The sequence below is a fragment of the Hyperoodon ampullatus genome (assembly GCF_949752795.1).
Source record: "Hyperoodon ampullatus genome assembly, chromosome: 2".
Lineage (NCBI taxonomy): Eukaryota > Metazoa > Chordata > Mammalia > Artiodactyla > Ziphiidae > Hyperoodon > Hyperoodon ampullatus.
Genome location: NC_136915.1, coordinates 22795021 through 22866869, shown reverse-complemented (window position 1 = coordinate 22866869; position 71849 = coordinate 22795021). Strand labels below are relative to the sequence as shown.

Below are 71849 nucleotides of genomic sequence, written 5' to 3'. Positions count from 1 at the left end.
ATTCTTAACCACTGCGCCACCAGGGAAGTCCTGTCAGCAAGTCTTGTCCTGAGTCAGACCATCTCCCAGCAGCCCTCCTCTCCCTGGATGGTGGCAGTAACCTCATCACTGGTTTTGCTCCTTCTCCTTTACCAGGATGAGCAGCCATCCCAGTTTGCCCAGGACTGAGGGACTGCCAAGGACGCCCAAATTTAAGTGCTAAAACCAGGAAAGTCTCAGGCAAACTGAGATCACTTGCTCACCCCACCTTTACCCCATCACAGGCGCTTCTCCGTACAACAGCCCAAGGGTCCTTTTAAACCCACACAAGTCAGATCACACCACAGCTCTAAGGATGTCCCATTTCACTCTGAGTTCTTAAAATTGTCTACAGGTTTATACATGAGCTGCCACCAGCACCCCCCACCCCTGTAACCCCTGACATCCCTCCCCACACCCTCCCCATCCTCTCTGCTCCAGCCAGCTGGCCTCAGGCTCTTCCTCACACACATTACCTGTGCGTCCCCCTCAGGGCCTGTGCAATTTCCGTCCTATCCTTCTGGAATGTTCTTCTCCTGGACGTCCACGTGGCTCTCTCCCTTGCTGCCTTAAATCTCTGATCAAATGTCATTTTATTCGACAGCTCTTCTCTGGCTATCCCTTAAGTATCTCCCCCCGCCATCCTCTCCACCCCTTTATTCTGCTTTATTATTCTCCATAACACTTGTTATTTCCTGGAATATGTATTTCTTTGTTCCTGTGTCTTTCAGAGGTTTCTCCGGAGGTGAAGGAATGCTTCACCAGCTCTGGGACTTTTGTTTATTTCTGTCGCGTCCCTAGTTCCTAGAATAGTGCATGACATGATTTTTGTTTAAAATAATTCTTTTATTGCCCAGGACATTCTTTTTCTTGTGTCTTGATTTATTGTTGTTGTTTGTTTGCTTGTTTATTTTGTTTTCTTTTTTAATAACTATAAATTCAAGCTTAGGAAAGCTTGTCTTTGTCTTGAAAAGCAGCAAAAAAATTTTTTTTAATTAATTTATTTATTGGCTGCATCAGGTCTTAGTTGAGGCATGCGGGATGTTTGGTTGTGGCGCGCAGGCTTCTCTCTAGTTGTGGCGTGCAGGTTTTTCTTTCTCTAGTTGTGGCACGCAGGCTCCAGGGCACATGGGCTCTGTAGTTTGCGGTACGCGGGCTTCTGTAGTTGAGGCGCGGGAGCTCAATAGTTGTGGCGCGCGGGTTTAGTTGCCCCGCAGCATGTGGGATCTTAGTTCCCCGACCAGGGATCAAACCTGCATTCCCTGCATTGGAAGGCGGATTCTTTACCACTGGACCACCAGGGAAGTCCCAAACAATGAAGTTTTTATATCATTTGCTAACCTGATCTCGTTTTTTGTTTTTAACATCTTTATTGGCATATAATTGCTTTACAATGTTGTGTTAGTTGCTGCTGTATAACAAAGTGAATCAGCTATATGTATACATATATCCCCATATCCCCTCCCTCTTGCGTCTGCCTCCCACCCTCCCTATCCCACGCCTCTAGGTGGTCACAAAGCACAGAGCTGATCTCCCTGTGCTATGCGGCTGCTTCCCACTAGCTATCTATTTTACATTTGGCAGTGTATATATGTCCACGCCACTCTGTCACTTTGTCCCAGCTTACCTTTCCCCCTCCCCGTGTCCACAATCCATTCTCTACATCTGCGTCTTTATTCCTGTCCTGCCCCTAGGTTCTTCAGAACCATTTTTTTTTTTAGATTCCATATATATGTGTTAGCATACGGTATTTGTTTTTCTCCTTCTGACTTAGTTTACTCTGTATGATAGTCTCTAGGTCCATCCACCTCACCACAAATAACTCAATTTTGTTTCTTTTTATGGCTGAGTAATATTCCATTGTATATATGTGCCATATCTTCTTTATCCATTCATCTGTCGATGGACACTTAGGTTGCTTCCATGTCCTGGCTATTGTAAATAGAGCTGCAGTGAACATTGTAGTACATGACTTTTTTTGTTTGTTTGTTTGTTTTTGCAGTACGCGGGCCTCTCACTGTTGCGGCCTCTCCTGTTGTGGAGCACAGTCTCCAGACGTGCAGGCTCAGCGGCCATGGCTCACGGGCCTAGCCGCTCCGCGGCATGTGGGATCTTCCCGGACCAGGGCACGAACCCGTGTCCCCTGCATCGGCAGGTGGACTCTCAACCACTGCGCCATCAGGGAAGCCCATACATGACTTTTTGAATTATGGTTTTCTCAGGGTATATGCCCAGTAGTGGGATTGCTGGGTCGTTTGGTAGTTCTATTTTTAGTTTTTTAAGGAACCTCCATACTGTTCTCCATAGTGGCTGTATCAATTTACATTACCACCAACAGTGCAAGAGTGTTCCCTTTTCTCCACACCCTCTCCTGCATTTGTTGTTTGTAGATTTTTTTTTTTTTTTTTTTTGGCTTTACGCGGGCCCCTCACTGTTGTGGCCTCTCCCGTTGCGGAGCACAGGCTCCGGACGCACAGGCTCAGCGGCCATGGCTCACGGGCCCAGACGCTCCGCGGCATGTGGGATCTTCCCGGATTGGGGCACGAACCCGTGTCCCCTGCATCGGCAGGCGGACTCTCAACCACTGCGCCACCAGGGGAGCCCTGTTGTTTGTAGATTTTTTGATGATGCCCATTCTGACCAGTGTGAGGTGATACGTCATTGTGGTTTTGACTTGCATTTCTTTAATGATTAGTGATGTTGAGCATCCTTTCATGTGTTTGTTGGCAACCGGTATATCTTCTTTGGAGAAATATCTATTTAGGTCTTCTGCCCATTTTTGGACTGGATTGTTTGTTCTTTGAATATTGAGCTGCATGAGCTACTTGTATATTTTGGAGATTAATCCTTAGTCAGTTCCTTCGTTTGCAAATATTTTCTCCCATTCTGAGGGTTGTCTTTTCAGCTTGTTTATGGTTTCCTTTGCTGTGCAAAAGCTTTGAAGTTTCATTAGGTCCCATTTGTTTATTTTTGTTTTTATTTACATTTCTCTAGGAGGTGGGTCAAAAAGGATCTTGCTGTGATTTATGTCATAGAGTGTTCTGCCTATGTTCTCCTCTAAGAGTTTGATAGTGTCTGGCCTTACATTTAGGTCTTTAATCCATTTTGAGTTTATTTTTGTGTATGGTGTTAGGGAGTGTTCTAATTTCACTTTTACATGAAGCAGTCCAGTTTTCCCAGCACCACTTATTGAAGAGGCTGTCTTTTCTCCATTGTATATTCTTGCCTCCTTTGTCAAAGATAAGGTGACCATATGTGTACGGGCTTATCTCTGGGCTTTCTATCCTGTTCCATTGATCTATATTTCTGTTTTTATGCCAGTACCATGTTGTCTTGATCACTGTAGCTTTGTAGTATGGTCCAAAGTCAGGGAGTCTGATTCCTCCAGCTCCGTTTTTCTTTCTCAAGATTGCTTTGGCTATTTGGGATCTTTTGTGTTTCCATACAAATTGTGAATTTTTTTGTTCTAGTTCTGTGAAAAATGCCATTGGTAGTTTGATAGGGATTGCATTGAATCTGTAGATTGCTTTGGGTAGTAGAGTCATTTTCACAATGTTGATTCTTCCAATCCAGGAGCATGGTATATCTCTCCATCTGTTTGTATCATCTTTAATTTCTTTCATCAGTATCTTACAGTTTTCTGCATACAGGTCTTTTGTCTCCTTGAGTAAGTTTATTCCTAGGTATTTTATTCTTTTTGTTGCAATGGCAAATGGGAGTGTTTCCTTAGTTTCTCTTTCAGATTTTTCATCATTCGTGTATAGGAATGCAAGAGATTTCTGTGCATTAATTTTGTATCCTGCTACTTTACCAAATTCATTGATTAGCTCTAATAGTTTTTCTTGTAGCATCTTTAGGATTCTCTATGTATAGTATCATGTCATCTGCAAACAGTGCAACAAGTTACTGCAAACAGTAAACAAGTTTACTTCTTCTTTTCCGATTTTTATTCCTTTTATTTCTTTTTCTTCTCTGATTGCTGAGGCTAAGACTTCCAAACTATGTTGAATAATAGTGGTGAGAGTGGGCAACCTTGTCTTGTTCCTGATTTTAGAGGAAATGGTTTCAGTTTTTCACCATTGAGAAGGATGTTGGATGTGGGTTTGTCATATATGGCCTTTATTATGTTGAGGTAAGTTCCCTCTATCCTACTTTCTGGAGGGTTTTTATCATAAATAGGTGTTGAATTTTGTCAAAAGCTTTTTCTGCATCTATTGAGATGATCATATGGTTTTTCTCCTTCAGTTTGTTAATATGGTTTATCACATTGATTGATCTGCGTATATTGAAGAATGCTTGCATCCCTGGGATAAATCCCACTTGATCATGGTGTATGATCCTTTTAATGTGCTATTGGATTCTGTTTGCTAGTATTTTGTTGAGGATTTTTGCATCTATGTTCATCAGTGATACTGGCCTGTAGTTTTCATTTTTGTGTGGCATCTTTATCTGGTTTTGGTATCAGGGTGATGGTGGCCTCGTAGAATGAGTCTGGGAGTGTTCCTCTCCCTACTATATTTTGGAAGAGTTTGAGAAGGATAAGCTTCTCTAAATGTTTGATAGAACTCGCCTGTGAAGCCATCTGGTCCTGGGCTTTTTTTGTTGGAAGATTCTTAATCACAGTTTCAATTTCAGTGCTTGTGATTGGTCTGTTTATATTTTCTATTTCTTCCTGGTTCAGTCTCGGAAGGTTGTGCATTTCTAAGACTTTGTCCATTTCTTCCAGGTTGTCCATTTTATTGGCATAGAGTTGCTTGTGGTAATCTCTCATGATCCTTTGTATTTCTGCAGTGTCAGTTGTTACTTCTCCTTTTTCATTTCTAATTCTATTGATTTTAGTCTACTCCCTTTTTTTCTTGATAAGTCTGGCTAACTGATTTCTTTCTAAGAGAGAGATAGGAGTTATCTTGCAAGGGTAAAGCTTATATCTTGAATGATGTAGGTCAAAGTCTGGTGGTACTAAGACCTACATTGTTGCCAAAATTATAATCTGCTGGTGCCATTTGCGGAAAAGAAGCCCTTGCAAATTTCTAAACAAGAGTAAACTCTGTTAGGAAATTCTAAAGTGTTTTACAGGTCAAAAAGGGAATGAGGGGACTTCCCTGATGGTGCAGTGGTTAAGACTCTGCACTCCCAATGCAGGGGGCCTGGGGTTCGACCCCTGGTCAGAGAACTAGATCCTACATGCATGCTGCAACTAAGAGTTTGCATGCCACAACTAAGGAGCCAGCATGCTGCAACTAAGGAAGCCTGCGAGATGCAACTAAGAAGCCCACCTGCCACAACTAAGACCCAGCATAAATAAATAAATAAATAAATAAATATTTTTTTTAAAAAGGGAATGAAGTTAGTAAAATGCCTCAGCAGAGTTTGAATAAAATACTAGATTTGAGAGCTACTCAACCAATATTTTTTGAATGAATTCTTGAATCTTCCTGCCACCTTCTACCTCTACCAGCTGGCTGGCTCTTACATATCCACACCTCTGAAAAATGTCAATGTCCCTCCTGTGGCCAGCTGTCACCCCACTTAAAATCTCAGGCTCAAACAGCACATCCACCACCCACTAACTCTCTCACCCAGCATCCCCAGCCTAGCTCCCTGCCTTGCTAGTTTTATCAGCATTTTCAGCTTTCTGTGAGCAGTTCCCAGCAGCCCTAGACCCTGAGTTCATAGTACCAAACAGAGAGATCACAGGCTTTCTCAGTGCCTACCTTGTCCAGCCCTGGTGACTCCCCAGTGGGCCAGGAAAATCAGCAGCTCGGGCAGCCTCATCCTGGGGGCTCGCCTCATGGGAGCCATCGGGTTCTCCCGGAGCAAGTGTTCGAGCCACAGGCTTCCCAACTAGGTGTTGGTGGCCACACACCAGAGCAGAATTCCTGTCCTCTCACTCCCAGACACTGGAGGCGTTTGGCTCCTCTGGCTTTTCTTCCTTTGCCCGGCAGGGTGTGAGCAGGGTTTGCCCAAGGAGCTGTACCTGCCAGGACTTTGGACTCTCAAGTAGGAAGCAGCACCAGTCCTGCCAGGTCCTCAAAGAATGTTGGTACAGCCTGCAACTGGAATCTCCAAGAGACTCACTCGACCCCAGTCAATGACAGGCAAATAACTACTTTTGAAGCTTTCATGTTGCCCCACCCCAGCAGAACAAACATACCATATAAAATGTCAGGGCTTTGCCATCAAAGGAACATAACTGCTTGTTGGAGATCGAGATGCTTGACCACAAACGAACCAAGACTAAGAGTCATCTGCTCATTTATGCTGGAAACCATGTCCCATGGAGATAGAGGGGACCCAAGGCCACCGTGCCCTCAGGAGGGAGAAGTAAGCCACTGGACTGCCATTCAGTGTGTTAGGTGGCTTGACAAGCCCAGAGGAGGGCTCTAACCCACTGAGGAAAGTGAGAGGGCTTTCTGGGAGGAGGTGACACAGGCTTCATCTCTTCTTTCATTATGGAAATTGACAAACATAATAAAAGTAGAAGGAATAGTGTAAGGAACCCCCAGTACCCATCCTCCAGCAACAGCAGTTATGAACTCATGGCCAATCTTACTTCTACTGTACCCCCACCCCAACCCTGATGGATTATTTTAAAGTCAAGTCCAGAGATCATATCATTTTGCACATAAACACTTTAGTATATATCTCTAAAAGATAAGGATTCTCTTTTTCTAACCCAATGATAATACCATAGCAGATCTAAAAAAAAAATAATGTTGCCAACCTGGGATCCCTGGACTCTTCAGTCAACAGAAATTCATAAGAAACCAGATGAGAAATTCAGGCAAGGCTTTACTGGGGCTCATGCTGCAGCACGAGGGAGGAAAACAAGAAACAGCCCTTCCTTGCACTCCAAGGAGGAGGGCTGGCTCTTCAAATGGGATGAGGGTAGGTGCGGATCAGTGGGCCTGGCTGGAGGGGTGACTTAGATGGTCTGCCCATCCCTTGGTGGTGCTGTGTGTGGGGATCATGCGTAGTACCCTGCTTTTGCTCCCAGCACCTCAGAAGTGGCGGTTGGTTTGTGGCCTTTTTGTATCTTATTGTTCATAATTGTCCCAGCTGCTCATGTTTGCAGTTATTTTTAGCCACTTATAGGTTCTTTGTCTTCTGTTGCTCAAGGAGACATTTGCCCAGGTGCAAGTGAAGGCACTCCCAAAGAGGGTCCCAGGTCCCAGCCTATCTCAATAGTAATTCCTTACTACCACCAGGTAGATACCTGGTCAATGTTTAAACTTCCCTGATTGTCTCATAGTACCTTTTTTTACAACTGGTTTGTTCAAATCAGGATCCAAACCAGGTCCACACATTGCATGTGGCTGATGTGTCCCTTAAGTCTCTCTTTAATGTTAGGTCTCTCTCCCTCCCCCCTTTTGCTTGTTCTTTGTCAGTGGAACCAGGTCATTTGTCCTATGAAATTTCCCACATTCTGGAGTATTTGGCTGATTGTTTCTTTGTGCTATCATTTAAGTTTTTCTTCTGTCCCCCATATTTCCTATAAACTGGTAGTTAGATCTAGAAGTTTGATGACATTTAGATTTGATTTTTTTGGCAAGATGACGTCTCATGTGGTCTTGTGTCCTTCCTGCTACATTGCATCTCAAGGTACATAATTGTATGCTTGTCCCACCAGCTTAATCTTAACATAAAGGTATACCTCAGAGATATCGCGGGTTCAGTTTCAGACCATCACGATAAAGCGAATATCGATTAAATCAAGTCATGGACTTCCCTGGTGGTGCAGTGGTTAAGGATCCACCTGCCAATGCAGGGGGCACGGGTTCGAGCCCTGGTCTGGGAAGATCTCACATGCCGTGGAGCAACTAAGCCGGTGGGCCACAACGACTGAGCCTGTGCTCTAGAGCCCGTGAGCCACAACTACTGAAGCCCACGTGCCTAGAGCCCATGCTCTGCAGCAAGAGAAGACAACGCAATGAGAAGCCCGTGCACTGCAACGAAGAGAAGCCCCCACTCACTGCAACTAGAGAAAGCCCACGCGCAGCAACAAAGACCCAATGCAGCCAAAAATAAATAAATTTATTTATTTATTTATTTTTAAAAAATAAATAAATAAACCAAGTCACATGAATTTTTTGGTTTCCCAGTGCATGTAAAAGTTATGTTTACACTATTTGTAGTCTATTAAGTGTGCAATAGCATTATGTTTTAAAAATGTACATGCCTTAATTTAAAAATACTTTATTGCTAAAAAATGCTAACCATCATTTGAGCCTTCAGTGAGTCGTAATCTCTTTGCTGGAGGAGGGTCTTGCCTCCATGTTGATGGCGGCTGACTGATCAGGGTGGCAGATGCTGAAGGCTGGGGTGGCTGTGGACATTTCCTTTTATTTATTTATTTATTTGTTTGTTTATTTATTTATTGTTGGCTGTGTTGGATCTTCGTTGCTGCATGCAGACTTTCTCTAGTTGCGGTGAGTGGGGACTACTCTTCGTTGCCCCGTGCGGACTTATTGCGGTGGCCTCTCTTGTTGTGGAGCACGGGCTCTGGCGCGCGGGCTTCAGTAGTTGTGACACGTGGGCTCAGTAGTTGTGGCACACGAGCTTAATTGCTCCGCGGCATGTGGGATCTTCCTGGACCAGGGCTCGAACCCGTGTCCCCTGCATTGGCAGGCGGACTCTTAACCACTGCGCCACCAGGGAAGTCCCTGTGGCAATTTCTTAAAATAAGACCACAATAAACTTTGTCACATCAATTGACTCTTCCTTTCACTTGACTACTTAGAGGCCACTGTAGGGTTATTAATTGGCCCAATTTCAATATTGTGGTGTCTCAGAGAATAGGGAGGATAAAGGAGAGGGAAAGAGATGGGGAAACAGCTGGTCAGTGGAGCAGTCAGAACACACACAACATTTATGGATTAAGTTCTCTGACTTACAGGGGCACGTTTCATGCCACCCCAAAACAATTACAATAGTAACATCATCAAAGATCACTTATTATCACAGATCACTGTAACAAATATAATGATAGTGAACATGTTTGAAATATTGTGAAAATTATCGAAATATGACACAGAGACACGAACTGACAAATGCTGTTGGACAAATAGCGCCAATAGACTTGCTTGACGCAGGGCTGCCAAACACCAATTTGTAAAAAACTCATCATCTGCAAAGTGCAATAAAGTGAAGCACAAGAAAATGAAGTCTGCTTGCATTTCTCCAAAGAAGACGTACAGATGGCCAAGAGGCACATGAAAAGATGCTCAACATCACTAAGTATTAGAGAAATGCAAATCAAAACTACAATGAGATATCACCTTACACCAGTCAGAACGGCCATCATCAAAAAGTTTACAAACAGTAAATGCTGGAGAGGGTGTGGAGAGGAGAGAACCCTCCTGCACTGTTGGTGAGAATGTAAATTGGTACAGCCACTATGGAGAACAATATGGAGGTTCCTTAAAGAACTAAGAATAGAGCTACCATATGATTCAGCAATCCACTCCTGGGTATATATCTGGAGAAAACAGTGGTTCAAAAGGATACATGTACCCTGATGTTCACTGCAGCACTGTTTACAATAGCCAAGACATGGAAGCAACCTAAAGGTTCATCAACAGAGGAATGGATAAAGATGTGGTACATATATATAATGGAATATTACTCAGCCATTAAAAAGAATGAAATAATGCCATTTGCAGCAACATGGATGGACCTGGAGATTATCATAAAAAGACAAATTATCATGTGATATCACTTATATGCAGAATCTAAAAAAATGATACAGATGAACTTATTTACAAACCAGAAACACTCACAGAGTTAGAGAACAAATTTATGGTTACTAAGGGGAAAGGGCATGGGGGGAGATATAGATTGGGAGTTTGGGATTGACATGTACACACTACTATATTTAATATAGATAACAGACAAGAACCTATGGTATAGCACAGGAAACTCAGCTCAACATTCTGTAATAACCTAAATGGGAAAAGAATTTGAAAAAGAATGGATACTTGTATGGGTATAACTGAATCACTTTGCTGTAAAACTGTGACTAACACATCATTGTTAATCAACTATTCTCCAATATAAAATAAAAATTTTTCAAAACAGGAGGCCTGCCTGTACAAGTAAGAGATAGCCAGAAGAAGGAGAAAATGGGGAAGAGGGTATTCCAGGAAGAAGAAACAACTCCTGCCAAGAGATGCTGGAACATCCCAGGGAGCTGCATTGGGTGATATTGGGGCTTGGGGTCCTGAACCAGGGCAGCAAGCAGGAGTCAAGCCGTGCTCAGTGGTTTGAGCTGAGAGATGTGGGGAGCCATGGAAGAGTCTTAACTAGGGGAGAGACACAACCAAATTAGCATCTTAGAAAGACGCACTGGCTCTGTAGAAGATGGTTGTTCTAGGCGACCAGCAAGGAGGCCGAGGCAGAGTAGTCCTAGAGAAAAGCGATGAGAATCTACACGAGGGAGTAACTCATAGTAGAGTGGAATTAATAGACTGTAGCAGGGGAATTGTTGTGTTAATTTAGGTTCTCCCTGTATCTTTTTTGAAAACTTGATCTAAGCAGGTAGTAAAGATCCCCTCCCTTGGGGGAGGCTGTGGCCAGGTAGAAGGCCACAGCTTCTTGAAGACAGCCACCTCCAGATTTTGTCCTCTAGAAAGGAGAAGGGAAGAACCTATAAGAGAAGGGAGACCGGCCCAACCATTGAAGCAGAGGGAAGTTGCTGGGTTCCAAAAGTGTCAAGGTGTCCAGGAGGAAGCTGGTCTTCAGACATGAAGTCTGAGACATTTACTTGGGTTCAATAAATATCCAAACTCTATTAGCTTCTAGGCCCTAGGGACACAGAGGTGAGCAAAACAAAGCCTCTGCTCTCATGGAGCTTACATTCAGCAAAAAAGAAGGACATTACACAAACTAATCAACAAGGCTCCCAGCCTGGCAAAGCCCTGGGGTCAGAGTCACAGCAGAACCTCTGGCCCCTCAGAACCGTACAAGTCTAGTCGCTGACTATATCAGCAGGATCCATAGACAACTAAAGACTAAAGCTCCAAGAAGACACACAGATGGCTAACAGGCACATGAAAAGATGCTCAACATCACTAATTATTAGAGAAATGCAAATCTAAAGCTCAATGAAGTATCATCTCACACTGGCCAGAATGGCTATCAACAAAAAAAATCTACAAATAGGGACTTCCCTGGTGGCGCAGTGGTTAAGAATGCACCTGCCAATGCAGGGGCACGGGTTCGAGCCCTGGTCTGGGAAGATTCCACATGCCGTGGAGCAACTAAGCTTGTGCACCACAACTACTGAGCCTGCGCCCTAGAGCCCGCGAGCCACAACTACTGAGCCCTCGTGACACAACTACTGAAGCCTGTGAGCCTAGAGCCCATGCTCCGCAACAAGAGAAGCCACCGCAATGAGAAGCCTGCGCACCACAAGGAAGAGTAGCCCCTGCTCGCTGTAACTAGAGAAAAGCCTGCATGCAGCAATGAAGACCCTACGCAATGAAGACAAAAATAAATAAATAAAAATAAAAATAAATACTGGAAAGGATGTGGGGAAAAGGGAACCCTCCTACACTGTTGATAGGAATGTAAATTGGTGCAGCCACTATGGAAAACAGTGTGGAGGTTTCTTAAAAAACTAAACTTAGAACTACAGTATGATCCAGCAATTCCACTCCTAGGTATATATCTGGAAAAAACAAAAACTGTAATTTGAAAAGATACATGCACCCCAACGTTCATAACAGCACTATTTACAATAGCCGAGACATGGAAGCAACCCAAGTGCCCACGAACAGACAATCGGCTTGAGAAGATGTGGTGTATATATGGACTATTACAATGGAATATTAGCCATAAAGAAGAATGAAATATTGCCATTTGCAGCAACATGGATAGACCTAGAGAACATTATGCTTAGTGAAATAAGTCAGACAGAAAAATACAAATACTATATGATATCACTTATATGTGGAATCTAAAAACCAATACAAATGAATCTATATGCAAAACAGAAACAGATTCATAGACAGAGAAAACACACTTATGGTTACCAAAGGGGGGAGGGGGGACGAATTAGGAGTATGGGATTAACAGATACAAACTACTATACATAAAATAGATAAGCAACAGGGATTTACTGTTTAGCATAGAGAATTATACCTGATATCTTATAATAACTTATAATGGAGTATAATCTGCAAAAAAAAAATCAAATCACTATGTGGTACTTCTGAAACTAACACAATATTGTAAATCAACTATACTTCAATTAAAAAAAAAGACTAAAGCACTATCTGTGTTCAGACCCTGGGTCACCCCAAGGAGGAGGAGGGCATCAAAATAACCACCAAGATGAATTTTCTGCCAGTGCAGAGAGAAGAGGGCTCAGGGACCAACTGCTTTTGATTTAACAAAAATAAGTCAGTGTGCTTTTCTTAGCCTATGGCCTGATTCATACCTGCTCAACAGTATCTAGGGCACGTCGAGGTTAGCTTAGAAGGTAACCCGTGGGACCCGTAGGGAAGGAGGGCGGGCCAGGAGTCTAGGGCAGGCAGCTCCCTGAGGGCTGAGCAGGGAGCTGGCAACGACTAGGCTTGAAATTGGAACAAGGGGGAGACCTCTGAGAGAGCCTAGGTGCTCCTTGTAAACCCCTCTGAGGGGTGCTAGAGTCTTGCTCAGCTTTTGGCTGGATGCAGGGACTTCTTTATTTTTTTTATTTTTATTTTTTTGCGGTATGCAGGCCTCTCACTGTTGTGGCCTCTCCCGTTGCGGAGCACAGGCTCGGGACACGCAGGCTCAGCGGCCATGGCTCATGGGCCTAGCCGCTCCGTGGCATGTGGGATCTTCCCGGACCGGGGCACGAACCCGCGTCCCCTGCATCGGCAGGTGGACTCTCAACCACTGTGCCACCAGGGAAGCCCCAAGGGACTTCTTTTAAATACCACAGCTTTTTGGCCACTGTCACCACCACTAACCCATAAGGTAACTTTTCACGAATAGAAAAAGGTACCCGAGGAACTCCCTGGTGGTCCAGTGGTTAGGACTCCGTGCTTCCACTGCAGTGGCCCAGGTTTGATCCCTGGTCGGGGAACTGGGATCCCAACAGCTGCATGGTGTGGCCAGAAAAGAAAGAAAGAAAGAAAGAAAAAGGTACCCCAGCAGGGCTCAGAGTGGAGCCAGGGGGTATTTCAGGCCCCACTCAGCCCTCTGCCAGAAGCCGGTTACCTAAATGATAATGGCTTCTCCCTGGGTTCAGCCTGGCCTGCTGGACCTGAGTTTGCTGGAAAAGGTAAGTGAAGCAGAGAAATGGTTGGGACCATTCCTTCTTAAGTACAAAACAGCTGCTCTTCTTCAAATTGCCCCAAAGCACTTATTTGGTTCTTGGCAACTGTCATCTCCAGAAAATCCACATCACTCTTAGGAGAAAAACATGTGGTATGAAAGCTGATAAAGGCAAGCATTCTTCACATTTTTGCTGTAGCCTTTTAGTTCTATAACCTCAGTGATGCATATAAAACAAATACCCTGATGGGAATGAGGGGGTCAGTCCTTCAGTGCCCAGGACCTTTGTCCATTCCTGGCCTCCGAGCTCCTGGGAAGCTGTGGCTGGCCTGGGGTCCAAGTCCACAGAGGGCTTAGTCCAAGAAGGTCAAGAACAGTGCCAGGTGCTGGCGATACAATGATGAACAAAACTATAGTTTTGTGAGAGAAATAGGCTTCAGTAAGATTCATACAGATAAACCTAAAACTATAACTGTGATGGTGCCCAGTTTGGATGCCATTCCAAGGACCTTGATCTTTATCCTATAGGTCATGGGGAACCACTGAAGATTTTGGAGCAATGAAGTGAAGAGATCATAAAATAATTAATTGAATTTTCCCTTTGCAGGGGCAGTGACTGATTGATCCAAAAGAATGAATATCTAACGAGGAAACCTGAGGGGCTTCAAATTATACTATATAATTTGTGTCTTCTCTAAGCTGGGTTTTTTTGTAATGGTTGATCCTTAAAGATCCCAGAGAGAAATTCTGAAGTTGGCCGCAACTGACAAACTCACATGGCCAAATACGAACTGAAGAAGCCTGCTTCTGCTCTTGAGTTCCTGATCTATTTCTCATTGTGACCCAGGCTCAAAACTAGAGTCAGGGGGCTTCCCTGGTGGCGCAGTGGTTGAGAGTCCGCCTGACGATGCAGGGGACACCGGTTCGTGTCCCGGTCCGGGAAGATCCCACATGCTGTGGAGCGGCTGGGCCCGTGAGCCATGGCCGCTGAGCCTGCGCGTCCGGAGCCTGTGCTCCGCAGAGAGAGAGGCCACAGCAGTGAGAGGCCCGCGTACCGCAAAAAAAAAAAAAAAGAAAAAAAAAAAAAACCAGAGTCAGTTCTTGGGAAGCATAGCTCTTGGCACTTAATAGGCACTAAATATATATTTGTTGAATAAATAAATAGTGGACTAAATAAGACTGGTTGGATGAATAAAAAATTAATAAATTAAAGACATTTTAAACCTTCCCCTTTCCTATGACTTCTGTTTTATCTGTCCCTCTCTTTCTCACTCCCTCTGCCTTGATTCAGACCCACATCATTACTACCTTGGTTGCTTCTCCAGCCTCCTAACAGATCACCCTGTCTCCAGTCTTGGGCAGTCCCTCAATCTGCCAGCAAGATCATGGAATTTCTCTGCTTCAAAACCTTCAGTGGCTCCCCATGACTGTGGGGAAAAGTCCAAAGTTCATAAAAGGCATCCAGACCAGGCACTGTCACCCTTTTGTAAGTATCTCTGTTCTATCAGTCCTCCTGGGCACGTGTCCTCTTCCAGGGCACCCTTTTATTTTTTTTTTTTAACCTTGTTGAGAATCTCTATTAGAATTGCATAGAATCTACAGGCCAATTCTTCTCAACTTGATATTTTTATGATATTGAATTTTTCTGCCCATGAACTTGGTCTATTTCTTTATGTATTTAGGTCTTCTTAAATGTCTTTTTTAAAATTGAAGTATATTTGATTTACAATGTTGTATTCATTTCAGGTGTACAGCACAGTGATTCAGTCATACATATACATATACATACATATATTCTTATTCAGATTCCTTCCTCTTATAGCTTATTACAAAATACTGAGTATATTTCCCTGTGCTATACACTAGGTCCTTGTTGATTATCTATTTTATATATAGAACTGTATATGTGTTCATTGCAAACTCCTAATTTATCCCTTCCCTTCCTTTTCCCCTTCGGTAACCGTAAGTTTGTTTCCTATGTATGTGAGTCTGTTTGTGTTCTATAAATAAGTTCATTTGTATCTTTTTTTTTTTTAGATTCCATATATAAGGGGTATCTTATGATACTTGTCTTTCTCTTTCTGACTTACTTCACTTAGTATGATAATCTCTAGGTCCATCCATGTTGCTGCAAATGGCATTATTTCATTCTGTTCTATGTCTGAGTAATATTCCATTGTATATACTACCACATCTTCTTTATCCATTCATCTGTTGATGGACATTTAGGTTGCTTCCATATCTTGGCTATTGTAAATAGTGCTGCAGTGAACCCCGGGCACTCTTTAAAACTGCAAATATGTTTGAGAAAAACAAGAATAAGCCCCTTTCACCTCTGTTTGTTTAATGTGACAACAGCCTCAAAGTACTAAGCATTTGAAGGTAAAGAAGAGCTGACAAGGGTGAGGGGATGGGCAAAAAGGAGGCACAGGAAAAAACATCATGATTAAGAGTTGAGCTCAGGGGGCTTCCCTGGTGGCGCAGTGGTTAAGAATCCGCCTGCCAATGCAGGGGACTCGGGTTCGAACCCTGGTCCGGGAGATCCCACATGCCATGGAGCAACTAAGCCCAAGCACCACAACTACTGAGCCTGTGCTCTAGAGCCCATGAGCCACAACTACTGAGCCCGCATGCTGCAACTACTGAAGCCTGCGTGCCTAGAGCCTGTGCTGCGCAACAAGAGAAGCCACCACAATGAGAAACCCGTGCACCACAACGAAGAGTAGCCTTCAACGCAACCAAAGAAAGCCCGCACGCAGCAAAGAAGACCTAATGCAGCCATTAATTAATTAATTAATTAATTAATTTTTTAAAAAAAGAGTTGGGCTCAGGAGTCACATAGAGCTGCATTCAATCCGGTTGGTCTTTTTGCTAGCTCTGTGACCTCAGGCTGATTACTGAGTCTCACATGGAATATCCAGGCACACCAGTGCATCACTAAAAGTTCACAGGAGCAAGGAGATATTCATCCATAGGTCAGCCAGGCAGGCTGGGCTTGGTGCAGCTGGAGACGCTAACCAAACACCTCTGAAGGGTGATTAACCATCTTGGTTTGAATGGGACTGGAGGGGTTTCCAGGACAAGAGACCTTTAGTTTTTTTGAGTGTGTGTCTTTTTTTTTTTAATTTATTTTTGGCTGTGTTGGGTCTTTGTTGCTGCACCAGGGCTTTCTCTAGTTGCAGCGAGCGGGGGTTACTCTGTTGCAGTGCGCAGGCCTCTCATTGTGGTGGCTTCTCTTGTTGCAGAGCATGGGCTCTAGGTGCACGGGCTTCAGTAGTTGTGGCATGTGGGCTCAGTAGTTGCGGCTCATGGGCTCTAGAGCACAAGCTCAGTAGTAGTGGCACACAGGCTTAGTTGCTCCATGGCACGTGGGATCTTCTCAGGCCAGGGCTCAAACCTGTGTCCCCTGCACCGGCTAGAGGATTCTTTTTTTTTTTTTAATTTTATCCTTTTTTTCTTTTTCTTTTTTTAATAGATTTTATTTATTTGTTTGTTTGTTTGTTTTTTGGCTGCATTGGGTCTTCCGTTGCTGTGCGCGGGCTTTCTCTAGCTGCGTCGAGCAGGGGTTACTCTTTGTTGCAGTGCGTGGGCTTCTCATTGCGGTGGTTTCTCTTGTTGCGAAGCACAGGCTGTAGGCGTGCAGGCTTCAGTAATTATGGCACACGGGCTTCAGTAGTTGTGGCTCGCCGGCTCTAGAGCGCAGGCTCAGTAGTTGTGGCGCACAGGCTTAGTTGCTCCGTGGCATGTGGGATCTTCCTGGACCAGGGCTTGAACCTGTGTCCCCTGCATTGCAGGTGGATTCTTAACCACTGCACCACCAGGGAAGCCCCAGCAGGCAGATTCTTAACCACTGTGCCACCAGCGAAGTCCCGACCTTTAGTTTTAAAAATGGGAAAGTCCTGGGCAAACTGGGATGAGTGCCCCTTTAACCCCTGCACCTCTGGCCCCTCATATGTTTAGTCCAGTGTGCCACACAAGCACTATTTTCTACATGCACATATAACATAAAAAAAGGTTGAGAAGCTCAGTTTCCTCATCTGTAAAATGGCGATGATGATAGCACTTACCTCGTTTGGTTGCTGTGAAGATGAAGTGAATAAAGCAGGACATTAGATCCTGCCCTCCCTATCCAGAGACACACCCAGATCCTATGTCTTTGCCAATCTAATGCCCTTTCTTCCAAGGCATGAAAAGAACTATCCTCAATTTATCTGTCAGCTTAACAAATGTAAGGTATAGCAACATGCTATGTTAAATTGGAAAAATACATGTAAACTCCTAACCTTAAAAGATAAATGTTTCCCTTCCTGAGTGACTACTAAGAGGACTCTAACAGCAGCGGCCCCCTGTACCGTTCTCCATTCAAAGGAGGAGCACTGAGGCCGTGTCTAGGGAAATAAAAAGTTTAGGCTGGATGGGGTGGGATGCGCTCCTGCTGCCAGAAAGCCAGAAGGCTTTAAGGAACATGAGGTTCCTTAGTGCTGATAGGTCCAAGGAACCAACCCATCACTGGCCAAGATGTGACAACTGCAGCATTAATAATAATATGATAACGATTTTCTTATTGTTACTGTCACAGTTTTTGGAAGAATTTGCATCTGTGAAAGCCTGTGAGTTCAGGATAACAGTCCACATAGAAAAAAGAACATGAAAAGGTAGTTGAAACACTCAAGACTGTGACTAGTACAGGATATGTTTAACTTGTTTATTTTCATAAGTAAACACACATGGACACTTTGCTTCTTTTATTAATTAGATGCCTATTTATAAAGTATATAACAAAATAGTATATCAATAAGAATACATGAATTTTCAAACTTGCAAAAGTCCCCATCAATGTATTAAACAGGACATCAGGGGACTTCCCTGGTGGTGCAGTGGTTAAGAATCCGCCTGCCAGTGCAGGGGACACGGGTTCGAGCCCTGGTCCGGGAATGATCCCACATGCCACAGAGCAAATAAGCCCGCAAGCCACAACTACTGAGCCCGCATGCCACAGCTACTGAAGCCTGAGCGCCTAGAGACTGTGCTCCGCAACTAGAGAAGCCAACACAGTGAGAAGCCCACACACCACAACGAAGAGTAGCCACTGCTTTCCACAACTAGAGAAAGCCTGCGCCCAGCAACGAAGACCCAATGCAGTCAAAAATAAATAAATAAATAAATAAATTAATTAACTAATTAAAAGAAAAAAACAGGACAGCAGCTTATATAATGCTGCCCAAGTGAGACTGAAAGCCCATGATTTTGAGAAAAGACATTAGGTTGCAAACAATGAAAACCTAAGAGAAAGGTATGACTTTAAAAGTCTAACAGATATTACAAAAAGGAAGCTCAGCCTAGTAATCTGTGGCCTGGTGACAGTCCCCTTGGACCACACAAGCAAGTCATGAGACCTGACTAAGAATAAATTGATTGAAGACCCAGATCCAATAACCTCAACTGGATTAAGATGACATTTCTTTTTCTTTTCAGTCTGACTGAATGTTTGAAAGCCAAGAATAATACTACAGAAACCATAGGATGATAAAATAAATAAAGCAATGATCCAAGGAAGCAGGAGACAGGAGGCACCAGATTTTGTTGGGCCTGAGGCTAAAACAATTTGTGTAGCCCTATTTAAGAAAAAGAATGCAAAGTAAGATATTAAAGAGGTATCTAAACAAAAGAAGGGCTTTGGAAGAGGCTGTGCAAGGAAAGAGCCCTGAAACTTCAACTTCATTAACTTCACAATTATCATTTTTGTATTTTGTCTGCTCTTTAAGATATTTGAAGTATTCATAAGAATCAGCCAGCCATACTAGCACTTTAATTGCAGTTTAAAAATTTAAGGATATTTAAATTTGTAAACAATGTTTAAATACCCAAAAGATTGATTTCAAGGATTATTACCTATAAGAGTTAAAAAATTGAGCATTAAACAAATAGTGTTCTGTAACACTTATAAAAGCCTCTTTGATATTAAAAGAATTCTATCAGTATTATCCAATTCATAATGATTATTACTGGTGGAAATAATCAGTACAATATAAAACTGAAAATAGCTACTCCATCCAGTAAAATTGTCTTAGGAAAAAAAAAAAGGAGAATCACATCCTGTGAACATTGAAAACTACCAGAAATCCCCTGAATCAAACTGTACTTGATAGAAATGAGCACCCATGAAACTATAGTGGCAGATGTGAAAAACCAGTAAAATTTGGTATGGATCAAATTTGAATGATGAATTTAACCCTCATTGTAAAGTTTGCCCAGGAAAGAATTGATTCACAATGATTTCTGCAAAATTGAAAATGGAAAAATTAGAAATGGCTAAATCTCACCATACAAAAAATTGAACAGGAAATTAAGTCTAAATGAAAATTCATCAATGTTGAGAACATTCTGATTAAAATATGTGTATTTATAATGTGGAGGCAAAATGAACTTGGAGGTTTAAATGGCAGGTCAAAAACTTTGGGAGATAATGAATATGAAGAATTTAGCAGAGATAATGTGCATTTCTGGCCTGTGGCATATACTCAATAAACACCAGGGTGGATTAAAAAATTTTTTTAATTGTGTTAAAATACAAACAACATAAAATTTACCTTTTTACCATTTTCAAGTACAGTTCTGTGGCATTAGCTACATTCCTGTTGTGCAACCATCACCACTATCTATCGCCCGAACTTTAAAAAAAAAATCTATTTAATTATTTATTTATTTATTTATTTATTTATTTTTGGCTGCGTTGGGTCTTCGTTGCTGCGTGTGGGATTCTGGCGAGCGGGGGCTACTCTTCCTTGTGGTGCGCGTGCTTTTCATTGCGGTGGCTTCTTCTGTTGCGGAGCACGGGCTCTAGGTGCACGGGCTTCAGTAGTTGTGGCTCACAGGCTCTAGAGCACAGGTTCAGTAGTTGTGGTGCACAGGCTTAGTTGCTCTGCAGCAGGTGGGATCTTCCCAGACCAGGGCTCGAACCCGTGTCCCCTGCGTTGGCAGGCAGATTCTTAACCAATCTGCTACCAGGGAAGTAGGGAAACTTTTAATCTTCCCAAGTGGAAACATACCCATTAAATGATAACTCACCATTCTTCCTTTTCTCCAGCCCCTGGTAACCACTATTCTACTTCCTGTCCCTATGAATTTGACTATTCTATGTACCTCATATAAGTGGAATCATACAATATTTGTCCTTTGTGACTGGCTTATTTCACTTAGCATAATGTCTTCAAGGTTCATCCATATTTTAGCATGTATCAGAATTTTTTTCCTTTTTTAAAAGCTGAATAATATTCCATTGTATGTCACATACGTTTTGCTTATTGATTCATCTGTCAATAGATACTTGATTTGCTTCCACCTTTTGGCTTTTGTGAATAACGCTGCTATGAACATGGGTGTCCAAGTAACTGAGTCCCTGCTTTCAGTTCTTTGGGGTATATACCCAGAAATGGAACTGCTGGATCATATGATGATTCTGTTTTCAATTTTTTGAGGAACTGCCATACCATATTTCATAGTGGCTGCACTATTTTGCATTCCCACTAACAGTGCACAAAGTTTCCAATTTCTCTATGTCCTCACCAACATTTGTTTTCTATTTTTAAAATAGTAGCCATCCTAATGGATGTGTCACCAGATTGCTTTTAAAGGGTGATTCCTCCTTTTCTCAGTCTTGCTGTGGCTTTCCCTGATAGCAGTCTACCAGGAGAGGGAAACGGAAGACTTCTCAGAAATCCCTTCTATGTGACAGGAAGACTTCAACTTGATAAAACTAAACCTTGAGAGACGAATTCACTGCCCCTCCCAAAACAAAAGGTAAATACTAATCATTTTAGCGCTAATTGAAAACTGAGCCCTCTGCTTAATTTATCAGATCATCAAGTTCTTGAAAAGATTTGCAAAAACCTTAGTTTGACGTTTTGCATTGTTATATTTTAAGATATTCATATTTCATTTTATTTATTTTTAAAAGTATGATCCTCTCAGCTGAATTTATAACTAGTTGAACCACAAATGAGGCTGACTACTCCAAGTGAACCCACATCTTAAATTTCCCAATTACTTTTAATTGCTAACATTTTATCCTACATATCATAAATATGCTCTTACTTGTCAGACTCTGAAAGTTTCAATCACCTTAGGCTTAATATAATAATGTTATCTTGATATGACTTTTCTTCTTGGCTGTATCTTATTTCTCAGCAATGATTTGGACGCTAACAGAATTTACGTAGGAAAGAAACGGCACACAATCAACATCTGGCCCACAGATACCTTTTCTTTGGCCTATATAGCATTTTTAATTTTTTGTTTGTTTGTTTGTTTTGGCTGCTTTGTTTCTTTTTTGCTGCACACGGGCTTCCTCTAGTTGCAGCAAGCGGGGCTACTCTTCATTGTGGTGCTCGGGCTTCTCATTGCAGTGTCTTCTCTTGTTGTGGAGCATGGGCTCTAGGTGCACGGGCTTCAGTAGCTGTGGCACATGGCCTCAGTAGTTGTGGCGCACGGGCTTAGTTGCTCCGCAGCATGTGGGATCTTCCTGGACCAGGGCTCGAACTCATGTCCCCTGCATTGGCAGGCGGATTCTTAACCACTGCGCCACCAGGGAAGTCCCTTTTAATTTTTAAATTTACTTATAAACAAAATTCTGAAATTTTTATATAAAAATGAAGGCTTCTGGTACCTGCTAAAAAAACTTAAGATGCCCTGGCAACACTGACCCCATATTCTTTATGTCAGGTGCTATTTACTATTATGCTTGCGTGGTTGCTTTTCTTACTGTGGAGAAAAAAGTTTTAAAAATTCCCCTCCATTATCCAATCCACTATATTTACAATTTTCCTGACTGACCCCAGTCAAAAATAAACAAATGGGACCTAATGAAACTTAAAAGCTTTTGCACAGCAAAGGAAACAACAAACAAAATGAAAAGACAACCCTCAGAATGGGAGAAAATATTTGCAAATGAAAGATTAATCTCCAAAATATATAAACAGCTCATGCAGCTCAATATTAAAAAAACAAACAACCCCCCAAAAAAACCAAACAAACAACCCAATCCAAAAATGGGCAGAAGACCTAAACAGACATTTCTCCAAAGAAGACATACAGATGGCCAAGAAGCACATGAAAAGCTGCTCAACATCACTAATTATTAGAGAAATGCAAATCAAAACTACAATGAGGTATCACCTCACACCAGTTAGAATGGGCATCATCAGAAAATCTACAAACGACAAATGCTGGAGAAGGTGTGGAGAAAAGGGAACCCTCTTGTACTGTTGGTGGGAATGTAAATTGATACAGCCACTATGGAGAACAGTATGGAGGTTCCTTCAAAAACTGAAAATAGAATTACCATATGATCCAGCAATCCCACTACTGGGCATATACCCAGAGAAAACCATAATTCAAAAAGACACATGCACCCCAGTGTTCATTGCAGCACTATTTACAATAACCAGGTCTTGGAAGCAACCTAAATGCCCATAGATAGACGAATGGATAAAGAAGATGTGGTACATATATATGATGGAATATTACTCAGCCATGTGTAGAGATGTGGATGGATCTAGAGACTGTTATACAGAGTGAAGTAAGTCAGAAAAAGAAAAACAAATATCGTATATTAACGCGTAAACGTGGAACCTAGGAAAATGGTACAGATGAACCGGTTTGCAGGGCAGAAATTGAGACACAGATGTAGAGAACAAACGTATGGACACCGAGGGGGGAAAGCAGTGAGGGGGGTGGGGGTGGGGGTGGGATGAATTGGGCGATTGGGATTGACATGTATACACTAATATGTATAAAATGGATAACTAACAAGAACCTGCTTATAAAAAATTAAATTAAATTAAATTAAAAAACAACTTATAAGGAAAAAGAACATATATATATATATATATATATATATATATATATATATATATATATAAATCACTTGGCTGTACACCGGAAACTAACACAATTGTAAATCAACTATACTTCAATTAAAAAAAAAAATCCCCTCTATTATCCAATCCACTATATTTACAGTTTTCCTGCCTGAGCCCAGTTGTCATGTGAGTTTGTGCCCCATGTCTAGAATGTTCAAGAAGGTATACTAACTACACTGGTTGATAGAATCAGACTTCCTGGGCTTCAATATAGACTCCCACAACTCAGCTTCAGTTTTCTCATCTGTAAAGTGGGGACAACAGCAGTATTTACCTACCTCACAGAACTGAGTTAATTAATGTAAAATATTTAAGACAGTGCCTGCGGGACTGCCCTGGTGGCGCAGTGGTTAAGAATCTGCCTACCAATTCAGGGAACACGGGTTCGATCCCTGGTCCAGGAAGGTCCCACATGTCGTGGAGCTACTGAGCCTGTGTGCCTAGAGCCCGTGCTCTGCAGCAAGAGAAGTCACCGCGGCAAGAAGCCCGAGCACCACAACGAAGAGTAGTCCCTGCTTGCCGCAACTAGAGAAAGCCCGTGCAGCAGCCACAAAGACCCAACGTAGCCAAAAAACAAACAAAAAACAGTGCCTGCAGTTTTAGCAAAGGAAATACGATGGCCCAAAAGCCCAGGACCATGTCTATCTTATTTACCATTGAATCCTAGTGGCCAGTACTGAGCTGGGAACAAAAGAGACATCAATAAATATTTTTTAATAAATTAATTGGGGGAGGGAGGAGGAGTCCTAACAAGATAGTAGTATTTAGAGCAAAGAACTGACAGACGTGTTCCACTCTCTATAGTAGGGACACAACTGTGTTATATGAGGAATACTTGAGGCAACCGAGGATGCGAAGCTGGATTAGAGCAGGGTGAGGAACAGGTTGGGGGGATGTCATTCTCAGATCTTCTGCCATTCTGGGAAAGACAGTGTAGGTTTCTCATAGCCTCACTGGGGAAAATCAGGACGAGGAGGTGGCAATAAAAGAACTGAACTTGGCTTTTTAAGGAAAAGAACATGCAACTCCACGAGGTGCCGTGAAGCCAGTACTGTGACTTCCCCGGGTGCGCAAATGCTACGTGATCGCCAAGCCCAGATGCGGAAGCAGGAATTCTACAACCCTTTAGATTAAGGCGTCTCTTGGGAAGAGTTTGGCGGGAACAAGAGGAGGCCGTACAAAGGAAGTGATGTAAGGAGTCACGGGCGGGTGGGATTACACGGCCTGAGGTGCGGAAATATCATCTTGATTGGTTATTTTTTTGAGACACCGTCCTATCACAACGTCCCTCAGACTTACTTCCGCTTGCGCAGTCTATTTTGCCCTTAATAACGATGGCCTCAGAGGCTTCCGACCTTCCCGGGAGCAGAGTGCGCGTTTTCAGGAGCGCGGCTGGAGAAGACGGGAAAAGGCGTAAGATTCGTGAGCACTGATTGGCTGAAGCGAGAAGAGTTCTGGCTGCTGACTGGCTCCGTCTTTCGCGGGAAGGAGTTTGTGGCTCCTGCGAAAAGTAGATATAGCGGAGCGGCCGCCGCAGGGTCCAGAGGCGGTTAGGGGAACCCACCAGGCCGGAATCTTCTGGAACTCTTTCCTGAGGGAATCGTGACGAAGATGTGGACCAGTAATGATGAATGGGGCGGATTATGAGACTCGCAAGAAGGATTTAGCAAGGGGCTGGGTGGGAGAGGCCTGTGGCGGCGCGGGTGGGGGAGGGGCGGGGGCCGGCCGCGGGGGCGTGCGGGGTCAGGGGAAGGTTAAGGAGACGCTGGAAGTGGCTAGGGTGAAGTCTGGGGGGTCCTGTGGATTTTTCAGAGGCTTGGAGGGTGGAACAGGTATTAATACCGTTGTTGTTTAAAACCAGGTGGATTTGAAAGCTATAGCAGTTCCTCTTTTGGGGGAGCCGGAGGCTACACACAGTCCCCTGGGGGCTTTGGATCACCGACACCTTCCCAGGCCGAAAAGAAATCTGTAGGTTGAAAGCGTACTTCGTTTTATTTTATACTGTCCGGAAGCTACTGACTCATCTGTGAGAGAAAATTTATGCGATGAAGGAAGGGTGTTAAACTTGAGCTGATACGATAATTGTCAATTATTATCTTATCGAATCTTATAATTGAGTGCTGTAATTTTGAAAAATGAAATTCCCCTAATTTTGCATCCATTGTTTCCTGGCTTTATTTTGAAATTTACCAATGGAACTAATGAATCAACTTTGTGGGAGAAGGGAACTTGTTTGTATAGCCTAGTTTACATTCTTCATGTATTGGAAGTCGTTTTTAAATGAAATGTAATGAGGTGCTCTAATGCGGTGGAAAGAACATGGTCTTTGAAGTCTAGTGGATCTATGATGCACCATTGCTCTGACACTCCTTGCAGGGTATCATTGGACAAATGATACCTTCTTGGAAATCTGTTTGGCACCTACTAAATGGGATTAATAATAGATACCTTACAGGGTTGTATGAGACTTAATATTATGATATATATAATTACACCTGCCCCAGAGTTGCTTTCAGTAAATGGTCCCAGAGAGTATTATTAAAAAGAACCTGAGCATTGGAGCCAGAATACATGGTGTCTAGAATCAACTTTGCCTTTTAACTGGTGGTGTGAGTTTAGCGAAGCAGCTTGCACTGCTGGTTTTGGTGGCCCTTGATTTTTCTCATCTGATAATAGTACTAGTACTACTCATGTCCCAGGGTGATTCTGAGAATTGATAAATAAGGTAATGTATAGGAAAGTGATCAGTAAAAAGCTGTCCAAATGCTTGTTATTCGCTCTTTCAGAAATGAGTTTCAATTTAATAGCTGCTGTTGATTTCATCCTTTAAAAAACATAGGATTTGGTGTTAAGATTCAGTATTAGTAGCTTCTGTGTTTTATGTCCAGGTTGATAAGCTTTTACCTAAACTGTTAATTCACCAGGGTGTGTCAGTGGGAAAAAAATCCATTGATAATTCCCATACATTTGGGCATTGCTTTATATTTTTCATGTGATTATTTTATATGATCCTGTGAGTTATTATTTACTGCATTGCACAACAGAGGCTCAGGGAGATTAAGGGACACCTGAGCTTGCATAGCTAGTTAGACAGTTCACACATGATGCTGCACAAATTCAAAATCTGATGAGCAACTTCTGTCTATCGTAATTTTCTTTTTCCCAGGAAGACCAGAGGGGACTCCAAGTCCTCTAACTTTGTCTTCCTTGAGGCTGTAAAGGAAAAAACAAAAGATCATTGGTTCTCATCTTTTCTCCTTTATCTTAACTATTTTTCTTCATTCTGGTTGTTAGAATTCTTAATCTCAGTATCCCTACCTGGGGCTGTGTATTAAGACTGCTTTTTGGAGAACAATGATGGTTATAAACTGGAGTTTCAAACCCAGGTCTTTTTATGTTTAAATCTAGTGCCTTTTCCACAGTAAATTAGATAAACACTCCATCAAAAATGTTTCCTGTCGACTATAAACCTGTTATATTTGATTGAATCGTGAAATTTCTAATACTGACCACGTTTTGCCTTTAAAAATGGTGGGCTTTTTATAGTACTGTCAGAGTAGCCAGTGGTTCATAGTCAGAAAAGAATTTTTTTCAGAATTAAACATATCAGTACTTGTGCTGACACCCTCTCTGTGAATCTCTTTGGAGCAAACTGGAAACTCTTTGTGATCAGTTCCTGGCACATAATAGGTGCTCATTAAAAAACAAGAACTCGCTGTGATTTGAGATGAATTTGAAGGTATTTACTAACACCTCAATAATTACCCATCTGTAACTTTTTTCCCTGAGGAGTAATAATATTTATTGAATACCTACTACATGTGGAGCTTGGGATTAGCATTTTCATATACATTATATATTTCACTTACAACTCAAAAGGTAGATATCCTCATTTTATAGAATAGGTGGTGGTGTGTCCAGGTCTGTGGAGCTGGAATTTGAACACAGGTCTGTAGGACTTTCTGGCTCCAAAGCCCATATTCTTGCTGCTGTTACCACAGTGGCTCTTAGTTTTCTTATGCTGAAGATACAATGAAAATCTCAGGTGTGATAGGTGAAAAATGCATAGCAGATTATGAGAGCTAAATCCTGGGACCTCAGCAAATTTTAAATATATAAATACTAATATAGCATATAACTTCACTTATAAAATACTATAAAGTTAAATTGAAAAACACAGTTGATTCCTTTACATCCTTGTTAAAAGCTATTGCAGATATAAAGAGTGAGGAACAATAGCTGACCTAATAATTACTAATGTTTATTGAGTGCTTACAGTATGCCAGTTATTCTAGGTACTTCACCATATATTTAATTTTCATAATGATTTTTAAAGATTTTATTATTCCTAGTTTTATAGATGAGGAAACTGAGGTACAGATGAATAGAGAAATGTGACCAAGAGCACACTGCTCCTGAGTGGTTGAGCCATAATCTTTACCCTCAAGCTTGGCTGCTGCCTGTTGTGACATGTATGCTGGTAGTTGGCTAGGCTTACTTTCTACCATCCTGGCAATATTCACCATTCAGAATTATGCTTCAGCAAAGTGAAATGTTGCTAGTATCATGGGCCTTCAGGGATAAGCTTCAACTGCTAAATCCATGAAGACCAAGAGTCTACTATGTTCAGTCTTACACGTGGAACAGTTACTGGGTTACATCCTGTTGATCTCCAACAGGAAGAACCGTAATCTTTAATCCACCATGCTTTTTCCATCTTGTACATGGTTCCTCTAAGAGTCTATGAGAGTGCATGTTTGCCCTCAGCCTATAATGCATATTCCTTACCCACTATTTTTTCACTGTCGAAATTCTTGTGCTTCAAGGACCAGCCTAAATGCTCCCTCTTCTTGAAATTGCCAAAAGTATTTCCGAGATCCTACACAGAGCATCTTATTCTATAGTGTATCAAGATCAGGCTCGTTATTTACATTTTTACCTCCCCTAAGTTAGGAGTATGTTGAAGGCAAATCCTATTCGATTTTACTCATCTTTTTGTCCCCCAAACAACCTCTGCCCAGTGGTACGCAAAAATAAGAATTTATGCTGGTGTTAGGCTGCTTCTGGATGTGATTTGGGTGTCCCTTTCCTTTAAGATGTCCAGTGTGGCCAAGCCCTTATCCCATTTTCCCCGTGCTCACATTTGATTGTCAGAACATCTATCCTAAAGCTGTACCTCTAACTTTCTGTTACAGTTTATCATGAGAGTTAGAACAACTTTAGTGTTCTGTCTCTTCTGGCCATCTCTCAAACCCCTTCTGAGTACCATCTCATCTGTGATAAAAAGCCAGCTCCTAAAGGTGGGGTTTCCTTTTAAAAGTCTGTTCCAGAAGCAGGTCATCTTCCTTATGCTCTTTGCACTCTGGCCTACTCATTTTGGTGATCTCTAGTACCGCACAAACTTATCCATCAGGAATTTTGGAGTCAGACAAGCCTGGGTTTGAAATCTGAAGTGTGGCATTTGTTAGCTATATAACCCTGGTTTTCATCTCTGTGAAGCAGGGATAATGAGGTGCATTTTGAAGATTCAATGTTATAATATATGTAAAGTGCTTGGCACATAGCAGGTGCTAAATGAACAGTAGTTATTATTTTCTTAATTGAATGTATGCATACTTTTTTTTCAGAGAGCCCGAGCTCAGCATATTGTACCCTGTACCATATCTCAGCTGCTTTCTGCTACTCTGGTTGATGAAGTGTTCAAAATTGGAAATGTTGAGATTTCACAGGTAAGTAAAAATAATTTGTGGAAGAGTCACTTAATCGTAGGAATGAAGAGTGAGATAAAACTAACATCATTTAAAAATACATAGGGGACTTCCCTGGTAGTGCAGTGGTTAAGAATCCGCCTCAGTGCAGGGGACACGGGTTCGAGCCCTGGTCTGAGAAGATCCCACATGCTGTGGAGCAGCTAAGCCTGTGCGCCACAACTACTGAGCCTGCACTCTAGAGCCCGCGAGCCACAACTACTGAAGCCCGTGCACCTAGAGCCCATGCTCCGCAATGAGAGAAGCCACCGCAATGAGAAGCCCGCGCACTGCAACAAAGAGTAGCCCCCGCTCACTGCAACTAGAGAAAGCCTGTGCGCAGCAACGAAGACCCAATGCAGCCTAAAATAAATAAATAAATAAGTTTATGAAAAAAATACATAGGGACTTCCCTGGTGGTCCAGTGGTTAAGATTCCACGCTCCCAATGCAGGGGGCCCAAGTTCAATCCCTGGTCAGGGAACTAGATTCTGCATGCCGTAACTAAGAGCCTACGTGCCACGACTAAAGATCCCGCGTGCTGCAGTGAAGATCCCACATGCCACAGCTAAGACCCAGTGCAGCCAAATAAATAAATAAATAAATATTTTTAAGAAAATACATAAGTGTTGCTTTGGTTTCCAAGAAAACCAAATTTTTTTTTCTTCTGGTCTAGGTCACTATTGTGGGGATAATCAGAAATGCAGAGAAGGCTGCAACCAACATTGTTTACAAAATAGATGACATGACGGCTGCACCCATGGATGTTCGCCAGTGGGTTGACACAGATGTAAGTAGTTGTTTTTGAATCAGGGTGGGGTTACTTTGGGACTTTGGAGACGTTGAACTTTTTTTTAGTCTTACTTTTTAAAGGCGGATCTTACTATAAAAATAAAACATAAGCAAGACATCAAAGGCAGAAACCTAACATGAAAGGCCAATACATTTGATGTCATAAAAAATTTTACATCTTTTAAACTTCCCAAAATACTATAAACAAAGTTAAAGGGCAAGTGACAGGACACACTAGAATGTAAACTCTGTGAGAACAAGGATTTTTATGTTGGCACTGTATCCCTAGCACCTAGAACACTGCCAGTTACATAGTGGGCCCTGAGTAAATATTATTTAAATTAGTGGGAAAATGTTTTGCAAAATACTACAAACATTTTAAATTTTCAATTATTGAAAGTTCTTACAAAGGAAAAAGCAACCACACCTTAGGAAAATGGGCAAAGAAATGCACAAGTAATTCATACTAGATGAAATACAAATTGCAACAACAATAAGAAAAGCAAGTTTGCTAAACATTAAGATACCATTTTTAACTTATTAAATTGGCAAAGGGGAAAAGAGAATGGCAATGTCCACTTCTATTGAGAGCAGTAGGCGCTTAATTTATGGAGTGATTTGTCACTGTTTGGGGAAGTGGATACCATCCTACCTTGATGTTATGAGCATCACCTTTCTCAAAAATCAGCCGATGATCAAAATCACCTCAGAAATGTTGACCTAGCACTCCACTGCCAGAAATGTACAATTAAGGAATAATTAAAGATACACGCAAAGATTCAGTTGTAAGATTGTTGATCATCACATTATTTATAATAATGGAAAACTAAAAGGAATCTCAATGTTAGCAATAGGATATTATTAATTAAATCATGGTATGTTTTTTTAAATGCTGCAAATGATGTAGAAATGTATGTATTGTCACAAAGAAGTGTTTACCATAAATTGTTGAGAGGAAGAGAGCATGTTAAAGGTAGTATGCATGGTGTGGCCCCATTTTTGCAAAGCAACATGTATATGAGTGTATGTATAAACATGGAGAAAATAGACTTAAAGAAAATATATTCTTTTTACCCTTTTTATTTTTTTTAATTATTTTATTTATTTTTAAAAATTTATTTATTTAGCTGTGTTGGGCCTTTGTTGCTGTGCGTGGGCTTTCTCTAGTTGCAGTGAGCGGGGGCTACTCTTGTGATGTGCGGGTTTCTCATGTCGTGGCTTCTCTTGTTGCTGAGCACGGGCTCTAGGCACACAGGATTCAGTAGCTGTGGCATGTGGGCTCAGTAGTTGTGGCTCACAGGCTCTAGAGCATAGGTTTAGTAGTTGTGGTGCGTGGGCTTAGTTGCTCCGCAGCATGTGGGATCTTCCTGGGCCAGGGATCGAACCTGTGTCCCCTGCATTGGCAGGCAGATTCTTAACCACTGTGCCACCAGGGAAGCCCCCTTTTTATTTTTCAATTAGGCAGAAGGCCTCTTGGTTTTTTATGTTGTTTTTAAAATACATTCATTATAGAACATTTGGATAATGCGTACTTTATATGCTATTTTCACTTCAAAAACCACAAGTCGTCTGTGAAGAATTAACTTGATAGTTATGCATTCTTTATTTTTTGCACCTCAGAAAAATAAAGGAGAATTCATTCAACAGTTATTATTGGAGTACTGATTCTGAACCAGACTGCTTGGTTCCAGGTAGACAAAGAATGCAAAAGACACAGTCCCTGCCATCAAGGGGGAAGGTAGTTACTAGAGATGCCTAATACTGCATGCTCATACAAAACGTATGATGCTCACTTATAAATATTTAAAGATACCCTGAAATCCCACATCCCAAAGATGACTACTGTTACAACACATTTTGGGAAATACCATTTCAGACATTTCTCTCTGCACATCTGTACATTCATGAGATGTATGCTTACAGTTTTACATAAAGGATAATATGATATGCAACTGCTCTGTAATCTGCTCTTTTCGCTCAAAACTATGGAGTGGAACTGATTTCTTAATGTCAATAAATACAGATTTACATCATCAATTTTGGTGACTGCCTGTTCCATCATAAGGATATATCATCCCTTGCTTATAGACCCAGTCAGGAAACATTTAGCTTATTTCCATCATTTGTCATTATAGACAATACAGCGGTGAGTATCTTTGTGTACATCTCTTCATGATTGAGATGATCTCCTTAAGATCAATTTAAACTAGGTTTTCTGCAGGAAATACACATTTTACATGTTTCTACTTTCTTTTTTGGTTAATCTTACATTTACATTTTTACATCTTTTATTGCCTTCCATAAAGGTACCAATTTACTTAGTGCATGAGAGTTCCCCGTTAGTTCTCCACACCCTAACAGTAGGTTTTATGAGTCTTAAATTTTTGTATCATAGTTTAAAAATACAGTCTTGTCATTGAGAGTTTTCTCATTTTTTATGTGTAATTCTTTGGTTTTAGTAAGATTGGATTTTTTTAAAACTTTATTCAGTGTTAATTTGTGGGGGGATTTTTAGTTGTCTAAGTCCTTTGATTCCCCAGGAGTGTTTGGTTATTTATTTTTGTTTTCAGGAGCCTGAAAAATAGTAACCTCTTATCATAATTATATGATTTCTCTAGTTTGTCTTTTGACTTTGAAAAGCTTTTCCTCGTTTCAGATTATTTTTCAATTCATTTTTCCTTCTATTATTTCTGTGGTTTCTTTTTATATCTCTATATATGATTAAGTCTTTTTATAATTAAATGATGTATTTTGGTAAAAGGAGAGAAGTATAGATCCAGCTTTACTTTTTGCAAGTGTTTGTTTGTTTTTAATTTTTATTGCAGTATAGTTGATTTATAATGTTGTGTTAGTTCCAAGTTGTTTTAAAATGTTCTTTGAGAGAATACAAAGTTTTATCTGTGGTACAGATACAGCTATGTAAAATAATAGGTAGAGTGAAATGCAAATAGTTGATAATCTCCAGGTAATGAGAATTGGGGTGTTTTTTATTTTTAAACACATAGATTCTATATTCTAGTTTTTTTATAGTTATGTATTTTATAATCAAAAAGAGCTTTGAGTCAGCTTATGTATTTTTCTTATAAATAATAGGTACATAGTCTAGAAAACCCAAAAAGAAATATTAAAATCATTTATAATTATCCAAGTTAACTTTTGTTAACGTTTTGATGTATATGTTTCCCCTTGTGGGAAATAAGCTTTTTTCCATGAGTCACAGCAGGTCTTCGCAGACAATGAATAGAATTCTGCATTATCATTTGGAACAGTATAAACTAACCCATTATACGAATGTGCACCTTTTGTTGGATATGTAGGTTGTTTTAAATGTTTTAGTATTCAAAACTATGCTGTGATGAATACTCTTAAAGCTAAATCTTTTTTTTTTAATTTTTTAATTTTATTTTATTTATACAGCAGGTTCTTATTAGTCATCCATTTAATACACATTAGTGTATACATGTCAATCCCAGTCACCCAATTCATCACACCACCACCCCCACCACCCCGCCACTTTCCCCCCTTGGTGTCCATACGTTTGCTCTCTAAATCTGTGTCTCAATTTCTGACCTGCAAACCGGTTTATCTGTACCATTTTTCTAGGTTCCACGTATATGCGTTAATATACGATATTTGTTTTTCTCTTTCTGACTTACTTCACTCTGTATGACAGTCTCTAGATCCATCCACATCTCTACACATGACCCAATTTCGTTCCTTTTTATGGCTGAGTAATATTCCATTGTATATATGTACCACATCTTCTTTATCCATTCATCTGTCTATGGGCATTTAGGTTGCTTCCATGACCTGGCTATTGTAAATAGTGCTGCGATGAACACTGGGGTGCATGTGTCTTTTTGAATTATGGTTTTCTCTGGGTATATGCCCAGTACTGGGATTGCTGGGTCATATGGTAACCCTATTTTTAATTTTTTAAGAAACCTCCATACTGTTCTCCATAGTGGCTGTATCAATTTACATTCCCACCAACAGTGCAAGAGGGTTCCCTTTTCTCCGCAGCCTCTCCAGCATTTATTGTTTGTAGATTTTTTGATGATGGCCATTCTGACCGGTGTGAGGTGATATACCTCACTGTAGTTTTGATTTGTGTTTCTCTAATAATTAGTGATGTTGAGCAGCTTTTCATGTGCCTCTTGGCCATTTGTATGTCTTCTTTGGAGAAATGTCTATTTAGGTCTTCTGCCCATTTTTGGATTGGGTTGTTTGGTTTTTTTAATATTGAGCTGCAGGAGCTGTTTATATATTTTGGAGATTAATCTTTTGTCCATTGATTCATTTGCAAATATTTTCTCCCCTTCTGAGGGTTGTCTTTTCGTCTTGTTTGTAGTTTCCTTTGCTTTGCAAAAGCTTTTAAGTTTCATTAGGTCCCATTTGTTTATTTTTGTTTTTATTTCCATTACTCTTTAAGAGGTCGATCAAAAAAGATCTTGCTGTGATTTATGTCAAAGAGTGTTCTTCCTATGTTTTCCTCTAAGAGTTTTATAGTGTCTGGCCTTACATTGAGGTCTTTAATCCATTTTGAGTTTATTTTTGTGTATGGTGTTAGGGAGTGTTCTAATTTCATTCTTTAACATGTAGCTGTCCAGTTTTCCCAGCACCACTTATTGAAGCAGCTGTCTTTCCTCCGTTGTATATCCTTGTCTCCTTTGTCATAGATTATTGACCGTATTAAAGCTGAATCTTAATACATGTTCTTTATTTTCTTAAATTTCTAAAAGCAAAGTTGCTATGCCAATAAGTATGTCCACCAGAAAGTTGTGTGCCTAAGAGCACTGAATGAGAGTGCCATAATTGTTTGCTTGTTTTTTGATGTGCATAACATAGAACTTGGATATTTTTATTCTAATTCCTGGTTTTATTTTTTAAAAATTAAATTCTAAAAGGCAGGACAAACTAGGTAGTGCTACATTAGGATCCTTTAGCTCTTACTTTGTAACTTTCTCTTTCTGTACATAATTTAGAAATTTTGAAGAGGCTTTCACCAGCATCACTAAAACCTAAGTGGTGTGTTTGTATTTTTTCTGTTAGGATGCCAGCAGTGAAAACACTGTGGTTCCTCCAGAAACATACGTGAAAGTGGCTGGTCATCTGAGATCTTTTCAGGTAAATTCAGAAAAAAAACAACAGTTAAAATGTATCTGCATGAAGCAGTTTCTGGGGTCATGCCTAAGTTTAGGATACTTAAGACTTAGTAAGTCTCTATGTTTAATGGGAGTTATATTGAAGTTATTTCATTATTTTTTTCTTCAAAAGGAAATAATGGGTTTCCTCAATATAAAACAAACAGAAAGGTAGAGAAAGAACAAGATCTCAGCCTACAGTTGCCATCTATGGCATTCATTAGGTGTAGAAGGTGGACATTGGATTTGGAGAATAGACTCTGGTTGTATAACCTTGGGAAAGTCATTGAACATCTCTATGCTAGTTTTGTTCTTTTGACTATATTTCATTGACTGTATTTGGATTAACTCTGAGTTAAAAATTTTCAGTATATAACACATTTTCCTCATTTAGTAAAATACTATAACCAAGAAAAGAGCCACAATGTTTTGACCTGAAATTGACTTGAATGTGCTCATTCTTTGTTCATGTTTCTCTCTTTATTTTAATAGAACAAGAAAAGCCTGGTAGCCTTTAAGATCATGCCCCTGGAGGATATGAATGAGTTCACCACACATATTCTGGAAGTAGTCAATGCACACATGATGCTGAGCAAGTCTAACAGCCAGGTGAGCAGCTTCATTCTCGTCGTTTTTTCTCTTCCCTGAAAAAACATAAACCACTTCTGTGCTCCGGCTTTGATTTCCTTGACATTTTGAAGATTGAGCCACAAGAAAGGCATCATTCAGTCCTCAAAAAAAATTTTCTCCATGAGCTTTGCTGTGTTATTTTATTCCTGATGAAACACTTTCCTCTCAAAATTACAAGTTCCCCTAACCCTGGTGGCTTGGATGACTGAGGCCAAGACAGGCTTCAAGTGTAGACACGTAATTATCAGCTGAGCTCTTAGCTTCAGGATTTTCAGTGCATATTCAGAGAAAAACCCCAACTAAGATAGCATTTTGCTGCTTTCCTTCCAACCTATTGGCTAAACAGGATAATTTATGCACCATTATTTTGTCCCTGCAATTATATTTCTTGCTTCATATCGAAATTTCTCAACATTTTCTGTGGTACAAATTCAGTTTGGTGAGTCCATCTAGGACCACATAATGGGTTTGCTGATCTGAGTATTAGAGTGCCCTTAGATGATTCTGGTGGCAAGGTGGAGGACTGGTTACAGTAGGAGGGACTGGAGCTGTTGCATCTTGTTTTGTGCCAAGCACTTTGCTAAGCCCTGGGGATACAAAGATAAATTCATTCAATTTATTGAGCCTAGTATATGCCAGTCATTATTCTAGGCCCTGGGAATATAACAGTGAACAAGATGGGTAAAGTGTCTGCCCTCAAATTTATATTCTTGAGAGAAATGGACCATCAGCAAGAAAACAAATATATAATTTTAGGTAGTTATAGGTACTCTGAAATTAAGCAGAGTAGGATAAGACAGTGATAGAGGAAATAAGAATGGTATAATTTTAAATGAGAGAAGAACATTCCAAGCAGCAGTAATAAAAAGTCAGAAGCCATGAGACTGGAACAACCTTGGCATACTTGAGACCAGCAAGAAGGCCAGACTGTTTGGAGTGAAGCAAATGACAGGGGAGGTGGTACAGGGATGTAGGCAAGGGAGCGAGACCCCGATCATGTAGGGCTTTGTAGGCCATAGTAAGGATTACTTTTTTCTAATTGACACTAAACCTTTAGAAGGTTTTGACGAGGGAAGTGATGTGGTCTGATTTACCTTTTTTAAAAGCTCACTTGAGCTGCTGTGTGGAGAGTAGACTATGAGACACCAAAAATAGCAACAGAAGTAATTCTGGGGAATGGTAGCAGCAGCTGGGTAAGAAGTGGTTGAATTCTAATACATTTCGAAGGTAGAGCTGACAGGACTTATTGGTTTAGATACAGGATATAAAGAAAAGAGAGGGGGGCTTCCCTGGTGGCGCAGTGGTTGAGAGTCCGCCTGCCGATGCAGGGGACGCGGGTTCGTGCCCCGGTCCGGGAAGATCCCACGTGCTGCGGAGCAGCTGGGCCCGTGAGCCATGGCCGCTGAGCCTGTGCGTCCGGAGCCTGTGCTCCACAGCGGGAGGGGCCACAGTGGTGAGAGGCCCGCGTACTGCAAAAAAAAAAAAAAAAAAAAAACTCCTAGGTTTGGGGCTTGAGTAACTAGATGAAGCTAGCAGGTTTGAAGGGTAAAATCCAGAGTTCTGTTCTGGACTTAGCAAATGCGACGTGTCAGACACCAAAATGGAGACCAGAATGGACGGTTGACTGTATAAGGCTGGGACTCAAAGGAGAGGTCAGGGGTAGAGAGAGAGAGCGTTGGGAGTCATCGTGTGGATGGTATTTAAAGCCTCGGATGAAACAAGATAACTAGTGAGTTAAGAGGTAAGAGACCTAAGCTCTGAGACACTAGCCTTTAGGAGTCTGGAGACACAGCAGAAGCCAGAGAAAGTCAAAGAAGTTGCCAGTTGGGCAGGAGGAAAATCAGGAAATGCGATTCTGTAGAATATTCTGAAAAGAGTACTTTAAGGAGGGAGTGGAGTTCAACTGTAGAATGCTGCCTAGAAGTCAAGTAAGGTGATGAGAGAGGTCTGTCGGATTTGGAAACGTGGATCTTCAGAAGAGAGGCTTCAGCAGCTGTTAGGGGAAATGTGGGTTAAAAAGAACGAGAATGGGTAGAAAGTTTATGGTGTTTATTTTATGACTATACTTGATAACCTATACATATGTATCAAATGTTCTATGATAAAAAATGGTTTTAAAGTGAGGATGGGTGGAAGCTGTGAGTATAGACAGTTATATTGAGGAGTAAGTAAAATAATCCTTTCCCTCAAAGAGTTTACCTTAAGCATTGAGGGTTCAGATCACTTTAAGCAGTGAAAGCAGTGAGGAGTGGCAAGTGCAGGGTGCTGTCAAACCACAGAGAAGAGTTTCCTGTCCTGACCTGGACATCAAGAAGGGCCTCCTGGAGGAGGTGATGCCTAAACCAAGTCTTAAAATACACATATGGGAGCAGGGGCACACCTGAAGCAGAACATGAGGTCATTTCAGCAGAGGTATCCAGGGAAGAAATAGTGTTCAGTTCAGTATTACTGGATCATAAAATAGGACTTCTGTTTCACCAGCAAGCAATGGGAGGGCATCTAGCTTGAAAACAAGAGACCATGACTGAATTTTGGTTTTTTTATTTAATGACCTCGAAGCATTGGCATTTAATGAACTTTTTTTTTTTTTTTTTTTTTGTCTGCTTTGGGTCTTCCTTGCTGTGCATGGGCTTTCTCTAGTTGCGGTGAGCGGGGGCTACTCTTCGTTGCGGTGCACGGGCTTCTCATTGCGGTGGCTTCTCTTGTTGCAGAGCACAGGCTCTAGGCGCGTGGGCTTCAGTAGTTGTGACATGTGGGCTCAGTAGTTGGGGCACAGGGGCACTAGAGCGCAGGCTCAGTAGCTGTGGCGCGTGGGCTTAGTTGCTCCACAGCATGTGGGATCTTCCCGGACCAGGGCTCGAACCCGTGTCCCCTGCTGCCCACCAGGCACTGTGCAAAGCTGAAGGGGCTTATGGGGGAAAGTGACAGGCAAACAGTGTGATGGCTACTATGAGAGGGAATGGGCCAAATGCTGTGAGAGCCAGGAAGGAAGAACACAACTAACTTTGGCCTGGGGGCATGTCAGGGAATTCTTCACAAAGGCGGTGACAATTAAGTTGGGCTTTGAAGGATGAGAAGAGTGTTTCCCAGGCAGATGAGGGGAGGAGCATTCCAGACATGGAATAACGTGTCAGAGGCATGTGTGTGACTGGCAGGAATTCCCTGTGTTGAAAGAGGGTGGTCAAGAATAAAATACAGACTTTGATGTCTAGTTGTGGTAGGTCTTGAATGTCCAGGAGTTTTATATTATTTTCACAGGCAGGGGGAGCCAGCTGAAAGCTTTTAGGTGGAGGAGAGACATGATCAGAAGTTATTACTTGGAGCAGTGAGGAGGGTTGATTGGAGTAGGAGAGACTTGCAGCTGAGACACCAGTCAGGAGACCAGGGGTGATGGGATCAATTCGAGCTGCGACACGTTGTGTTAATGGGCTGTGGTGACAGACTGTGGGAGGTGAGCGAGTGGAGACTCACAGATGGCCTTGGTCTACAGGACTGGGCTTGGACTTACTAATAGAAACGGAATATACCAGGGCAAGCAGGTTTGGGGAGGAAAGTAGTGAACTTTATTTTGAAGTGCGTGAGATAGCTAAGTGGAGGTCTTCAGTAGATGGTTGGGAACGAGGATTTGTGGCCTTGGAGGAGGTCTGGGATGAAATCCTGGGGGAACTATCAGCTTTTTGGAAGACAGGTAGACAAAGAGGCTGAGAAGGGATACTGAGAAGGTATAGTTTGAAAATTAAGTGGAGAACCAGAAGAATGTGGTGTCAGGAAGCCTAAGGAGGGGTACATTTCAAGAGGGGTGTGGTCAGCAGTGTCTGCTTCTGAGAGGTCAAGTGTTATGAGGACTGAAAGGGATTACTGGCTGTGTTGGTTGATAAGCATTGGTAAGTTTGGTGAGAACAGTTTCAGAGGTATATTTGGAGAGAATCCAAATAGTGCTGGGAAATGTAAACAGTGACTATAATCTATTATTTTTTAAAAGTTTGGTGGTATAAAAGAAGAAAAGAGGGTGATGAGAACTATGTCTCCTTTTCTCTCCTTGCAATGCTTCATGCGTAGTTGACACTCAGTAAATGCTTGCAGGATTGAAGCACCAGAGATAGATACCACTATAGCAGATCTCAGTAATTTTCTTCTCAGTGCTATTTTTCCTCTGGTTCCTGTCACATCACAAAAGAAAAGGAGGATCCAGGAAGGACCTTTCTCTGTTTGATATGATATGCTTCAGAGAATGACTTTATCTTCCTATGAAATGCTCATTAGACAATAGCTGTCCTTTCCAAGGGAAGCATTTGTTATTGGGAAAACTCTGCTTCGGGAATTCCCTGGCAGTCCAGTGGTTAGGACTCTAACCACGCTTTCACATGGCCTGGGTTCAATCCCCGGTCAGGGAACTAAGATCCCATGAGCCGTGTGGCGCAGCCAAAAAAAAAAAAAACTGCCTAAATTGTTTTTTTGTAAACTACTTATTAAGCTGTTTAAAAGAGCAAGGACTGTGTTTAAATTGGTGAATTTACTAATGTTGTAAACTTATTTCTTAATTCAGCCCTCTGCAGGGAGAGCACCTATCAGCAATCCAGGAATGGGTGAAGCTGGGAACTTCGGTGGGAATAGCTTCATGCCAGCAAATGGCCTCACTGTGGTCCAGAACCAGGTAAACGGCTGAGTGGCTCCAGACATGCAAGACACAGACAGTTGCAAATTATGTTACTTCCTTAATGGTGCTAAGTACCTGACTCATTTCTTTCCTATAAAGGGATTCTGGCTTACATAGGGGAACTGATTCAGAGTAGTTGCTAAAATCTTTCTGATTTGAATCTTCAGGTACTGAATTTGATTAAGGCTTGCCCAAGGCCTGAAGGATTGAACTTTCAGGATCTCAAGAATCAGCTCCAACACATGAGTGTAGCCTCAATCAAGTGAGTATTTGGTTTCTGTGAACTAGGGCTCCAGAATTGTACCCGTTTCCCCTCACCAGGATTTCCTGGTAATGAGAAGTAAGTTTAAAAAATAAAAAATTAAAAAAACCGTTGACTAACGAAAGCGAAGCTGTTCAGCCATGGAAAAATAGAAAAAGGACTCACAAAGATGGTGCTGCCTGTCACTTCACTCATTCATTTTTCATTCAGCAAATACTAAGTCCCATTATGTGCAAGGGATGTAATTTTGAGCAAAAATTGACCAGATACCTCTTGTGGATATTAGTCTGGAGGAATGAGATCCTAAGCTCCTAGCCCTCAGGTGTACATTTGCGTTGGCGTTACTGTCCCCACTGTGCAGTGTTCCTCAGGCTATCTGGACCTGAAGCCATTAGACAGTCCTTCCAACATCCTTGTTCTGATAACCTGTTAGACAAGCAGCTTCCTGATTCCAATGAACTAATCAAACAAACTGAGTATTATGGTGTTTGTGATAGTTGTTACTATAAATCAGTTGATATTCTAGGTCTTGATAGAAAAGAATACTCAGGTCTCATTCCATTTCCTGTCCTATAAGATGAGGATAATAATTCCTATCTTAGAGTTACTGTGATGATGAGGTGCAGAATGTCTGTCACAATAGTAGGTGCTCTATAAATTGTTACTCTTATTAAATATGTTACTGACACTGACCCTGAGGACCTTTAAGGATTTGAAGGTGTCATACCATTTCTAGAAAGACCTTTCCTTTCCTTCTTGCAACTTGATTTCCCAGAGGGGAATGAGAGGGTCGGTGGATGAGTGAGGACTTATTTTTTTTATATAGCTGTTTATACTGGGAGACATTATATGCAACCGGAACTATAGCTTTAGATCCTGGTTTCAGTTTGCTTAGACTGGTATTTAAGTGAGGTCCTATTTTCTTTGCTTTACACAACTTGGGAGAGGCATCCAAGGCAGCCCTAAAGCCTTTGTCTCCATGGATTACCTCAGTTTTGTAATTTTACTGGTGTTTCTCCCTGCAAGAGCCTTCCATGAGCAAAATGGTCATGAATTCTTCTCAGCTAAGATAGAAAGTAGGGAAATGAGTGAAGTTTACAGATTCAGCCATATTCAAAAGGCAGTTTCCTTTCTTCTGCATTTGGTTTTTTCTTTCTTTCTAGGCAAGCTGTGGATTTTCTAAGCAACGAGGGACACATCTATTCCACTGTGGATGATGATCATTTTAAATCCACAGACGCAGAATAACAGGATCTAATTGGGTACCCGAGATATTTTCCAGCCGGACTTTTTACGCAATCTCTCGTCTCCAGCTGTGCATATATTTGGCAGATTGACTTCTAGGAAGTAGGTTTCATCTATAAAAGGCTTCAATTGACATCCTTTTGAAACTTACTACTCTTCTGTGTTTCTGAAGCTCAGAGGGATATGGGCAACTGACAGGGATGTAAACCAGGGCGGAGTTTCTTAAAGAAGTTACAAATTAATTAGTTACAATATCAGGATAAATGGAATTGGAAGAGGGATGCTACCAAGAGGGTTGGGCGGTATTACTTAAATAATACTCAGGAGTTTTTATTCCTAAATTGTTGCCTGTTAAGAGCAGGACTAGGGCCTGTCAGCAGAGAGCTAGCCATGAAGCCCACTAACCTCTGCCTGCTTTTGTTCCCCACTTTGGTTATGTGGTTATGTGTTGTTACTTTCAGAATTGCGCTTTCTTTCACCTTGTCATAATTGCTGCCAAAAGTGTGTTTTTATAAGCATGGGGTTCTAGAATGGTGGCTTCATGGGGCAGAGAGAAAGATATGTGTTTTGTACAAAATAAGTACATTCATAAGTTTAATAAAATAGTTCTATTGCAGTAACTTGTAAAAATGTTCTTTTTTTTACACTGTGATAATTAATACTTTATCATCTCAGCTAACTCAGAGATAAGTTAATGAGGTGTAACATGCAAATAAAAGTTCTATAAGTGCTTTAACTGTGTTTCTAAATGAGATCTACCAGCAGCTGTGTGGAGAAGGCGCCACTCCCTTGGTTTCTGACAGTGAACAACAATGTGGTTGTTATTTTCTGTACGTGCAGGATAGTTCCCATCTGGGGAGCTGTGCAGATGCTTAAAGGTCAGTCAACCAGTATGTTCATTTGCAAGTATGTCCATTCTTGATTGTTTCCTAAAAGAAAGAACAATGGCTAAAAACAGGTTTAAAAAAGCGTATCCATTTGAATGTGGAATGCATGATAGGATACTTTTATGGGTGGTGGACTTCTCTTTCTAGTTACCATGCTAATGCCCTCCAATGGGCAAGGGGGCAATAGCAGTGGTTCTGGGTAGAAGTCACGTTTTCTTTTGATTTTGAATTCTATGATTTAGCGATCAAAAACTACTTACTCATTAATTCAGTGAGTGTTTATTGAATACCTACTGTGTCAACCCATTGGTCAGCTACTAGGAATATAAAGCAAAATAAGAGATTGATGTCCCAGGACTTGCTGATTCAGCATTCCCAATAACACAGAGTAGCTACTCAGGGATACTGAATTCCCTTCCATCTTGGCACTGACACGGTCTCACAGGAGCTCTGTGGATTCTGAGCACTGTGGGGACCCGTGGGGCTGAGCAGAGGTAGGCCACTCCTCAGCAGAGTGAAACGCCAGCCTCTGTAGAGCTTCTAGCTGCTCAAGCCAGGAGAACTTGCATTTTGGATATTTGTGGTCACCTGGGATGTCAGGTATACAGTGTTCTCTTGGTACATTGTTGAGACAGCAGGAACGGCACTATGACCCAAGTTATCAGAAATCCCCAGTGTCACAGCCAAGCCATGAGTCCAGCCTAGTCTCAGGAAGATCTCTTTAGGTGTACAGGTGGGAGATGAGGCTCCTTGGGAAATAGTGGTACTTTATTGGATTTAACTAGAGAAAAGCCAGTAAGAATTAGTGTCCTATGTGAATTAATATATTTGTTTTTTAAAATGCTGTTGAGGGAAATTGAAAACTCTTGATAAATTTTTGAGCATGCACCCCCAGGTTATATAGCGGTTATTTACATCAGTTACTATATTAGTTTGTTATATATATTACAAAACACTCAAAATTAGAAATGAAAAAGGATATTAAAAATAAACATGAAAGGATGTACCAACACAGTTGACCCTTGAACATCACAGTTTGAGCTGTGCAGCTCCGCTTATACGCAGATTTTTTCCAATAAACACATACTACACGATCTGCAGTTGGTTCAGTCTGCAGGTGCGGAGGGCCACCTGTAAAGCTGTATGTGGATTTTTTGACTGTGTGTGGGGTCAACTGTAATTCTTCTCTGTTTCCCAGTCAATCATCTTGTGTGCTCACTTTGGAGACCACTGCTTGGGGGAATCTCTAGCCCCATTATAATTCCCTCCCCACCACCCAGGGGTTTATTCCAGAGGTAAAGAAGACAAAAGCACCCTGAGGGTGGTATCTGCCTTTGGTCCATTCCCTTCCTACCCTCACTGCTCTAGTAAGACATTCACAGTTGTGGATTTCAAACATGTTTTCCTTTTAAGCCCAGCTTTCCCTGCTATGCAATTGCTGCCTTTCTCCTCACGGCAGCGTTTGGCCACTCGGAAATCCCCTTTTGTGGCAACTGGTGGCCCTCTCCTCTGCTCCCCTTTTGTGATCTTGCCCAATTTGGTGCCAAGATTAACTGCAAACATGAAAGTGAAACTGTTGACATATGCGTGGGGTCCTGATCCGTAGGGGTTCGGTGCCAAGGAGGAACTTTCTGTCTCTTGCTTATTGCTTTTCCCAGAGTACTCTCTTCCTCAGGGTCCTCCTGTGTGGTAGAGATTGCGTCTGTGGAGGAGGGTGTGGGAACTGGTGTGGAGATGAGCATGGGTGCTAGATACTGGGGACTGGCCCAGTAGCACGTAGTCACCGCTCAGTGGTCACCTGGAGAATGCCCTGCTGGAGTGTGGCGGCCTGGGAAGTACATGGGTCCAGAGAGCCGGAGGGATGTTAGGAGGCAAAGGAAGGACACACTCAGGTGTAGTGCCTCGAATCCAGGAGTGGGAATTGGACCCTCTTTCGGCTCCCGCCTCCACTGGACACTCCTTCCATCTTTTTGTCTCTTTCCTGTCCTCCACTGACCATGGTGCTTAATTCCGTGCCTGCATTAGCCCAAGAAACCAAAGTCCCACTACTTCTAGGAAGTGAGGCCTGTGGTCTTACCTTACTGAACAGGCCTTAACTGACCCTGGAAACTGAGTTATTCTCTGCATAGACACAGGCTTGTATTTCTTCTCTTATCTCGTTATACCGGCTCAGTCTCCACAGCCCAGGAACATAGTATAAACACTGGGATGAATTCCATGACTGGGAGACAGTGTAAGCATCTGAAAGGGGTGTTGGTTTTAGAGACAGGTACAGCTCTCAGATCTTGGTCAACAGTAATGATACTAACATGTTTACTGAATGTTTATTATGAGCCAGGCACTGTGCTAAATGCTCTACAGATATTATCTCAGTCGATCCTTAAAACAATCTTTTGAGGTAGATAACTTAGTTCCATTTTGCATGTGAAGAAACTGAAGCTTAGAGAAGTTAAAATCACTTGTAGGTGGTGAGCAAGGATCCTGACCCAGGCCCATGACTAGCCTGCCCGCTGAAGCACACTAGACTAGTTTGTTTCCCGATCTTTAAAACCAGGCCTTGTCTACCTCAGAGAGTTGATTTAGATAGGCTTTGTAGAGGGTCTGGTACACAGACAGAACTTAATAAGTGATAATCTCTTATCATTTTTCCGGAAGCTCAGATGTCATTTTTATTCTGTGGTTTTAAAGTGAAATAATCTTGGATAGTCACCTACAGCGGTCATGTGCTGGGTGCTGCAGAGATGAGGAAGACAGTCCTGGTCCCTCAGGGGCTCGGAGCCTGGGTGGGGGACGGGGAGAGGGAGGGGAGAGTGGGGCAGGGGCGACCAGCATTACAGTGCAGTGTGTCATCAGGATTGAGTCCCCTTTACCAAGAGGCAGGAGGCCCTGTGCTGCCATCACCAAGGTGGGCAGCCTCTTGGATTCCTTTCTGCACTAACCAGTGGGACAGCTGGTGTTGGGGTGCAGGACTGAGTAGAACCCAGCTGGCTACGTGATACCAAAGCTCCGAGGCTGAAGGAGCCAAATGCAAAGTGCTGGGCCCAGAACAGCCAGAGGGAAGCTGGTGTGGGGTCTATCCTATTTCCAGTCAGTCCCCACCCGGCCACTCCTTGTCCACAGTCTGATTTCTGAGAGACCTTGTCCAAGGTCCTCTAAAGGCTTGTAATAGTTGGCTGATATCTCGGGTTCCCTGAGAAGCAGCAGTTAGGAAGTAAGGTTCCTCCAGCACCTAGAGGGTTTTCGGAAACTGCTCAAGTACTTCTTCATAATCATGTTCACCACCTGCAAAAGAATCCAAGTCAGTGAGGACCTTTGGTCTTAGGTTCCTTCCCCTCTTTAGGGTACTTTCCTCCCTTGAACAGGGGAGGGCTTGGTCTGGGTGCTCTAAGGTCCTTGCTAGCCCAGAAACCACAGTTTGTTGTGTCTCAACACTTCGCAAACATTCTCCTGTGTGCCTTGGGGAGGGTAGTTGGGGGATGAAGTCATTTTCCTTGCCAGGGCCCTGGAGCCACTGGGAGAAGGACAGTAAGGGACCCTTCAGCCTAAGCCCATCTCATATAGGCCTGTCCATCCAACTGGGACTGTGGAAGGGTGGCTCACGAGCAGGGCCCTGCTGAGGGTATGGCCAGCACCATCAGAGGCAAAAGCAGCAGCAGAATGGCATGGGGGAGGGGAGAAGGAAAGACAGGGGTGAACAGGGGCTGACAGACTCACCTGTATCCCGAGTGATGGGCTTAGTGGGCCTGAGACCCTTCTTGTGACCAGGAGTCTCACTGTATAAATTGCAGCTGTCCTTGGTGACCTCTCGCAAGGTCTTCCTCCTGGGTGTAGGCAGCAGAGGTGGTTCCTGCAATTCGAAGGCTTCAGAAGACTGAGTGGGAGAAAAAGCAGAAGTTATCAGGGTCCCAAGAAATGGGGTAAGAGAGTACCTGAAATGCAATTTCCTTCAAATCTCACTTCCTCTGCTCCCCTCTGAACTTCCTTTTCAGTGTATGGCTTCTCAGGACCCCAGGTGTTTTTGCTACAAGCACTTGAACTGTTCTTTCGCAGGGGAGAAAGGGGCCAGGGTGAGACATGATAGGGTTGGGGGCTAGAGACAGGGTGTCCCTGCGTTTTTGTTTTTTTTTTTTTTTTTTGGCGGTATGTAGACCTCTCACTGTTGTGGCCTCTCCCATTGCGGAGCACAGGCTCCGGATGCGCAGGCTCAGCGGCCATGGCTCATGGGCCCAGCCGCTCTGTGGCATGTGGGAACTTCCCGGACCGGGGCACGAACCCGTGTCCCCTGCATCGGCAGGCGGACTCTCAACCACTGCACCACCAGGGAAGCCCTGTCCCTGAGTTTTTACACAGGGATTTGGTCATTGTCCTCCAAATCTTTTGCTGAAGGAGAAAAAAGTAGTCACAAAGCCTCAGGACAAACAGAGTACAGAGCTGAGAGGGGTCCCAGAAGGAAGAGGACTTTTATTGAAATCCTACCATGTGCCAGAAGCTGTATGTATATCCGTTCATTCACCCTCAAGTGACTCTCTGAGGAGCTGTTTGAGTTCCCAGTTTACACGTGAGGAACCAGGCTCAGAAAGAGTGTGCCATGTCAAGCCTCACACGGGATCCCTGGCCGGGCCAGGCTTCAGACGCAGAGCCATGTCTGTGACCTGTAAAGCCGCTCCTCTTCCCACCACGTCATGCTTTCAAAAGCAAACAGTACGGCTCCCTGATGAGCAGCGGAGAATACTGATTCCCAGGGAGGGAAATTGCTGGTTCTAGGACAACAAGCAGGAGCCATCCCAGAGGAGCCGTCAGGAACCAAGGCTGGGACGGAGGTCTCAACTCTTTGTACCACATTCTTTCCAGCACTGTCACAAGGCCTGTGTTTCAGATGTCCCAGTCTATTTTTGGTTCTGTCAGAAAACGACTACCCTACCCCCTGCCCCACAGATACAAGCCCCTTCTGGGGCTGAGATCGCTCAGGGTTCATCTTTTTAACTTCCACTGCCATCCCACTGCCTCCCCACACAGTACGAAATCCAAGTCTCTGCACATCCCAAAACAGTATGCTTGTTACAGTTTACAAAGTGCTTTTTATGTAGATCACTCCCCCCACCCCACCACGCCCCCCATTCTCAGCAGAGCATGGCTATCAGCGCCCACCTCAGAGGGATGCCGTGAGAGCTGGGTGGGGCAGTACGTACGTGTAAGGGGCCACCCCAGGGTAAGTGCCCCATGAGTAGAGACTAACAAAACAGCACTGAGAGTTAGTGATGTTGTCCCAGGCTCACTGGTGAGGAAGTACAGCCCACGGAGCGAGGAAACAGGGACGTGAACCTCGTGTTTCTGACTCTGAGGTTCTTTGCCCGCTTGTTGTGATTCAGTTTGGTTCAGTTCGGACTCACTGGCACTTTCTCTGCCTGCCTTGGAGTGGGAGGTCCCCACCCCACAGGACTCTTGTTCTAGCCAGAGACCAAGTACAACTAATTAAAACTACATGGCCTCCCACTTCCAAGCTATGTACAGCGTGCAGTGTGACTACAGAAGAGGGAGAACTGTCACCGCCTTGGAGGACATGTGAGCTGAGCCTCGCCCGTGAGCCTGAAAGGAGGAAGAACGTTCCTGGCAGAAGGACTGGCGTGTGTGAAGTGCTGAGGCAGGAATCCTGGCATACCGAGAGCGCCAGGAGTTCCTCTGTGGTTGGAGCTGCTGAGCAGTGGTGGAAGGTGGGCCTGGGAAGGTGAGACTGAAGTCAGCTATGAAGGACCCTGGATACCATGTTCAGGGGTTCGCATTACCCCCAGCAATGGGGAGCCACGGAAGGTTTCAGAAGGCGGGGCTGAGGCCCCATAGTGACCAGGGGAGGATGTGGGAGGCCGTCTGACAGCCGTGGGGAGGGGTTGAAGAGGCTGCTGAAAGTTTAGGTGAAAAATGGCTGTAGCTTGAGCTAGGGAGTGACAGCAGGGGCAGCAGAGAGAGGTAAAGCACCGTGAACTTGGAGTCACAAGGCTTCCGCTCCAGTTCAGCCCACCCCATTTATAAACTGTGTGACTTTGGGTGAGTCTGAACAGTCGCTGAGACCTCATTTTCTCGACTGTAAAATATGGATGATCACACCAATGTCAGGATGGTCAGGATCGAATAATAGGTACAAAGCGTGCACGTTTATAAACTGCACGTTCTGGAAATAGAGAGATGTAGAGAACAAGCACATGGACCCCAAGGGGGGAAAGCGGGGGTGGGTGGGTAGTGGCGGCGGCGGGATGAACTGGGAGATCAGGGTTGACATGTATACACTAATGTGTATAAAATAGGTAACTAGTAAGAACCTGCTGTATAAAAAAATAAAATTCAAAAATAAATAAATAAACAGACTGCACATCCTGTACAGCTGTAAGAGAAGCGTGATGCGAGACAGACAAAGAAGAAACGGCAGGACCCCAGTGATCCCTACAGGTGACCCCTCCCTGCCCACTTGGGTTCTGTTGGTACCTTGACGCCTTTCGCCTTGCTGACCTGCTGCTTCTGCCCACTGAGGCCCTTACTTTTCGGAGGCCTGGGTGGGGGAGCTTGACCCTCAAAGGCCGGTGACTTCCGAAGGCGATAATAGAAGGCCTCTGTCAGCTCCTCCACTGGGACTACGGGGAGGGGCCCAGCCGGCTGGCTTGGCTGCCCCTCAGCTTCCACAACAGTCAGGTCCAGCCACCGGGGAGGGACCTCGAAGCACATCTCAGGGTTGGAGTCCAGGCTGACCACCAAGAAGGGTTCCATGATCTTCTCCTCCAGCCGCAGGCCCAGGAAGGAGGGCAGAGGGTCATCAGGGTGGCTGGTGTCCTTGGTCACCACCTTGACCTCACAGGGCAGTGAGAACTGGGCAATCAGATCCTGCAGGCTGTAGCGCCGACCATCACCCAACTCTTCCACGAAGCCGCCAGAGAAGTGGAGGGGCAGCAGAATCTGTTCTTGGTCCTCTTCCTCTTCACACTCTTCCTCCCCAGGCTGGTCACTCAGCCGCTGACACACCAGGACGTCTATGTCCCTCTCTTGAACCCCAAGGGCCTGGCCAGACCCCAACACCTCCAGCCTGTCTCCCATGGCCAGGGACGTGAAGCCGGGGTTCTCCAACCCGTCTCCTTCACAGTCCTTTGTGGCCACTACCCGGAGTGGCTGGCCTGGCTGGAGAGCACCCAGGAGGTCGTAGGCCGTGGGGAACTCTCTTGGCCGCCGCCGCAGCTTGCCCTGGTAGGCCCCGGAGATCATGAAGTGTCTGGGCACTTTCCGGCCCTTGGTTGAGGCCAGGAACCGCCAGGGTGGCGAGGCCAGGCCATAGATGCAGAGCCTCTGGCCCTTCTGTAAGGAGCTCAGCCACGGGCTGAGGAAGATGGGGGGCCCCTCCGGGACTTCCAGGATCTCTGTGGGCAGGGGGAAGGGGCCTCCCCGGGCCAGGGCCTCGCTCAGCAGCAGCGGTTGCATGAAGTGGATGTGCTGAGAGGAGGCGGTGATATCCTCCACGTCAACCTCCAGGGTGGAGGGGATCTTGACGATGGTCCTGCGCACTGTGGAGGGGAGAGGCCAGCTCAGGTGCGCACCCTCCACCCCTCAGAGGTCTGAGCCTGCTAACCTCTTTCCTGTCTTCATCTTTTCTTTCATGCCAGCGTTTTCCTATCGTACCAGATTCCTTGCCCACTCTTTCTTTCAACCTCTTTTTTAAAAGTTACTATAAGAAGTTTTTAAAATATTTATAAAAGTAGAATAGTATAGTGAACCCCAATGTACCTGTTACCCAGCTTCAGCATTTAACCCATGGCCCATTTTCTTTCCTTTATACCCCCACCTATCCATTCCACCTCCACTGGATTATTTGGAATCAGAATAATCACATCTTGCCATCTGTGACTGTTTCAATGTGTATTGCTAAAAGAAGGGGTAATTAAAATTTCAAAAATAATAACCACTAGGCTATGATCACATTGAAATAATAATAATTTGATGATTCCTTAATATCACCGAATATCCAATCAGTTCACTTTTAAAATTTTAATTGAATTTTGAATGTAATTTTATAAGCTGTCTTTCCAAATCCTTTCTGGATTTAAATAGATAGAACCAAATCAAGAAAAACACTGACTACATGACTTTGGACAACCTCCTCCTGTCCTGGCCTTGATAGTGCCTGGTGCATAAACTGTAAGAGTGAGGAAAACTGGCCCACCCACTATGTTGTTTGAGCCGCACCACACGGAAGACAGAACAGGGGATGTTCTCCCTGTTTTGCAGATGAGAACACTGAGGCTCCGAGGAGTGGTGGTGACTTCCCTCAGGTCACATGGTTGGGATTTTTGCTCTGTGCCAGATGAGCTGATAATTGGCTGAAGCTGGGAGATGGGCACATGCGGGTTCATTATACTGTTGTTTTTTTCTTCAGAATGCTTTATAAATTACCTGAGCTGCCTCATTCTCCAGGGCAGTCAACTTGTTATTTTTACAAAAACTAGTAAACAAAGCATAGGTTGTTTCTTAGGACAGTCCTCAGGCGGGCTGCTGGCAGCATCCAGAGCAGGGTTGGTGAGGCAGAGGCAGAACCTGGCCAGTCAAGAGGCGAAGGCTGAGTGGAGGTTGAAGAATGGGGGTGCCCTGGGGGCCTCTACACATACACCCATTCTTGTACCTCTGCCCCAGCTTGGCCTCCGACCGGCCAGACCTGGCCAGGTTCTGCCTGTGTTTCACCAACCCTCTGTGTGCAGCCACCGGCCTGTCCTAAGAAGTAACCTATGAAACAGCTGGGGGATTCAGCCAGACAGTACCCTCCCAGACAGGAGGCCCTTCACGAACAATCTTGCTTTCCCCAGCAACAGGAAAATATATTTCTCCTGAGCAAACGGTCAACGCTGCACTTTCTAGCACTATGTTTCTTTGTCCTAGCTGCGGGCAACCTTGCAGCCCAACTTTTGCCAAACTTTATAAAGTATGTGGGACCTCACTCAAGTTACCCGTTTTCCTATCTCCTTTTGCACCTAACTTCCACTATTGGGGATTCTTTATTCTGTTACGTTGTATATACCAGGTAAACCACCTGGAATCCCTGGACTATCCACGGGGATAAGGGGCATCTTCCCATCAGAGCAGCTCCCCAGGGCCCCCTCTGTCCCTCCCGCCCCCGGGCCCACCCATCTGCCCGGGGAACTCACAGTGCATGATGGCTTCGACCTCATACTGGGGCATCAGGGTCAGGGAGCTCCAGGGGAGGGCGGGGCAGGTGAGGATGGCGTCCCTCAGGGCCGGGTCCTGCAGCACCTGGAGCAGAGTCCGAGGGGGCCCAGGCTCCAGTTCCCAGAAGGGCCCCTTCTGGGACAGGGGCAGGTGCATAAGCACCTGCTGGGCCCCGGTGCCCAGCACACAGCGGGCACAGCAGGTCCCGAGGTGCATTTCCACAGCCTCAAGCTTGAGGGGCTGCTCCTGAGGCACCACCCTGGCCTTGGTGGTGATTCTGTGGGTCGACATGAAGCAGATGGGCAGCTGTTTGGAGCTCTGGGTTGCAGCAGAGACCAGCTCCTCCAGGGTTCCATAGCTCTGGGGGCCAGTGAGGGGGCTGAAGTTGCCTGTGGGGCACAGCAGGGCGTGTCAGGGTGGGGCAGACATTTGCCCGGCCCAGGGCCACATATCCCGTGCCCAGGTCTGGCTGCAGAGAACCAGCCAGGATTCCCCGAGGACAGGGGCCAAGGGTGGGCCAGCATTTGGATATCCAGGCTGCAGGGCTGAGGGACGGCAGGCAGCAAGTGACCATTGCAAATGGACAGTGAGGGCAGGGGTGGGGACAGTTCCTTCTGACACAGGCACGGACACAGAGGGATTGTCACCAGAGACAGAACAGAACAGACACACTGCCACATTTTCCTACCTCCTGACCCCACCTGCCTCTCACTCTGCCACCTTTGTCTCCAGATACCTCACCACTGCTCCATTCCCACACACCAGCACCTACCACCCCATTCTGGGTGGGTGAGTGCCACAGTCCCTCCCAAACTAGAAACCCAGGAGCTACCGGCCAAATGACCTCTGACCACCCCTCTACCCCTCCCCCTGCCCTGTCCATTCTTCTGCCACCAGACTGGCCTAAAATACCCCATGTCTGGACATAATATCACTTCCAGGGTCTTCCTGCCCAAAACCCTCAACACAAATCTATTCAAGGAAGCACCACACAAAGTCGGTCTGAGGGACATTCTGCAAACATACTGATCTAGACTCTTCAAAAATGTTGATATCAAGACAAAGGAAGGCTGAGGAACTATTGCAGCCTGAAGGAGACTAAAGGAGGCCAACTGAATGTCATGTGCAATCTGGGACTAGATTCTGGATCAAGGCAAACACCGGGCTATCAAGGACATTAGTAGGGCGGCTGGTGAAATCTGAATACAGACTGTGGGTTATACAGTAGTGTTGTATCAATATTAAATTTCCTGAATTTAATCACTGAACTACAGTTTTGTGAGTGAATGTCCTTGTTTTTTAGGAGATACGCTAAATATTGGGAGTAATATTCAGATGTAATGGGGCATCGTGTCTATAACTCTCAGATGGTTCAGAAAAAGGATATATATACACACACATATATAGTAATATATGTTCATATGTATATATGTGTGTGTGTGTATGTATATATAATATACAGAGAGAGGGAAAGCAAACGTAACAACATGCTTAACTGGTGAATCTGGATAAACAGTATACAGGAGTTCTAGCAAGTCTTCTGTAAATTTGAAATAATTTCAAATTTTTTAAAAACCCTCAAAATACAAAACAAAACACATCACTTCCCTATTTAAAAGCTCTTTGGCGGGCTTCCCTGGTGGCGCAGTGGTTGAGAGTCCGCCTGCCAATGCAGGGGACACGGGTTCGTGCCCCGGTCTGGGAAGATCCCGCATGCTGCGGAGCGGCTAGGCCCGTGTGCCACAACTACTGAGCCTGCGCTCTAGAGCCCACAGGCCACAACTACTGAGCCTGTGTGCTGCAACTACTGAAACCCATGCACCTAGAGCCCGTGCTCCGCAGCAAGAGGAGCCACCACAGTGAGAAGCGCGTACACCGCAACGAAGAGTAGCCCCTGCTCACCGCAACTAGAGAAAAGCCCACGTGCAGCAACGAAGACCCAACACAGCCAAAAATTAAATAAATTTATAAAAAAATTAAATTAAATTTTAAAAGCCTTAAAAAGAAAAAAAAGAACAAAATGTGTCCGTGTCCCACACAAGCTCCCCCAGCCCCCCTGCGGTCTGGCTCCCGCTCACCTCCCCACCACTTGCCCCTCACCTGGAACCCATGCCCTCACTGGTCCCCTTCAGCGATCACAGGAAACCATACTGAGAAGAAGCCCGCAGAGGGTGCCTGCTCTGAGCCCAGCCCTGTTCTAAGTGCATCATCCATGGGAACTCATTTAATCGTCACATCAAGGCTGACTGCTCCATTACAGAAGAGGAAGCTGAGGCGCAGAGAGGTCACGGGAACTAACCACGGCCACAGCTAGTAGCCGGCAGAGGTGGGATTCCCATCCAGGCTGCTGGCTTCAGCGTCCAGGCCCATGGTCCACCACACTACCCACCTCCTGCAATGAATGCGCTACGGGGGGTTTCTGGAGCACCAGTGTGCTCATGCTACTCCCTCTAGCTGGGATCCTTCCTCCAGCTGAGGTGCCACCTCCTCCAGGAAGCCTGCACAGACCTCTGAGGCAGGCCACTCCTGCCCGGAGCCCTCTCCAAACTGGTGCCTGCTTGTGCTGTTGTCCTCCTCACTGCCATCCTGGAAACTCCCTGCCGGAGAGGGCTGCATCTGCTTCATCCCGAACCCCATACCCCAGCCCCCAGCACGAGGCCTGGCACACAACAAGTGTCAATAAGTGTTTGGTGAGTGAATGTGGGAGCGAATAGGAAAACTGGCATGTGGACAAAGACATGAAACAAAAAAAGGCCCAGCCAAGAGGCAGATGTAATCAGAGACGGACACGGAGAGGACGCAGCCACGCCAGCTCAGGACACCGTCAGAGGATATTCGGGTCTCGGGGCTGGGCAGTGGTGGATGTGAGAGCAGTGTGTGCCAACCCAGAGGGGTGGGAGTTTGTGCTGGGGTCACGTGTGCCCGAGGGTGTGCCTGGAGGGTTCCAGGGCACTCAGGGAGATACAGGTGCCTGCCTTACCCTGGAAGTTAGGAGTGAGCTCCATGGTCTGGCCCGTCCCCGGGTTCTCGCAGACCACCTTCTGGAGGCGAACACAGGTGACCTTGATCAGGTCTCCTGTGGAGAGGCAGCACTCATTCCCAGAGATCTCGTAGATGGAGCCTGCGGAGACAGTCAGTTTCACCCGTTCAGCAAAGGCCAAGCGCTGGGCGGCCTGTGCCCTGTTCCCCCGAGGCACTTCTCGGCCACACCTTTGCACACGTTGTTCCGGTGCCTGGAATGCCCTTCCCTGATGCCGCTCTGCCTTCTTTTAGCACTGACTGTACCCCTCTGTGGTCACATCCCCTTGCCTCCTGAACTCAGCTCACAGGGCAGGACTGATGCATCTCAGCCAGCACAGGCCCAGCCTCGAAGTGTGTGTGTTTAAGTCATGAATGAGTAAACAACCCAGTAAATCCCAGTTCCCTTATTAGCTACAAAATCAGGCCCAGGGAGGTTCAGTGACTGCCCCGAGATCACAGAAAGCCAAACACCCACACTGGCGCTTTCTTCTTCAGATGACTTGCTGTTAAGAGAAGCACAGGAGGGGATGGCGGGCCGCTGACAGGGTGGGCCCAGTAGGCGGGTCTGGGCCCTGACTTAGAAGGTTTAAAGGGCTATAGCAGGGTCCAGAGCATGGAAGGTGCTCAGTAAAGATCTCTCACACACAGCGACCCATCCTGCTGATGGGGGACAGACAGTGCAGGTGGGCAAGCCTCCAGGCCACCCGACTCTACTGCACCCCCAGGGCAGCCCCGGCAGGGTCCTTTACAACAGCCTTGAGAAACTGATGAAAATCCCACCCTTATCCCCAGGAAAATACACACAGGCTCATAAAACACACACTTCTGTCTACAGACGCTCGGGGCTGGTAACAAGAGCAGCCCTGGTGCTGAGCACTTACTATATGCCCGGCGCTGTGCTCAGCACTGCAGATGTGTCATGGCACTTAAGACTCATGACTGCCCCTGGAGGGAAGGACAGTTTCTCTTTCCTAAATACGGAAACCGAGCCCTGGCAAGGGTGAATGGGCCGCCTGAGATTATCAGGTAACAGGAGGCAGAATTGGGACTCCGCCCAGGACATCATCTGCCTCCAAACTGGGGCTCCTAACCACGCGGTGACCACAGCCATCTGCCCCCCTCCACTTCACCCCACTCCCACACACTCATCCTGTCAGGTTCTTCTCTTACCCTCACTTCCGCCACTCCCGCACCCTCCCCGGGGGGGAGCATAATGAGGAAACGCAAGTATTGTGACACAGTGGGAGGGGTGTCAGGGGAGGGCAAACAGAGCACAGATGCCTGCAGGAAGCGCCCAGAGAGAACGGGATTTGAACCCAGATCCCTCAGATTCCCAAGTGGGCCAGGCGAGACCCCATGGTGTGGTGGCCCGTCCTGCCCCCTGTGAGGCCCTCCATGTGTCTCACCCTTGATCTAGGAACCCCACTTGGGGCCTCAGAACACTTTTCTGGAAGCTGCTGTGGCAGAGCAAGGGAGCGGATGGAGGGAACAGGGTGAGGCAGGGCACTCAGACATAGTTTGCCCTCTAAGGAAGGAGCCTCCCGCACCCCACCCAGCCTCACTTCCCTCTCTCCTCGCCCTCCACCTTTCCCACTCAGTCGCCCACAGGTCCTCCCTCACCCTCAGAGCCGCCGCCTCTCCCCTCACTGCCTGTCAGTCCCTCCCCTCTCACCCTTTCAGGCAATGACTACTAAGCCCCAGCTGTGTACCATCCCTGTGAACCAGGCGGGCTGCGGCCATGTGGGCAGATGTGCGGGTGTGCAAGGAGCCAGGAAGGCTTCCCGGAGGAGGAGTCATTTTAGCTGAGAACTGAAGAGTTGATCGGATCAAGTACGGCCCAGTGCCAAGCAGAGGGCAAAGGCGGGATGGGGGGACTGAAGGAAGGCTGACCTGGCTCTTGAGAATCAAGCAACAGCCCGGCGTCGTGAGCGCCTGAATGCCGCGACCCCGCACGGTCGGACCTCATGCAATGCGCAACGCCGTTCCGCGGCAGCTTGGCTCGGTTCCACCCACTTGAGTATCTGAGCTCATGGACTTCCCATCACCACCCTGCGGGGCAATCAGCGATCCCGCATTCCACGGAAGCAAAAGCCGTGACCCGGAGAAGTTGGACTGTGGCCCCAAATCACACAGCTTGGGTAGCGGCAGCGTCGGGATTCGAACCCAGGGCGCAGTGTCCCGGGTTTCTAACGCCCTGGCAGGGAGAACCGGTCCGCCGCGGGGCCGGGGTCGGAGGGGTCTCGGCCCTTCACTCACCCTGGAAGTAGACACCCGAGCAGACCCGCAGCACACGCGGGAGGGAGGCGGGGTCCAGGGCGCACACGAAGTCCTGCAGCGACACGGGCTCCATGGTCCGCGCGGCTCGCTGGGCGCGGACTGAACGGCCCGCCCGCCGCCGAGCGCGGCAGCCCCGCCCGGCCGGCCCAGCGGGGCGGGGGTGCCTGGAGCGCCCCGCCCAGGGGCGTTGGGGATGCGACGCCGCGTTCTGGGACGCGCCACCTCTCTCTCCCGGCCTCAGTTCCCTTGCCTCTATAAGGGGGTTGCAGTACCCACCTCTCACACTGGTGTCAGGATTTAGAAGGTCAAGACCAGGACCTGACGTCCGGGAGGCTCTGGGTAAATAAGAGCTGGTCCCTACGTGCCCAGTCATCAGTGAGGTGCCCCATAGTGGAGGGAGGACGAGGATGAAGATGGAGAAACCCCCGACTCGCACCCACCCCCGTTATCCCCCAAGTCTTCTCCGAACGAGGAAACACTGCCCTCCTGGTGTAGTTCTGAGTCTCACAGGAGGGACACAGCCTGCCTTTTGGGTCTGAGGAGGAAGATAGAGCATCAGGTCTCCCGAATCCCTCTCCGGGACACTCCATGGTCCTTTGCCGCTTATTACCTTTCCAGGACGCAATTCTACTTAAAAATTCTTCCTTGGGGGCTTCCCTGGTGGCGCAGTGGTTGGGAGTCCGCCTGCCGATGAAGGAGACACGGGTTCGTGCCCCGGTCCGGGAGGATCCCACATGCCGCGGAGCGGCTGGCCCCGTGAGCCATGGCCGCTGAGCCTGCGCGTCCGGAGCCTGTGCTCCACAACGGGAGAGGCCACAACAGTGAGAGGCCCGCGTACCGTGAAAAAAAGAAAAAAAAAAAATTCTTCCTTGGGCTAAAGAGAAATCTGCTTAGGAGAGAGACCAACCACTTCTCCTGACCCCAGAGAGGATAAGGATTTTCCATCTCCCTGTGCCTCAGGAGTCAGACAGAGGTTCAAGTCCCAGCTCCTCCTCTGGCTTGTTATATAATTTTAGGCAAATCACTTTGATGTTGAGTTCTAGTTTCCTCATCTGTAAAATGGAAGAAAGAATCTTTTCTAAACTGATCATGAGGATTAAATGAGATGATATAGATATTGTACAAAATGCTTTATTTCGTTTTTTGTCACTATAAAATAACAGAAGACTTCTAATCAGAAATAATAACAAAAGTTTAAAATAAAAAAATAAACCCTAATTAAAGACATTTGACAGATAAAAAGAGGACATTCTTTTCCCAAATATAACGAACATTTTGCCGTGTTTCTTTCTACTCTTTATTCTGCCTGGGTGTGTGTGTGGTGGTTTGTTTGTTTTTAATTTTTGATTTACAGTAAAGTTGCAAAAATAGTAGAGATTTCCCATATATCCCTCAGCTAGTTTCAAATTCCCCTGTTGGTAGCATCTCACATTACCAGGGTGCATTTGCCAAAACTAAAAAACCAACATTGCTGCGTTGCTGTTAACTGAACTACAGACTTTATTTGGATTTTATCTGTTTTTTCACTGCTGTCCTTTTTCTGGCCCAGGATCCCAACCAGGATTCCGTGTTGCATTTAGTCATAATGTCTCCTGTCTGTGACACTTTCTCAATCTTTCCTTGACCTTGTTCTTATAACCTTGACCGTCTTAAAGAGTACTGAAGGAAATACCATGTCAGGTATTTTTGCAGAATGCCCCTCAATTTGTTGTTGTTGTTGTTTTCTGATGTCTTCCTCATGACTAGACTGGGGTTATGAATTTTAGGGGGAGGATACTACCAAGGTAAGGTGTCCTTCTCATCACACCCTCCCGGGGGCACATGACATATCCACGTGATTTCTCACTGTGATGTTAAACTTGACCACTTGGTTAAGGTGGTGTTTCCAGGTTTCACCTGGAAAGTAAAGCTGCTCTTTGGAAGGAACTCAGGGGGAACTCAGCCCCGCTTCCTGGAAGGAGCAGCATCCAAATAAATTATTTGGAATTCTTCTGTAAGAAAGATTTGTCTCTTCTCCCCCATTTATTTATTCAATTATTTATGTCAGTATGGACTCATGTATATTTAATTTATACTTTTGACTATAATCTAATACTACATTATTTATTTTGTTTCTCACATTGTTCCAGCTTTGGGAGTTCCCCCAGTCTGGCTCCTGGGACCCTTTGCCATACCCCCATTGTTCCCTTCTCTGAGCACCTCCTTACTGCCTGGTGCTATCAGATGCTCCAGGGTCATCTTGTCTTTTCCCTGCCCTCACCCTACAATCAGACATTTCTCCCAGAAGCCTTGGTTCCTTTTATTGGAGAATGGTGTCTAGAAACCATGCTCTGGTCACTGAGAGTGCTCCTTGCCACTGTGTTGCCTGTACTTTTTGTCTTTTTCTTTCCGTCTTTTTCTTTCTTTGCATAGACATTTACAGACACCACTGCCTGTTCCATGACCCAGCTGAAATCAGGTCCAGCCCTGACCTTCAAGAAGAAGCTCCTATAGTACAAACTACCACTTGCAAAATAAATGAGTCACCAGTAAGAAATATACAGTGTGGGGGGCTTCCCTGGTGGCGCAGTGGTTGAGAGTCCGCCTACCGATACAGGGAACATGGGTTCATGCCCTGGTCTGGGAAGATCCCACATGCCGCGGAGCGGCTAGGTCCATGAGCCATGGCCGCTGAGCCTGCGCGTCCGGAGCCTGTGCTCCACAACGGGAGAGGCCACAACAGTGAGAGGCCCGGGTACTGCAAATAAATAAATAAATACATACATACATACATACATACATAAATTTAAGGAGAATCCGCCTGCCACTGCATGGGACACGGGTTCGAGCCCTGGTCCGGGAAGATCCTACATGCCGCAGAGCAACTAAGCCCGTGCGCCACAACTGCTGAGTCTGTGCTCTAGAGCCCACATGCCACAACTACTGAGCCCATGTGCCACAACTACTGAAGCCTGCATGTCTAGAGCCCGTGCTCCGCAACAAGAGAAGCCACCACAATGAGAAGCCCACACACCACAATGAAGAGTAATCCCTGCTCACCACAACTAGAGAAAGCCCACACGCAGCAACAAAGACCCAATGACGAAGACCCAATGCAGCCAAAAATAAATAAATAAATTTTTTTTTTTTTAAAAGATGGGCTTTGGAGATAGAGCTGAGCTTGAATCCTAGCTCCATCACTTAGCTGTGTGACCTTGGGCAAGTTCCTTAACCTCTCTGAATCTCAGTGTCCTCTGTACAATGGGAACTGGTGAGAGTGGGGTGTTGGTGAAAATGATAGTGTAACATAGGCATCTGGGCACATGCCAAGTGCTCAATATCTGTTATCACTATTATTTCCCTAGGGCCTTCTGTGCCTGTGTCATTTCTTAGAGATCTCAGCTCTTATTTCCTTCTCCCAGCACCCTGCCTTCTATTTTCGGAAGAGTCTGAGTGGGAAACTCTTCTTTGCTCTTATGCAATATGCAAATAGAGGAAATGGAATTGGAAGCCAGGCCTATGCTGGCTGCCACCCAAGCCCTTTCCACCCCCAAAACACTGGTCTGGGCCTCCCCAGGTCCCTCAAGAGCCGAGTGGGGTGTGGAGAGGGAATCCCAGGCTCACAGAGAGGCTGGGAGCTGCCATGGGAAGGAGCCGAGAGGAGGGTGCTTGCCCTCCTCTGGAGATTGGTTGTACAAAATGTGAATATACTTAACACTCCTGAACTATATACCTAGTGATAAATTTTGTTATGTGTGTTTTATCATGATCTTTATTTTTTTTAAGATTTATTTTTATTTATTTATTTTGGCTGCACTGGGTCTTAGTTGCGGCATGCGAGATCTAGTTCCCCAAACAGGGACTGAACCCTGGCTCCCTGCATTGGGAGCCCAGAGTCTTACCCACTGGACCACCAGGGAAGTCCCTATCATGATCTTTAAAAAACAAGTTCTCTCAGATTGTGTCTAAGCCTAAATCTAATGTACAGCATTGTTTATTCTTCAACAATGATCTGGCTGGTATTGAAGTCCAGTTTGTAAACAGTATTCCCCCAAACTTGGAACATGGCTCCATAGTCTTGGAGTAACATGTTTAGTGTTGGGAGTCCAGCGTCATTTTTACCCCAGACCCCTTGTGCGTGAAGGTTGGGAGTCTTCTCTCTGTCCCTGGTGCTCTGATTTTTCACATGCTCAGCCCTCTGCAGGTCTTTCATTCTTGCTTCTGGGCATTTGTGAATCTTTTTTTTTTTTTTTGCAGTACGCGGGCCTCTCACTGTTGTGGCCTCTCCCGTTGCGAAGCACAGGCTCCGGACGCGCAGGCTCAGCGGCCATGGCTCACAGGCCCAGCCGCTCCCCGGCATGTGGGATCTTCCCGGACCGGGGCACGAACCCATGTCCCTTGCATCGGCAGGCAGACTCTCAACCACTGCGCCACCAGGGAAGCCCTGTGAATCTTTTTAATATGGAGATTCACACCCTCAGGTCTAGAAACTTTCTTGTTTTGGTTTTGTTGTTGTTTGTTTGTTTTTCTTTTGGTAGCATCTTTTAGTTGTATATTGTATCTTCTGGACCAATTCTTCATCTCCTTGAGTTTCTGTTCTACTTTCCCATAGATTTCATAGCCTTTATCTTCTAACTGTTCTACAACTTTTAAAATTTTTTTCTGCTTTTACTTTTTTAATTTCCAAAAACTTCTGTAACCGAGCAAGATGCTATGGTGCCTTCCCGGGACAGACCACCTCCCCCACAAGTCCTCCACCTGCCTCTTATTTGTGGAAAAACTTTAGCCTCCTAGGCCTTCCCCTAGTTCCAAAGGATAAATCTAATCTGAGAAGTGAGAAAATGCAGAAACAAAGTAAAACAGTCAAACAAGACAAAATACTAGGACTTCCCTGGTGGTCCAGTGGTTAAGACTCCATGCTCCCAATGCAGGGGGCCCGGGTTCGATCCCTGGTCAGGAAACTAGATCCCGCATGCCACAACTAAAATGATCCCACATGCTGCAATGAAGATCCTGCATGCCACAACTAAGACCCTGTGCAGCCAAATAAATAAATAAATATTAAAACAAAACAAAAGACAAAATAATAATAGTTTACCCATTAAACAAAGTCAAGGACATTTAGTTCCTCCTCAAGGGCTAGAGATAATATGCTGAACCATATCCTTTGAGATGTTTTGCTGATATGGGAACCCCCACCAGATGGAAGAAGTTAACTCTATGCTGCCCACAAGAACGTAGACCTCAGACAGGTTGGAAGGTTGATGATGTTGACTCCTGATTTTCTCACCACTAACCAATCAGAAGAATACCCACAAGCTAATCATGTACCCCATAACCCCTGTCCCTCACCTTGTCTTTAAAAACCTTTCCCTGAAAGCCATCAGGGAGTTTGGGCTTTTTGAGCCCTAGCCACCTGGACTCCTTGCTTGGTGCCCGGCAATAAACACTGCACTTTCCTTCACCATAACCCAGTGTCAGCAGATTGGCTTTACTGGGCATGGGCGAGTGGACTCAAGTTTGGTTTGGTAACAGTTCTTTAAAATTCTACTTTTAATTCATCCTGTTCTTATTTCATGGGGAGAGAGGGAGTTGCCAAAGATTATCTTCTGCTTTGATTCACTCTTCCAGAGAAGAAAACCTTAGAAGTAATTAAGAGATGACTGTTGGAGGATGGAGATAATGAAAAGTGCCCACCAAACTGAGAAGCTATCTGGAGACTAAAAATCGAGGCGGGCAGCTCCATGTACTCAACAGATCAGTTTATTATAAGATAACATACTCACAGGGTGGGATCTGGTGGACAATGATCCAGAAGCATTTGCACCTGCACTCTGCATGGCTGAGGGGCCACTGGGACAATTTTTTAGTTAACTTAGGGTATGGAGGTACATGCTTGGAAACAGGAAGTGCCTTCCCAAATCAAGATTTATGAATGGGCAACTAGTCTGGTGGGCACTGGGAATACGTCATCGAAGGTCTTTGTCATTGTTTGGAGACTAACAGAGCATAAAGGTTACCTGGTCCTAAGGATTATTAAACAGTATCTATTAACTAGAAAATCCTCGATGACAGAAAAGTCATTTACTGCACAGTATAGTCCTGACTAGGGTCAGTGGAAGGACAGGAGGAGATGAATGGGCCCAAGATGGCGTCAGTTATGCCAACAGCCGTACACACCACCCCTGACATCTTGATGACGTCTTGATAGCCATACACTCTTATCCATCATTCTTCCACAGAGACACTAGTGACAGATCTCGGGAGGTGGCTTGCATTCCTCATTGGCAGCAACAGCATAAGCAGCAGCAAGAACAAACTACTAAACATAGAAGAATACTAAGAACTACGGTTCCTCATTTACCCAGGAGAGAAGTAAGTCAGCAAGTAAAAGCATCAGCAAAGGGAACTTTATATGATTAATGACTGTTTTCATATGGGAAAGTAAATCAGTTGTGTTGGGTTCAGATGAAGGTGTATAAATGCACAGCGTTCCTGCCCAATAAAGGTAGAAGCTCCTCCCTGCACAGCTGTCAACATGTCTAAAGCCATACGGTTTGCAGCACCACTTTTCTCTTTTGAGCAGTTTCCTGGTTTAATAGAGAGATGCTTTCAAGGGGGTCATTCAAAGCTGACATGGTGAACTGTGCTAAAGCCTGGATTTCCCGTATGGCACTTACACCTATGTACTGGGGAAGGAAAATAGATGTTGGCCATTCCCACCATGACAAACTATGATGGACCCACCACCTGGACTTAATAGCAGGAAGGTTATGGGAAATTTCCAGTAAGAACATATGTGTATATAGATAGATAGATAGATATGGCCTGAGAGGGAAGGAAACCCCAAGGTGCATCGGCCCATTCACCCACAGGGCAGATAAGGCACAAATAGGATCCACATATCCAGATCCCTTGTTTGGGAGTCATAAAGGAGCCTGTTGTATGAAGCTGCTTCTTTTCCTGTCCATTCAATATTTAATATCTTGTGAGATACTTGGCAGACTTCATAGGGAAGACATCTGATATGTCTGTGATTTGTTTGGATATGGTTGGTGCTTTCTATGCAGATGGGGGCTACTGACCTCAAGACTCCATGTTCAGCTCCCAACTCCCCCAAGCCATCCCAAATATGATAAGCCACTGGAATCTGGGAATCATTTGACTAGTTTTGCACCAGGGGAAAAACATACTGTTTAGAGTCACTGTAATCAAACATAGAACTTTCCTCAGTAGGAGTCAGATCACCAAGGGGATTTTTGGTCACCAATCCAAGCCATTGTTCCCATTCCATGTGGTTGAACGGGTGAATTGTCCACGGCATCCCCTGGGCACTGGAGACAGGCAACGGGCTGAAGACCCTGTAGTCAGAATGATTGTGGACCTCTGCATATGTTGGGGCCCAGCATAGGAAGACACTTCCCGTAACCAGAGTCAGGAAGTTGAGACAGACACTATGGGCAATAAGACAAGTGTTTTAGGGGTCAAAGATAAAGCAAATCCTTGTTCGTGAGTAACACTGTAGCGTGTGATCTCCACCGACCAAACCACCCCTGGTTTTGGCATTTTTCCCAGTGGTGATATCACACATTTTATCCTTAATATCTTCAGTAGGTAAACTAAAATTATATACAGGGACCTCAGTGGGACCCCACATGACTAAATCCACTTCAGCTCCTGTGCTAATGCTTCTAGAGAGGTGATCTGGGTCTGCTGGGGCCCATTCCCACATAAAATCCCTGAATGAAGGTGATACCAAGACGAGTCCCATCCAGGATACCACCGGGGAGGGGAAAACCAATTTAAATGCCAACAGACAAAAACAAGATCTTCCTCCCACTGGATAGGCAAAGACCTCCCTTTTGTACCTGCTTTCTCAACACCCTTGTTGGTGTTCGGTCAGGCAGCCGTTCATATGCAGACTGTCAGCCTGCGTTTTACAGTCTGATAGCTTCAGACAGCCGAGGGGACCAACCTTGTAACGTGCTGTCGGGAGATAGGGCTGTTAAGGTGGCTTTTAACATCCAGTTAACCAGGCCAGCCGCAGTGGGGTTGTATGGAAAATGGAAAGTCCAGAGACTTTCTCGGGCTTCTGCTCACTCTTGTATTTCATGTCCAGTGAAATGAATTTCTTGATCACTGTCAATATGGGCCAGTGTTCCTTACATAACTTCCAATTTTGACAGGCCTCTAATTGTAACGGCCTGATTCGCTCTTTTTTTTTTTAAATAAATTTATCTATTTATTTATTTTATTTTTGGCTGCGTTGGTCTTTGTTGCTGCGCACAGGCTTTCTCTAGTTGCAGCGAGCAGGGGCTACGCTTTGTTGCGGTGCACAGGCTTCTCATTGCGGTGGCTTCACCACAATGTTGTTGTGGAACATGGGCTCTAGGCACGCAGGCTTCAGTAGTTGTGGCACATGGGCTCAGTAGTTGTGGCTCGCGGGCTCTAGAGCGCAGGCTCAGTTGTTGTGGCGCACAGGCTCTGTGGCATGTGGGATCTTCCCGGAGCAGGCCTCGAACCCGTGTCCCCTGCCTTGGCAGGCAGATTCTTAACCACTGTGCCCCCAGGGAAGCCCCTGATTGGCTCTTAATGGCAAAGGCTTGCACTGATCCAGTGGTTGTGTGGGCACAGGTTAGAGCACACTGATACACTTCTGACACCCACAAAGCCCCTATGTATCCACTTGCCATCTAGTAACTGGATGGTCAGAGTGTCTGATGTGCCCTGGGAGGTGTCTCAGGGGGCGGCACTTCAAATGATCTACAGCTTGGGGATCCGCATTTTTTTTTTTTTTTTTTTTTGCTGTACGTGGGCCTCTCCCTGTTGTGGCCTCTCCCGCTGCGGAGCACAGGCTCCGGACGTGCAGGCTCAGCGGCCATGGCTCACGGGCCCAGCTGCTCCACTGTATGTGGGATCTTCCCGGACCGGGGCACGAACCCGTGTCCCCTGCATCGGCAGGTGGACTCTCAACCACTGTGCCACCAGGGAAGCCCATGGATCTGCATATTTGAGGGGCAAATGGAGCCTTTTTCTTTTCGGTGGAGCCATTCCACCATGTCAGAGGGGATCTGTAATTCCTCCAGCAGCAGACCTCTTGCCCTGGCTAATGCATCAGCTTCATGATTGCCAGACAGAGTTAGGGTGAGTGGGCTGAAACGTGCCACATGGGCACACTGGCACCTGGTTGCATGCAGACAGTCCAAATATCAGCCCATAATTCATCCCCCGCAGAGGTTTATTTAATATTTTCCAATTTTTCTTTTTTCTTTTTTTTTCCACACTGTGTGGCTTATGGGATCTTAGTTCCCCAAACAGGGATTGAACCCGGGCCCCAGCAGTGAAAGCACCGAGTCCTAACCACTGGACCGCCAGGGAATTCCCTATATTTTCCAATTATCTTGATGCCACGGAGACATCCACATGTCAAGCCTTTCCATACTGCCCAACTGTCAGTGGCAAGGTTGAGGGGCGTGGACCCGTGAGTAGTCGCCAGCCACGCCACTCTGAGTTCTGCCCACTGACTACTTTGTCTAGTCCCTTTCTCAAACCAGATGACATCAGAATCCAAACAAACAGCTGTCGAGTACAGGGGAGAATTGCCCCTACAGCTGCCATCCGTGTACCATGTAACAGCAGGGGGCATCCCGGTATCTTCTCATACCTGTGCTCTACAGAGGGTGCAAGCAGGTGATGGTCAGAGCATCTGTGGTGGTCACCAGCCCTAATAAAACATGCATCTCCTGAGAGAGGGGACAAGTGTAAAAGGTGCTTCTCTGTTGAAGGTACACATGCACTTGTGCAAGGTACTCAGCTACACACAGGCACTCTTAGACTTTAAAAGAAAGTCCTTAATCCATCGACCCACAGGCAGGGGAGTTCATAAGCTGATGGGTAAGTCGGTGGTCAGATCCTCGGTTTGCTGTAAGGCTAGGGAAACTGCTAACAATTGTTTTTCTATTGGACTAGACTGGTTCTCCCCCACCTTTCTGTAATTGAGACCAGAATCCTAGCAGGATTCTTTTCCCATTTTGTTGCTGCCACAGTTCCCATCCAAACCCTTCTGGATGTATACTTATATCCAATTCACGACTTGTGTCTGGCATTAACACCCTCTGTCCTTAGACTTGTTTGACAACCACCTTGGCCTTTTCAAAAGCCTCTTGTTGTGGGATATTCCTGTCCCAGATTGTTCCCTTTTTTACTAAAGCCTATAGGGGTCTTAATATCTGGGCAAGGTGGGGAATAAAAGGCTGCCAGTACCCTCGCCCACCTACAAAGAAAGGCTTGTAGTTCTTTTACATTGCAGGATGCGGCTACGCCTGTAGTTTATCAATGACAGTCTCGGGCATCACTGTGGTCTCACCAGACCAGAGAGCTCCCAAGAACTTTACTGACTCTCCTGGTCTTTGCTTCTTGTCAGTGTTTACCTCCCACCCCCGAGCTTTTAAACGTTCCTGAAGAGACGCAGCATCTTGGGAAATAGAGAGCAATTCATCACAGGTTAACATGATATCATCAGTGTAATAACAGAGAACAAAAGAGGGAGAAAGAGTCCATTTCTCCAAGTCCTGGGCCACCATCCCATTACATATAGTAGGACTATGCAGATAACCTTGGGGTAAGACATTAAAAGTCCATGTCTCCCTTCCCACGTGAAGGCACACTGGTCCTGGGAACCCCTTCTAAGGGTATGCTGAGAAAAGCATTAGACAAATCTGAGACACAACGATATGTCTTGAGAGAAGAGGAGATCGTTTCCAAGAGTTGGGCTGTGTTTGGAACTGCCACATAGATACGGGGTGTTACCTTGTTTAATTCTCTATAGTCTACTGCCATGCATCAGGTGCCATTTGGTTTTTACTCCGGCCACATGGGGCTATTTTTTAAAAATATTTATTTATTTATCTGGCTGCACCAGGTCTTAGTTGCGGCACGCGGGATCTTCATTGCCTCATGCAGGAGCTTTGTTGCGGCATGTGGTATCTAGTTCCCTGAGCAGGGATCGAACCCGGGCCCCCTGCATTGGGAGCGCGGAATCTTAACCACTCGACCACCAGGGAAGTCCCCCCGTGGGGCTACTGAATGGGCTTTGGGCCAGTCTTATAACTCCCACCTTCTCTAATTCTTTGGCGGTAGCCATTGCTTCTTCCTGTCCCCCAGGTAGGCGATATTGTTTTATTGCCACCACTCTCCGAGGGATAGGCAACTTTACAGGATCCCCTTTAGCGTGACCCCTGGGATCAGTAACCGGAACTCGCCCGTGGTGGTTGTGAGGTCCAGGTCCTGTAGGACATCCAAACCCACAGCATAATCAGGTATGGGTGAAATATAAACGAGAAAGGGACAGAGAGGCAATCTTCTGATTTATAACACCTTTGAAATAACACCTTTCTCTCTCTTTTTTTTTTTTTTTTTTGCGGTACACGGGCCTCTCACCACTGTGGCCCCTCCCGTTGTGGAGCACAGGCTCCGGACGCACAGGCTCAGCGGCCGTGGCTCACGGGCCCAGCCGCTCCACGGCACATGGGATCCTCCCGGACCGGGGCACGAACCCGCGTCCCCCTGCATCGGCAGGTGGACTCTCAACCACTGCGCCACCAGGGAAGCCCTGAAATAACACCTTTGAATGGGACAGCCCACAGCCCTTCATTTGAGCCATCTTACATACATCACTTCAATGTACTCTTCTTGTATTTTCTTTGACATAACGTCTGAGGTGGTGGACCATGGCGTCTGGACATCCCTCTCTAACCCCTGCGCCTCTCTAGTTGTCTCTAGTTCCCTGCTGAGCTGCAATTCCTTGTCTGTGCTAATCCTCAGAGCACACAACAAAGGTAATGCAACAGCCTGATAGCTTGCTCACTTTCGTTTTTCCACTTTCACTTTCCCACGGCTTGGATTAATATATCTACTAAGCCCTCTGGTGTTTTCCTGGCATCCCCATGCTCACACACTGTCCGGAAGCATTCCAGAAACCTAGCCAGGTCACCCCACGTGGCCGTGGCTTGCCAGCCTTGGATTCCCCCACCAGAGATGGGCTCCCCCGTCCCAGCCCCCCTGCACTATCCCTTTACCCATTTCTCTGTCGTTTTCAGTCTCCTGGCTGGTTTGCTAATTGTTGGCTGCAGGAGGTAACAAAAACCAAACTGAGAAGGTATCTTTTTTTTTTTTTTGTCCATGCCGTATGGCTAGCAGTATCTTAATTCCCCAACCAGGGATTGAACCCAGGACTACAGCAGTGAAAGCGCTGAGTCCTAACCACTGCACAACCAGGGAATTCCTTGAGAAGTTATCCTGAGACCAAAAAACGAGGCAAGCAGCTCCATATAATGAGTGGATCAGTTTATTATAAGGTAATCACAAGGTGGGATGAGGCAGACAGACAATGATACAGAAGCATTGGCAGCTGCACTCTGCACCACCAAGGGGCCACTGGGACAATTTTATAGTTAACTTAGGGTTTGGGGGTAGGTGCTTGGAAACAGGAAGTACATTTCTAGTCAAGATTTATAAATGGGTAACTAGTCGCATGGGCACCCGGAATAGTCAGCACAGGTCTTCATCATTGTTTGGAGACTGACAGAACATAGAGCCACCTGGACCTCACAATTATTAAACAGTATCTATTAACTACAAAGTCCTTGATGACAGGACAGTACAGTCCTGGCTAGGGTCAGTGGAAGGACAGGAGGAGCTGAATGGGCCCAAGATGGTGTCAGTTATGATAACAGCCATACAGATGACAATTGTAACATAATTATCCTGGCTCAAATTATCAGTTAAAATAGCCAATTGCCATCCCAGTCTTATTTTTGGAATTTAAAAGTTACCTCCACAGAGTTTTGTACAGTCTGAAGTCTGGCTGTCTTTCAAGACTCTGTGCAAACAACAACCAACCTTTCCCAGGATAGTTTTTTTTTTTTTTTTTTTTTGGCTGCATTGGGTCTTTGTTGCTGCATTCAGGCTTTCTCTAGTTGCAGCAAGCGGGGGCTACTCTTCGTTGCAGTGCACGAGCTTCTCATTGTGGTGGTTTCTCTTGTTGGGGAGCACGGGCTCTAGGTGCGCGGGTTTCAGTAGTTGCGGCACGTGGGCTCAGTAGTTGTGGCACACGGGCTCTAGGGCGCTTAGGCTTCAGTAGTTGTGGCGCACGGGCTAAGTTGCTCCGCGGCATGTGGGATCTTCCAAGACCAGGGCTCGAACCCTGCATTGGCAGGTGGATTCTTAACCACTGCGCCACCAGGGAAGTCCCCCTCAGGATGGATTTGTATTAACAGAGCTAACATGTTTTTCATACATAGTTCCACAGTCTCCACATTGGACAGAAAAACAAGATAGACACGCTTGTGAAATTTCTTGTTTTGATCTGTATCGTGTCTGATTCTTTTTCTTCTTTTCTTTTTTTGGCCGCACCACGGCTCGCGGTATCTTAGTTCCCCATCCAGGGATCAAACCCCACACCCTCAGTAGTGAAGGTGTGGAGTCCTAACCACTGGACCGCCAGGGAATTCCCAATCATGTCTGATTCTTAAACTCATTTTTATGATGGAGTATAGTAAGTATTTGTGTTTCTACAGCTTCAGGGGAGAAAAGACAGGTACTTCCCATCTTTCTGAGGCTTGTTTTCATAGAAGTTGTTAATTAAGATCTTCATTCTTAGGGCCAGGCATTGGAATTTTATTAGTTAATGCAATAAGAAAGAGCAGGGCTGAGGAAGCCAGGTTCTAGAACTAGAGAGAAGACAAAATTGTTTAATAATTCTATTATTTAACCATACTAGAATCTAGAACACTTGATGCTTTTCTACAATATTGTAGTTTGAGGTCAGAAATATCTTCTTAGAAGATGGAATTTCTGTTTCTTGTTCTCACTGTGTGTGTGTGTGTGTGTGTGTGTGTGTGTGTGTGATGGGTGATTTTCAAGAAGAAAAGGGGAAGAAGATGCCTCTACTCCACCTTCCTGAAAAGGCAAACTTGGAGCACATTTCTAGAGTATGTTGTACTTCCTCCCATGACAGGACATTTGCATATGCCATTCCCTCTGCCTGGAATGCACTCCACCCTTTTGCCTGGGTAACTGTGTAGGGGAAAAAAAACCCATCTTCCCAAGGAATTTCCCCTACACCAAGTAATTCTTTGTGAAACCAACTAGGTGTCCTACAATTCAACTGAATTCTGACACTATCTGCACAGAGATATAATCAGATTCTACAGGTTAAGGGCTCAGTCCCATAAGACTGCCCCCCCACCACCACACACACACACTTCAGAGGCCAGTTACAAGCCCAGGTAATTACCTGTGCTTCTGACCAACCAGCTACAGATTGAAAGTTCCAACGACCCCCTCCTAGGGTTCAATCAATTTGTTAGAGTGACTCACACAACTTAGGGAAGCACTTACATTTAGTAGTTTATTAAAGGTTATGACAAAGGATACGGATGAACAGCCAGATGAAGAGACACATAGGGCGAGGTCTGGGAAGGTCCCAAGCGCAGGAGCCTCTGTCCCCGTGGAGCTGGGTTGTGTCACCCTCTCAGAACGTGGATGTGTTCAATCATCTAGAAGCTCCCCGAAACCATGCTATGGGAATTTTTGTGTAGACATGATCAACTACTAACTCCATTTCCAGCCCTCCCCCCTCTCTGGAGAAGTTGGCGTTGAGGAGTGTGTGTGTGAAAATTCCAAGCTTCTAATCATGGCTTGGTCTTCCTGGTGGACAACCCCCCGCCAGGAGCCATTCGGGACCACCACTCCCCCCAGCCAAGTCACTTCAGTAAAACAAAAGCTGCTCCTAGTGTCCTCATCAGTCAGGA

General features: G+C 45.0%; 3 protein-coding genes across 3 annotated transcripts in view; 1 reads left to right on the top strand and 2 right to left on the bottom strand.

The window, feature by feature from the left end:
• Positions 1-5811, bottom strand: part of SMPDL3B (sphingomyelin phosphodiesterase acid like 3B) — a gene marked incomplete at both ends in the record, with an annotated part of 29023 nt that extends 23212 nt beyond the window's left edge. Inside the window, one exon of the mRNA XM_079698234.1 lies at positions 5733-5811. Coding sequence (XP_079554360.1) covers positions 5733-5811 — 79 coding nt within the window. The remainder of the gene's footprint in view (positions 1-5732) is intronic.
• Positions 5812-24535: 18724 nt separating this feature from the next.
• RPA2 (replication protein A2) lies at positions 24536-41680 on the top strand (the record flags this gene model as incomplete). The annotated part of the gene is made up of 9 exons (XM_079697856.1): positions 24536-24614; positions 25063-25169; positions 28829-28930; positions 29624-29737; positions 34792-34866; positions 35376-35492; positions 40060-40167; positions 40338-40432; positions 41596-41680. 9 exons carry the CDS (start codon positions 24536-24538, stop codon positions 41678-41680), a joined length of 882 nt encoding a protein of 293 aa, XP_079553982.1.
• Positions 41681-45219: 3539 nt separating this feature from the next.
• Positions 45220-57130, bottom strand: THEMIS2 (thymocyte selection associated family member 2; the record flags this gene model as incomplete). The annotated part of the gene is made up of 6 exons (XM_079726693.1): positions 45220-45846; positions 46279-46435; positions 49042-50105; positions 51738-52148; positions 54740-54880; positions 57037-57130. 6 exons carry the CDS (start codon positions 57128-57130, stop codon positions 45794-45796), a joined length of 1920 nt encoding a protein of 639 aa, XP_079582819.1. The 3' UTR covers positions 45220-45793.
• Positions 57131-71849: the final 14719 nt, after the last annotated feature.